Below are 72,089 nucleotides of genomic sequence, written 5' to 3' on the forward strand. Positions count from 1 at the left end.
ACCCAGGCTGGTCATCCTTGCTGGCCACCTTTCATTGCCCTCACCAACACTTTTTGGATTCTAAATTGAATTGGTAGGAAAGGATGAAGAGGATAAAATTATCCATCTTAACCATCATCTTCCCTGTATAGCTCCCTTTGTGTGCCTTCTGCTCTTATTAGAGTGAACATAAGTCTCATGAAGGCAGAAACTTTCTTTTGGCTTGGGTATGTGTCCTTAACAGTTCTGGAGCATCTTAAAGACTTAAAATATACTTGCTGCCTTGCCTTGTTACCTTATTCAAGAGAAAATTCTGCTTTCCAAGCAAGACTATTCTTAGAGAGTATGAAGCTCCAACATCTGTATACAAGTGAAGGGCAGGTTTTAAAATTAATATCAAGAGTAGCCTTGAAATGGAATATTTTTAAAAGATAATAAAAGGGCAATTCTCAAAGGCAGACTGAAGGTGGAAGAGGAGAGATAGTCCTATCACTTTTCTTTGGACAAAGGAAGGAAATGGATTGCCTATACCCATGGTTATGGTTATGGTTATGATGATGATGAAGATGATGATGATGATGATGATTATTTAACTGACATCATCAGTCACTAAGCAGCCTCCTTGAGTAACCGACAAGCAGTGGAAAAAGGGGAAAAGGGGGGGGAAGGGAAGTGCAGAAGGTGAAGGGTGGAAGAGGAGTGGGCTGAGGGAAGAGAAGCACTAGGTCCAGACTCCTTGCTCTTATCCACCAATCCTTAGGAATGGCTTTGTTTGCAACAGTTAGCCTTGGAAAATGGAACATTTTTTTTCTGCCCAAAAATATAAAACCCTTTTCATATCCATAGAGTCCACTTTAACTATAGGAACACATACTTTTAGCGACACTAGCAACTAAGTCATCATGGTCTGTCCTTAGTCACTGATGCTCCTCAGTAATTACTCTCATTAATGATTCTCATTCAAGAGCTGTCAGAGTGAAAATGCAATATATTAGCAGAATTCTCTTCAGCTTGGTTAAAGAATAAGGCTGGGAGTCCTGAATTGCTCTTTTTGAAATTATCCTATCAATCATTCAGTCCTAAAGTTAGTACCAGCTTTGGTAAAGGTCCCCGTTACATCTAGGACATCTGCCAAGTTGGAAAGTAATGGCATCACCAAACCAACTGCCTAATGGACCCGGTCACATGGAGAGATGATAAAATAGTTGGAAACCCTGAGGACCAGACAACAACATTTGCTGGCAAGGAACAAAAAACTTCAGTATTCTACTGTGGGTGCAGTTAATAGTGCTGAATAGGAAAAACAGCTCCTGCTATTTTTCAAGTCAGGGTGGGGTAATGGGAAACAGGCTTCAGTTTCGTGCAGCTGTCTAACACCGGGAATATTTTTCACCTTAGATTTGGACAGCAGGCACTTTCATGATCATCAAGTTCTCGTTTCATAATTATTTGCAGAAATACTAAGAAAAGAGCAAAGGCTCTTCTTGCCTAAGGGTCAGGCAGTCAGTTCAAAGTTATTGGACTCCAACTGTGAGTATGCTGCATGTTACAGGCAGCTATAAAAAAAGGAAAAAGAGCTAAAATGGCTTCTACTTTCAAAGAGCCTATGATCTATTGGAGGAGAAATAATTAATGCCATTATTATTAGAAATATAAGTGAATAAATAATTATTTAAGAAAAAAGTGAAAAAAATAAAATATAAGTGAAAAAATAGGCAGAGAGAAGACCAGAAATGGAGAAGCATTGGGTTATAAGGGGCAGTCTCAGAATCTGGAAATGAGCTTGAGTTCAAACTTAGTCCCCTTTAACTGTGCAACTAAGAGACGTTATTTAAACTTTAAGCTCTTTTGTCCTCAGCTTTCCCATCTGAAAATGAGGACATTAGACTCAGTTTGTTTTATGTTTCCTTCCAACTCTAAATCTATGCATGATTCTATGATCTATGTTTAAAATGATCTATAAAATGAGGCATTATCTCTTCCCCTCGAGGTTCAGCATGATGGTTTTTACTGCAGGTGAATCAGAACACAACTGTTCTATATTATTGAATTCAGAATAATTATTAATTCTTTAAGCAAAAATCCAAGTTTGTTGGCAAGAAGAATCCTGCCTCTGGCACTTCTGAAAAGCATCATTCCTCCAAATTTTTAAATCTCTCTGAATCTCATACTCCTCAGTTATATCACAGGATAAAATTCAACATGGTGATCATGAGGATCAATGCAATAATAGATGTGAATTGCTTAGCACTGCACTTGTAAAGGAAAACACAGCATCAACTCTCATCTCAGATACTTTTTCAATGGGAAAAAATGGGAAAATTATATAATCCAAGGGAAGTGGAGGAACAAAGTTGTCCCAATAATGACTAAAAAAATTAATATCAATTCATTTAAAATTATATAGTAGCTTAAAGTTTCCAAAGTACATTCCTCACAACAACTCAATGAGAGAGATAGTAATTATTTTTTTCACTCTCATTTGTGGATAAGGAACCTGAGACCTAGAGACATTAAATGATTTTTCTCATAGCCATACTGCTAGAAGGTACATACAACAGTCAGGATCTGAACCAAGGACTTTTAAAATGATATCCAGGACTCCTTCCTATACACAATAAAATATTTGATATTGAGATGAGAGATTCCAAAAATTAAAACAAAAAATTAAAGCAAAAAAAACTTTCAAAACAGAATAGTAATATGTTGGTTATTAGATCCTTTAGGTACATAGAATTATTTTTTTTAAAGAAAATCAACCTGGTGAAGAGGAGTTTTATTGACAGTTTAGTCTCCTCAACATTGAGAGGAGCAGTTCCAGAGCTGGAACCTGGGTGAAGGGAGGGACACTGTTTTACCCCCATTGCCATCCTGGAATCTACCAGCTACCACTGAAGACCATGTTGGTCTTCTGGATAGTGGGGTTGGGGGTGAAATGACTTGCAGAGAGAAAAAAAACACTCCCAACTCAGGTGGAGAGGAACAGGGACTCAACAAAGGCAAGGGAAAGAATCCAAAAGAGAGGCAGGCTATTCAGGTCTAGAACACATTCTAAAATCAGATAAATCCCCTATCCCCTTTTCACCATAACATGATAACTTAGCTATTATTAAACTTATTGATCCCTAATTGTTGCCTAAAGGTTGTTCAATATGTATTGGTAGAAGCACCATCTGGACTAGGCTGCTGAAGTCACAGATCTTTCTATATTCAGAAGATGGTAAAATGCTAAGTGCTAAGCTTGGAGTCAGGAAGAACCGAATTCAAATATGGCTCGAAATATGTGACACTTTATTATCTGTGAGATCCTAGGCCAGTCATTGAATCTCAACTTGCCTCCATTTCCTCAACCATAAATGGGAATCATAAGAGCACCTCCTTCCTAACATTGTTGTGAGGTTCAAATGCAATATTTGTTAAGTTCTTAGCATAGAATCTGTTATATAAGTACTGTATGTTAGGTATTAGCTGCTATCATTATCATCATTATCATTCCCCTATTGTACAGTCGTGGTTTTCAACTTGAAAGAGATATGGAGGCTAGGTAATAAAATCATATTATTTTACAGTTGAGGAAACTGAGATTCAAGGACATTAAATCACTGGTCTGTTTGCCAAAGTGGTCAAGTGACAGAAATGGAATTTGAATTCTTGTCTTTTGACTTCAAAACCAATATTTTGTATGCAGTGCCAAGCTACCTCTCTATTACCAAATATATACATTTATATGTATATATTTGGTATATATACAAATATACAAAAGTATATTCCAAATTAAGTAAAATAATATATGCATGTACAGAAGTCAGAGTCAGACAAAAACCACAACAGTGGTTCAAGTCTGGTCTTTTATATACTAGTTGTGATTCAAACCCCCTGAGTCTCAGTTTATTTGGCTGTAAAATGAGCTTTATAAAACAAGGTGTTCACAAAACAAGTTACCCCCAAAATCTCAAATGTTAGTAACTTTAAACTTCATCAAGACTTTTGGGGACACCCTGTACTTAGTGTTATTGACTTCCAAGGAACAAAGAACACATTCTGCAAACCTCAAAGCACCATGTAAAAGTGAGATTATCTTTTTCAACATTTCGAGTATAAGAACCGAGTTTACATCATCTTTTGCAGAGCCTATCATAGAGTAGCCTGGAAAATCAGATGTCTGAGTTGTGTAGTTGCTGTTTTTTTGTTATTGGTTAAGAAGGCTAACAGCTGATGCTACATCCAAAAAGCCAGATGTGACATCCCTGGTCAGTCCAAGGCTCCCAGTCACAAGGCAGTCTATTACTGCTATTTGTCAGTCTTTCATTTGTTGTCGAGAACATGAGAGAATATTAGTAGCATGTCATTGGACAGGAGAGGAGCAGGAGAGCTGACAAAGAGCGTGCGGTCTTCGGTTCATTTTTCTGTCTTTGTCGACTAATGCAGCCTAAGTAGCAGGCTCCCCAGGAAGGAGGGTTGGGTGACAACTTTGAGCTCTGCAGCATTTCCCTGGTGCAGGACTGGATGTAATCTCCTTTGTTTCCATTTCAGTGGCAGACCACAATGCTTTGACATCACGTGTCTTCTTGTGTGCGTGTTAAGAGTAAAATAGCGAAGTAATCAGCTTACAGTAATTCTCAAATAGCCAATTTAAAAAAAAAATTTTAAAGGATGTTAACAGCCTGTTCAGGTTAAGAGAATTCAGCTTCCATGTCTCTTGTCACATTCTCAAAACTGAACCTTATTAATCAACCTGAACAGCATTAATAACATTCCACTGGAGAAACACAATGGGTCAGACGGAAATCGGATGCAACCTGCTAGACATTCATTCACCCTAAGGATAGCCAAACTGTCTATTTTATGTGCAATCACCTCCAAAAATTTTTTTTCTGGCCATTTCATCCTGTAGTGACTTCTCTCTTCCCACTCAATTCAATTCAATTAAGCAAACATTAGGTACTTGCGTGTGCAAGACCTATGCTAAGAAGACAAAAATAAAAAATAATACAGTTCCCTGCCCTCAAGCTTACTTTGTAGCTATAGTGTACCATCAGGTAGGGCATTTAGGTGGGGCAGAGGACAGAGCTCAGACTTGATTTCAGGAAGACCTGAGTTCAAAATCTCATCTCAGATTAATCTAATGACCTGTTGCCTCAATTTCCCCATCTGTTAAAATGAGCTGGAAAAGGAAATGGCAAACTACTTCCACATCTTGGCCAAGAAAACCCCAAATGGGATAATGAAGAATTTGACATAACTGAAACGAGAGAACAAGGAATACCATTAAGCACTTACATTTTATTCCCTTGTTATGCCCTGTGTAGTAGTCTTGTCTGCTAAAATATATTGTCTTATACAGGATATTGTATTATATTTCTTGGTATCCTCTACAGTTACCTCAAACAGCCCTAAGAATATAATTTTGGGGGGAGATGAGGAAGAGTCTGAATCTGTTATTTTCTGTGAAGAATTCTCAGGTATAGAAATTCCCTCCACCCATACAGATCTACAACTCATCTATTACTATAAGTTTTTAGAGAGTTGCCTGGGGACACTGTGACTTAAAACATTAATATGTTTCAAAGGCATAACCTAAATCCAGCTCTTTCTGACTCCCAGATACATGATGCATTATAAACATCAATCATAGATTTAGAGTTGAAAAATTTTTTAGAAGTTTCATGGAGTCTAACCCCTCTATTTTGTAGATGAAGAAACTGAGGTATAGAGAGTTAAAGTGATTTGCTCAGTGTTACAAGGCTAGTAAATATCTGTGGCAGTATGTTAATTATGTCTTCCTGATTCCAAATTATTAATTTTTATATTCTTGTACCCGATTAAACAAATGGTTCCTATGTATTTTGTAGCATTTCAAAACAATCATAACCTTCATTATTATCACCTTCACACATTAGCCAAGGCAATTCTAATGGAATTGTGGTGTCTTCTTACCCAATAGTTCATATTTCCTCAACAGTGGAGATTTAGTAGAAAGAATAGCTAGGAGTAAAATCATGTTGTGTCATAAATGGCTTTGGGAAATAAAGTTCAAAGTCGTACACCTTATCATTGCCTTCAAAACCTGGGTGACTAAGAGGAATGGTTTTTAATTTTTTTTTAAAGAACTCAAGTGCTTTTTAGCTTGGAGTAAGACAACCCCTTGGTAGTTATGAAGCAGTCACCATGAGTGCTGCATCTTACTTGCCAATTGAAGCTAGAAGACCAATTTCAGCTTTAATCTCTTTTGGAGGATTTGAGTAGCATGACTTTAATCTTCCTTCCTCCTTTTGGTTGTGATTCTGTTGTGATAGTAGAAGCCACAGAAGGCGAACACAGCATTTGCACTTCTTCATTTGTTTTGTTTTCCTTTTTTAATCTGAATGTCTAAGACATTATTGCCAAAGAAAAGAGACATGGTTCAGAATGAGAATTCAGGAAATGTGTTTTTCATTGCATATGAATCCTGGAAAGCCTTTCCAATGGACAAATGGTGACCTGAAAATCTTAAACGAAATCTTACTCAAGTGTCTAAGGAAGTAATTTATTTATTTCATTTGGGATGAAAATGAGCTGCTGCTGCTGCTGCTGATGATGATGAAGAAGATAATATTAAACTTCAATTTCCAGAGAGCATAGTTACATGACTAGCTTTCATACATTTCTGGATATATGAAGAGCATTGGGGTTAAAATGATTTAGAATTTAGAAATGATCAAGGTTGCAATATATCACAAAGAATGATGCAGGAAGAGCAAAAGGTATCATCAGGGGGACAATTAACGGGGCGGGGAGGAGGGCAAGAGATAACTAGTGAACAGCTCGCATGTTGAATTGATGCTCACTTGATGTCAGATGATCTCAAAGCCTCAAATCCTACAAATCGTGTGGTGACGATGTCTATAGATATTGTGGTAAAATTATAGGGAGCATAAAGAAGAGTTACATAGGATGAGAAAATATGGAAGGAATGGGATCTACATATTTGGTAATGACATCACAAATATGGTGCTTTAAATTTTTACAAAGCACCTCATAGCAATCCTGGGAGTCATTATTATCACTACTTCACAAATCAGGAAACAAGTCTGAGGGCCCATGATCACAAAGCCAGGAAATGTCAGACCCAAGATTCAAATGCAAGGTCCATACTTGGGTTGATGGGCAAGTTCTTTCCTGTACATATACTGTGATCCGGTGAGCCCTGCAGATCCCTCCAAATTCCTTTCAAGAGGGTCATGAAGTCAAAACTATTCTTATGATGATTCCGAAACATGTTCATTTTTAATATGGTAAGTATCAATAGAAATAACCCAGACAAACAAAATCTTTTTGGTAAGTGATTTTTAAGACAGTAAAGGAATCCTGTCATCAAAAGTTTAAGAACCACAGCTATATATCATACTGCTTCCAATAAGACTATCGTTTGTCATCAGTCCCACCATGGCTTGTGAATAGATGGGATCTTGTCAGAGCTATAACTAGAGAGAGTTGCCAAAGTTTAGTCTCTGGGTATCAAAATTTCGAGGGGTTCTGACAGCACTTTCACAACAAGTACACTGAAATAACTGAGCTTAGAACTTAATTAACAATAATTAGGAAATCTCAACTGAATTGGAGGCATAGCTTGTGTCACTCGTCCCAGGGAGGACATTTGCTAGTTACGTTTGCATTCTGAAGAATTTGAGATTCAATGAATGCTCTTTTGGATGAACATTAAGGAAAGTTATTCTCAAATTGACTTGATAGATAGGAGATTAAAACTTTTTCTTTCAATTCAAAGCCCTAGTGACATGTCTTTTGAAACATCTACCATCAAAAATACTTCCAGAAATGCTGCAAGGAAAATAAAAATACACTTTTTCTAAGCATTTTTTATGAATAATGTATAAGGAGCCTTCACTTTCCTTAGAAATAATCTTATGAAAATTGTTCTCTCCCTGTTGATCTTTTCAGGACTTGGCGAACATATTTCAAAGGGTTTGCTTCTATTTTGGAAAAGTATTCAACAAAATGTCATGCAATTCATACAAGACCATTTAAAAAAAATCTTCCTAACTAGAAGTTAAAAAAAAAGAAAGAAAAAAGCAATTGTCGCATAAAATGAATCTGAAGCAAATATGCTCAGTTTTGGCTCAGATTGCAATGGAAAGAAGCCTGGCATTCAAGAAATAAAGGTTCCTAGAAAGAGTTGCTGCATTTCACTTAACCAGACTGCCTCAGGAATATGAACTCCAGTATAGTTACAGGCAATGAGTCAGCCATGGTCTGGTACCAGATTTAATTAGAAGCATAGAGATCTGAGGCCATTTTCTTTAATATCATGTGTGAAACAGATGTCAATACATGGAAAAATTAGGAAGGGTAATAAATTTAAGCTGTCAAAAGCTAGAAAGGCAGTAAAGGGGATGAATATCAGAACTCAAATGAAACCATGGCAACAAGGAGATATGCCCTACCTAGCTATTCGTGAGAGAAAGGCATGAAATTTCTAAGACTTAGAAATTACAAGTTTGATAATGCAACCAGCTTCTTGCAAATGTCCCTTACTTTGTGGCATTGTTGGGGCTATTGCTACTTCGTAAGCAAAGAACCCAGGCAAAGGAATATTGAAAGTGGCATTGTAATCTGAAAAATCTAACTCTAAGTAGCTTCCAAAACCATTTTCTTTTTCCCATGCCAGAGCCAGAAGAGGTATCTGAACCCATTCTTCTAGGTTTGTGATAGATCAAGATAAGGGCACCAAACTGGCTAATTTGCAACATCCAAAAGAGAAGTCTTTATATAACAGAGCTAACACACAGCTCTGCTGAGGCTCTCTTCTCTGACCTAAACACTAGTTATGATGATGACTTTAATAATTATGATAATAACAAAATATAAACTTAAGTTTTTCCTACAGGTATCATTAGAATAGAGGTTTTATGTGATTTGATTTTTTTTACAACTTTTTTTATTACTTCCTATAAGTATAACCAAATCCTATGACATTCTGATGAAGCTTAGGGATCCCTTCTCCAAATCACATTTTTCAATGATGGAAGATGTTCATTTTCAATTAAAACCCAATGAAAGTAAAAATGTAACTACTTCCCATTCCAGTTCATGGATTCCCCTATTAAAGAATAGATTCCTTTGGGGTTTATGAACCCTGATCTTGAGGAAATTTTGTTTCATTCGTCCTTGCATGAAATGCCTATCATATATGAGATATCACTTATGCAAAAGGAATGTACCTTAAAAGCATATAAATCAAATGTTTCCTCCTTGAATCATTAGATGGTTAGAATTTCCAAGATACTTTTATCTAAATGCTTAAAACTACAGAGTAGTAGAATGACTGGTCACTGGTCACTAAACTTGGGAGTCAGAAAGACCCAGACAGAATTCTGCCTCAGATACTAGCTATCTGACAAGCATGTGAATTGGATTTGAGTGAAGGATGTTGTACTAAGTCACCAGCTTCATTTTCTCCTCCAGAGCCATCTGGGTCCAGTGGTCATATATGAATCAGGTCCTGGTCAAGCCTTGCCCTTGGGCAAGCCACTTAACCCCATTTACCTTTCAAAAAAAAAACAACCTAAAAAAATTACATCATTTACTGATTTCAAACTGCTGTTCTGAAGATAACCATCCAAAATGGTGAAAAGTTTGTTTGAGCTATATAAAAGAGAAACTCAGGGCTTTCCACATTTCTTTATCCAATTGATTAAAACCCTTTATCCAATATAATCAAGGTTAAATGACTTGCCCAAGGTCACACAGCTAGTGTCTGGTGTCCAAGGCTGGATTCAAAATCCCATCCTCCTAACTCCAAGGCCAGTGCTCTATCCATTGAACCATCTAGCTGTCCTAGCTATCTCTAGGACCCGAAGGAAATGCCAAAAGCTTATCACAATAGTGTCCTCCTCTTTCAAATGGTAATAATAATAATGATAATGATAATAATAATAATAATAATATTAATCTACTTCCCAGGATTCTTGTGAAGATCAAATGAGATAATAAGTATAAAGTGTTTGGTTTGTTTTAAACCTTAAAGCACTATCAGAGTTAGTCATTATTATCTTCAGTTGTTAGTAAAAACTTTAAGATGCTATGGCTCTAATGCTCTCTTGCTTTTTAACACTATACTTACTAACTTAACTATGGATTATTAGTGTACCTGGGAAATCCATATTTAAGGGAACCTGGGGTAATTTTCATAAGCATAATAAATCCTTCTAATAAGAATACTTGTCAACCAATATGTCAGGATATGCTATATTCAGCTACACTAAACACATATATTTACCTGTAGTTGCAAAAACACAACATTCAAATAAAGACCTTTTAGTGGCAGCCTACTAAAGGTTCACAAGAGAGTGTGATCTCTTTCATAAGTCTCATCTGCTCTGGCCTCATGCCATAGCAATAATTTGTTTTTCTCTTGATGGAAAATGAGTAAAAGTCGAGTTTTCACTAATCCCTGTGCTTAAAACTTGTGTGGTGAGGTTTTTTTTTGTTTGTTTGTTTTTAGTATTTTTTGTGTAACAAATTCTGAAGGTCTACTCTTTAAGGAACAAAACCAAACCCAAAAAACCAACTCATGGACTCATACTGAAAAAACAACAACTGCAGTAGAACCCATGTAAGTTGGCCTATGGTCTCAAATTGCTTTTGCAAACAGCTGCTGAGATAAGATATGACATTCCAAGTTTTATGATCCTTGAAGACTGTAGTTAATATATCAAATATTTCAAAATGACTTCTAAAGTATTATCTTTTGTCTGATGAGTTCAGAAAGGCAGCTTTTGAGCAGAGAGCATTTATGTCTTCTGATCTTTTTTATTTAGTTTCCTGTGACTTCCACTCCCCCTTCAGAAAAGAGCAACTCATCTGATTTACAAGTTTAAATTTTCCTATATTAGGTCTTCTTAAAAGCACATTTTATGAACTTTTTAAAGAAACAGATGAAATTGATTCACTAGCAAAACTAGAATCAGCAGGTGGGGTTAATTGAAGAATCCTTCCTGGAATTTAAATTAGATCCTAAAATAGAAGAGGGTGGGGGTGGAGAGATGAGGAGGAAGTGAACTGGTCTTCCTATAAAGAAGAAATGGCTTAGTGGATCCCCACCTAGTCACTTATTATCACCTATGTGATTGGCAATTCTAAGGGTCTCAGTTTCCTCTGAAAAACAAGGGAATTGAACCAGATGATCTCTAAGGCTCCTTCCAGCTCCCTTGAAGAGATCTTTGATCCCATAATATGAGATACAAAAGAGAAAGGTGGTTTGAAGGAAACAACAAACTCTGATTTATTTGGCTGGGACAGAAAGGTGCATTTACAAGTAAAGTTAGACACTTTAAGAGCCTTTAAATTCAGTTGACCTCTTGGGTGATTTAAAAACCTTCTAGCATCCATCAAGTTGTAGATATTCTGATGTATCATAAAGGTAACCAGTAGAAATGCCTGTTCAATCATAATGGTTTTTCTTTTTCTCTCTAATTAAGCCCATTAGCTAAAATAATTTTGCATCTGTCCTGGGTTTTCAGTGGCCTTCACAAGTTAGGTTTGCAATGATGAAGATCTAATAAGCCTTTGGGATGGTCACCTGTGTATAAAAATGGATAAAATGTAAAGGTCATTTACAATCTTACAGTATTCAAAGCTAATCTAAAATTACATATAAAGAAACATATACCTCCAAAATGTTTCATTTACTAATGCCATCATTTCCCAGGGGATATAAAAAATGGACCTTTGTAAAATAAATAATGGGGGTCTACAAATTAAACTATATCATTTAAGGGCATCTAGGTGGCACAGTGGAAAGAGCACTGGCCCTGGAGTCAGGAAGACCTGAGTTCAGATTTGACCTCAGACACTTAATAATTACCTAGCTGTGTGCCTTGGCAAGCCACTTAGCCCCATTTGTCTTTCAAAAAAAAACATAAGAAAATTTACATCATTTACTGATTTCAAACTGCTGCTCTGAAGATAACCACCCAAAATAGTGAAAAATTTGTTTGAACTATATAAAAAAGAAACTCGGGGATTTCCACATTTCTTTATCCAATTGATAAAACCCTTTACCCAAGAGAAGAATCACTTTGTATACAGTTAAAGAGGCAGTTTTGATAACTTGATAAATCTATATGTTCAAATATTTAAGAAGATCCAAAGATAAGTATTTCTCAAAAAAGTAATGGTGGACACACGGATCAATAGATTCATTCTGCCACTATCCCTCTACTTGCTTCATATTAACTTTTTTCAGCTGACACAAACTCAACACTTTGGTTTCTTTAAGTTATGTATGCACTACATTCTATTTTTCTAACGTTTATTTCTCTACAATCTTACAGGTGTCTAACAAATATGGTCAAAGTGCCACAATTCTTAACATTTTACTCTTGGTTTGTAAGTAATATCTAATATTTTGAAGCCAGTGGGAACACGAAAGGCCATTATAATATCATAACGATCAAACTTTGCTAATTCTCTTTATGTGCACACATGATGAATTTGTTTTTGCCATTGGAGTGGTGAGCTTATCAATCACAGGAACTACAAGTGCGTGTATGAAGATGCAGAAACTGCCATTACTATTAAAATAATCTTCAAGTTGGTCTCCTTGCTACAAGTCTCTATCTGTTTAATCAGCTATCAAATTGATCTTCTTAAAGCAAGGATCTGACATCTTAAAATCACCCTGACCTCCCATCCAATCAACTCCAGTTTCTCTCCACTATTTCCAAGATCAAATATAAAATCCCTTGTTTGGCTTTTAAAGCCATTCCTACCATTACTCCTGCTTACCTTTCCAATTTTCTTAAACTTTATACCCAACCACCCCTTACACATACTTTGCCATTTAGTGTCACTGGTTTTCCTTCCCAGGTTCTAAGCATTTCCACTTACTGTCATAATGCCTGTGAAAGACAAGCTCCGGGGACCCCTTAACAGCCCTTAACATCTGGAACATACTTCCTCCCCTTCAATGTCTTCTAGTTTCCTTCAAATTCCAGCTTTAACCTCATCTTCTACAGGGAACCTTTCTCAATCCCCCTTAATTCTAGTATCTTCCTTTTATGATTAATTCCAATTTAACTTACATAAATCTCCCCCATTACATTTATAAGCTTCTTGAAATCAGAGACTGTCTTCTATCTTTCTTTATATCCACAGTGCTTAGCACAGTGCTTCAAACATAGTAGGCACTTAATAAAAGCTAGCTGGTTGACTAATTTAAATTCTGCAACACCACCCCAGGATGAATCTACTGTCATATCTTATAGGCTAATATACCCTTTAAAGAAAGAAAAAGCTAAAATTCCCAACCTTATGCAATAAGAAAATGAGGAGATATTCCTGAACCTAGCCAATAATCAACTTTACCCTGAAACAGGATGATTGACAGTCCTTATAATTTCACTCCAGTGAGAACAATAATCGGTACTATTTTTATTCATACCAGTACTTAATCCTTTGGGGCGTGGTAATATTCTGGATGGCACTGATTTCTATGGCTTAATTACATATTGCCTAAAACAGAATAGCTTTTCTTTAGCTTTGTTTTTATTGATTTCACAGAACCAGCCCAAAGGGATATTACAGCTAAATGAGCAGTCATTTTACTAACTGAAATACTAACATATTTTTCTTCAAGAATTTTCCAAATATGAAGAGGCTTCTGTATCTGAACATCCAAGATATTCTCCAGACCCATCTTTCCTTTCCCTAATAACATACCCTTTCCCCCATGTATTTACATATCGTCAACAGTTTGCCAACAGTCAATATCTTAAGGACAAAGACTATTTTCTACTTCCTTCCTAATCCTTTAGAGTTCCAGTCTAGTGTATAGATTTACATACAATGAATGTTCAATACATGTTCAAATGACTCACCATCTTCCATTATTCCTTTCCAATGATCCTTGTTGTCTTTTCTTTTTATCACAGTCTGTTAATGGCATCTCTCCAAAATAATTGTTCCCATGGTTTATCTCTACCAGACTTCCTCTAGACTAAATAGAAGTCATGATTATCAGAGAGAATTTGTGAGAAGAAAGGAGAAAGTTCTAAAACTGGCATTACCCCCACAGTGCTTTTATTTGGTGCCTTATCTGAGGGGAGATGAATACCTCACAATTAGAACTTTATTCCAAATCTCTCATTATAATTACATATTTCCCCCCAACTTTTAAAAATATCAACTACTTGGGAATTCTATGTATTAGTACTAATGTCAACTTTTCCAATTTTTCTTCTTTGGGAATCTTCAGAAGGAAATCAAGAAATAAAAAAGCAAGCTGCCTCGCTGGAATAAGGCTCTATGATAGAATTCTGAGGTGTGACATCCTGAATGAGCTACAGGTTTGTTATTGCCTCCAGCATCAAATATAAACTCCCCTATTTGACATCAGCCTGACCCCATTCTCCACTTCCAGTCTTCTTATCCTTTAACCCCTCCCCCTCCCACCCTAGGATATTCTCTATCATCCAGCAACACAGTTCTATTTGCCACTCCTGGGCATGACATTCCATCTTCCTCCTCCATGCATGGAATGTTCTGCCCCTTCATCTCCAACTCTTGGTTTCACTGGGTTCTTTCAAGGTAACTCAAATAACACTATCTATAAGAAGTCCTTACTGATACTCTCCAACCCCAAATGCCAGTACTTCTCTTTTGAAATTATCTTTCATCTACTCTGTACTATCCTATCTACACCTACTTATTTAGAAGTTAACTTCCCTTTAGAGCATAAGTCCTTGAGGGCAGGCAGGGACTGTTTTACCCTTTCTTTGTATTCCCAGAAGAGTTTCATACAGAGTCTACTGGCAAATTAAGTTCACACAATAAATGACTTGAGTAAATAACTTTCAAAAACTTACTTTTTCAGCAGCAATAATGATTAGGTGATTTTCTAAATGTAGAGTGAATGACAACTACACTAACACCAATGAGCTAAAGAACTCTTCTCTGCTACCATAAAATCTACAATTTTATCACACCAAAACTTTGCTCTTACAGAGCTAACAAGGAAAATAGAGAAGATGACTTGAGAAATCATTTTACAAAGTCACTATGGAAAAATAGACAACTTCAAGCTATTATGATTTAATAACATAATATTTAACTAGACTATGTCTTACTACCAAAACATAGCCTTAAGAGGGTGATTGAAAAATTCACATTATGGACCACCTGGTGTTGAATCTACTTGAAGTTAGCTAGAACTGGTTTTTGGACAGGTCACCAACAATTGGCCCATTACTGGGTTCAAAACTGCCAAAGATGCAATAGAATTCAGTACTCAGAATAACAAGCATACCATAATGGGTAAAAAAAAATTAATGGAAAAGTATGTGTATATATTCATATATGTGAATATGTATAGATACACACATATATATGACTTTATAAAAATTTTTATCATTTAGCTATTATCACCATAGCTTGAAAAGTAGCTATCCCCAAATCTTCTCTAAATCTTTTCTGTTCTATAGAGTCCTCTCATTTTTCCACCTGAAAGATTGTAAAGAAAACAACTTGTTGAGAAGATTAAGTCAAATTGCTCTTGCTATCACTGTTGGATGGCTAAGCTTATAATAGGAAGCTACTTGCTGAACAGCTTTTGTTGTATTTGAAGGCTCTTTTCTTGTGGATTTATATTACTTTTTTTCTGGGGCAGTTAGGCATAGTGTTTAGATTTCAATTCATGTGACAAATCCTTTCAATGAAATGAGAAGTGAGAGAACTGAAAGTTGTTCTGATCATTCCCCAGTATGCAAGATTATATTTGACTTGGAAACTCTATAATGGCTTATCTAGGCTATCTGAATTTTAAGAAACTTGGCCACTCAGTTCCAAAGAGATATTCCTTAATTTAAAATTTTTATTTGAATATATGTATTAGAAACTCTATTTAAGCATTTTCTTAGTCTTTTTTTCTTAATTTCTCTTTTTTGTACTACATTTCATTTTGGAAATAGACATTAAACCTTACAAAAACATGTAATGCTTGAAACAGACTAAGAAAACTCAAGACAAATGTGTACATACATATAATAGAATTTGACTAAGAACAGTATATTTTTCTCACCTTTCCTACTACAATAATGAATTCAATGTTGGCTACTCAAAACTTTCTAGTAAAAGTACACCTTCTTTGATGGTATAGATGCATTAGTAAAATGTTCTATAAAACAAATTAATGTAAACTGAGTCTTCCCCCACCATGGCTTTCCATTAGGAAATCAGAGATCCACTCTGTTAAAGAAAATGTCAATTCTTGTGAAATAAAATCACCCTGAGAATGTGATTGAAAAGTTGGCTTTCTAATTACATTTTTAAAAGAGAAAATTATTTAGTATGTTTTATTTAAAGCAAATGATAAAAGAAAAAAGCCTCATAAATATGTATATGGTACTTATATACAAATATATACAGTATAGCAGCAATCACTTATATGATCATCTGCTTAACAAATGTTCTATCACAGAAGAAATAATAGTTAAAAGTTTAGCAACATACCTATTTTTCAACAGTATTAAATTGTTATGGTTGCTTTTATAATAAAATCAATTATCCCACCTTCTATTTAAACTTTTCCTATCATTTGAATTTAGAACCTCTCTTTTTAGTCATTTTTATCATTAACACCTACAGAATTAATTAATATAAGAGCTGGTTACATGATCCTTGGGTAGGAAGAAACTTTGCCTAAAGTGAGCATTCTATTCCCACCCATTTTATTTGATAGTCAATATCCTGGATAATTTAATTCAAAAAAGTGTCTGTTGATCCAACAAAAATATCAATTGTTTGGGAATACTCAATGTTGTCAGCTAAGAGGAATCAGATACTTGAGCTAATGGTAGTTGTGGCAGAGACAAAGGTACATAACACAAAATTTCCAAATACTAGGGGTGTTGCACCCCAAATTGGATCTGTGACAATGTATGGTCAGACTTTTGTTAAATGATCTTCTGTTAAGATGTTGATATAAGGTATAGCTATGAATGTTATGCTTCTATTATATAATTATTTAGGACATCTGATATTTTGAAGAGCTCCCTAAAATGACATGGTAGATGGGAATCATACTAGATACACAGCACCTGTATAAGTTTGTGGAGGATGAGGTTATCAGAAATATGTGAAATGCTTAATTTGCAGCTTATTATTTACATCATTATTATTCTCAAGATTAATTCTGTTGTTTCTGTAAATATTTTTGCTTTTTACATGGGCGCATATGTATATGTATGTGTGTATGTGTGTAATACCTTAGTGGATCAATTTATTGGTTCATACAGCCCACAGTTCAATTTTATTTTCTCATATTTTTCTAAAAGGCTAGAGTTACCTGCCAAGGTATCTACCTAAAAAATTTAGAAAGGAAATGACATACTCATATCTTTCCTTTACCAACCACAAATGGGATCAAACTCATCTTAATTACCTAATGCTTTTGAATTCTTATTTTTGAGAAAATAAGGTTGTGTAAAGCATTACCTTTACTTAACTAAAAGGGCCTCATTCAAACATAAAAGGATGCCCATAATTCTATAATTTCCAAATCTAACATATCAAATCTATCCATGTATTTTTCAAAAAACAATCAGCATTGATGACCTTTCTTCAAGTTGTTAGCCCATCTACTGTCTTTCTATGAAGGGCTGCTTCATCAGCTAGATAATTATCTTGAGATGTGATGAATATATCAATACAGTACACAAAACACAGACATGGTTTTCACGCAAGGTTGTTTCAATATTCTTTTTTTATTCTATTTTCTATATTCAATACTCTATTTTCTATATTCAGTATTCTATTTTATTCCACAAACTTCCTAGAAAGAGCAGCAGTATTTTTATTAGTGCCACAAAGGCAGGCCAGATAAATTATTGTTCTTACAATAATAAAAGTCAGATTTTTTATAGATAATAGGACTTTTTAAAGTATTATTAAAATGATTTTTAAAATTAACATTTGTGATATCAAATTAAAATTAAGATTTTATTGAATAAGTATCACATAGCATTTCATATATTCATTCAACAAACATTTGAATAGCTACTATGTGCAAGGCAATGTAGGCATACAGAAATAATAATAAAAATAATTTTAAAAGTCTAGAATACTTACTAAATATCAGACACTGCACTAAGCACTGAAATGAATAAGACACATTTTTCTATCCTCAAGTAATTTATAATTTAGCACAGGGAATGCTTGTGATATTACATTCATGGCTTTGGAAACATTTTATGAATAAATTATTTACAAATTCTGCCTCCTTTGTAATGGTCAAAAGACTTCATACTTCTTATAAAGATCAATCCTTAGCTACTAAATACTAAGTTAAGTTTGGTCCTGGCAAGATCTCCCTCCATCACCATAATACCAATTGTAAAACTAAAAAACTTCAGATGGAAATGAATCATTCAAGAAATGTTTGCTATCAAAACCTTAAACAAAGTCTACATGTGTTGGAGAAATGATTTTTCTCCTCAAGAAAGAAATATGTCAGTTTTTTATTACAAATTGGGAAATCATTTGAGAAATTTAATAGAATTTTTATCTTTTTATTCCAAGCTATAAAAGAGTAGAGAGTGGAGAGGGTAGATGAATATTGAGTTGGCTAAATACTTCAATATTCTAAATTTCTCAATTAAATATGGCTAAAACAGTATGTTTAATTTTATATTTATAATCAGATATAAAATATTTAATATATTTATCTACTGAAATCCAAGAATTAGCCATTTGAAGTTGAACAAAACCATATAGATCACAAAGGATCATCAACCAAGAACTAAATGGATTTTCAGAGGCCACCTACTTCAACTCCATCATTTTACAGATGTGGAAATTGGTCTAAGGAAGTTAAATGGCCTGTCCAAGCTTCCAGGGCAACCATCACCAAGGGGAGCTGAACTTGGGTTCTCTTCCTTCACAGTCAGTACTTTTTCTGCTGTGGGACAATACCTTCCAGAGGGTAATACTAGTGATGGCTCAAGGGACGATGATGAAGCCATAGAAAAACTAGGTCTTTTGTTTTCACTGGGAACTGCCCAACAGTAGATTAACATATTGTATGAGAGATAATTTACCTCTTAATGACTCAAAAAGCCTCCATGTATTTCCATTAATTTGGCAAATAAAATAACTGGATCAAAGTTGTGCTTTGTGATATAACTGCAAAATTAATCTAGAATATTATGAAAGAAAACACTACTTTAAAATTTATAAGTATCTCCTAAAAATGGACATTGGAGTCCTTTAATATTAACATAATCCTAATAAACATATTAGATCTTCTTATCTTGATAAATGGCTTTGATTTTGAAGTAAATCTACCTTTCTCATAGATGACTAAAGAGGCTGTTCTAATAGTAAGCCTCACATTACAAAATAATAATAGTATTTCAGCCTGCGCTTCACCTAGGCTATCTTAGTTTTTTCTTTCTGTTTAAATGTATCTTTTGTCCGTTTTTCCTTTCAGTTTGAAAACTTGGATTCTTTTTTTATGTCACTGGAAGGGAGCAATTGTGCCAATAAGAATAATAGAACACTCCTGACCACATTACAATGGAAATAGACATATATCTCATTTTACCATTTGTTTTCACAATACAAAACATGACTTGGGTACTGATTCTGAATCATTATTTTGGAAGAGGAATTTGTAGCTGATATTTCATATTTAGTATGGTTATTATCCCTCCACTTCATTTAGGGAATATTAAAGGTCAACTAAAATTACTGAGGATGAAGATCATAAATATGTGAAAAACTGAAGGACAAGAACAAACACATGATTTCCACAGTTCAGACCAATGGTGAATTATCTTTATCTACAAGCATAATTTTAAATTACCAGCATGGTCTCACCTTGCAGATGTCTCTTTCTTCATGTCACCAGAGAACCAGGGAGATAGTAGTGAGTAGAGAAGAGGCCTCCAAGTCAAGAGGATCTACATCCAGTCCCACTTCTTCTTTTTTTTTTTTAGGTTTTTTTTGCAAGGCAAATGGGGTTAAGTGGCTTGCCCAAGGCCACACAGCTAGGTAATTATTAAGTGTCTGAGGCTGGATTTGAACTCAGGTCCTCCTGACTCCAGGGCTGGAGCTCTATCCACTGTGCCACCCAGCCGCCCCTCCAGTCCCACTTCTGACCCATACAGGCTCTCAGTCCTCTAAGCAACTGCATTGGTAAAGGGAATTTTTTCACCCAGGAGTTTAAAACAAATAAAATATCAAACCAAATACCATATTTCATTTTTGAAATATGGGTATTTGAAATGTGAATATGGAAAAGCTGTAGATTAAATCAAGAGACCTAACCTGGGATGAGCTACTTCACTCTTCGAGATAATATTCTGTTAGTATTTTGGGATGGATCTTACTTTCTTTTAGATTATAAACTCTCAGAGAATAAATAAAAGTACTTCATCAATTGCCTAAGAAATTATCTTAGTGATAGCAGGATTATTCATTTCACTGTTAAAAATAAACCTTAAATACAATTTAATCTCTTAAAAATGTTTCAGAATAGTTTTAATTCATTTTAACATTCAGTATTTCACATCCTCCTTTCTTCAACTATGATTTCAATTAAAAATGTTTTTTTTTTTACTGTCTATGAGTGAAAGGATTATGAATGAACTCAGAAAGATTTACTACCAAAGAGTAGATGAGGTGTGAGGGAGCTGTGCTCTTCGTTAGTGGAGAGAGAATTCACATTGAAGAAATTGACGATCCTTGAAATATTCTTTGATGAAAAATACAAGCATTTTTAGGTAAAAAAAAATTTAGTTAAATAAGTTTTTAGAAATAAAAAGCTTAGAATTCACTCACAATTCATTTGGATTTGCAAAACTCCACTGACTTACTAAATAATTAATGTCAATTGCCTTCCTTCTGCCTGCCCCTTTCATTCCTTATATTGTTTCCCTGCAACAGATAACTAGCCTCATATAAAGTAAAATGAAGACAAACACATTTTTGTGCTGTATAAAATAAAGTTATAATAAATCAGTCCTATATAGCCTATAATCAGCTATGGACAATATAATGGGATCATCTCTAATTAGTTAAGAGACACTATAGTAGAATTCTAGTTGAGAAATAATATAACAAAATTTAAAAATGAGTATAATGTGTGACTACTAGGAAACATTTCAGGTATGCTGAATTGACTGAGGCTGCGGCCAACTTAATTGGCATTCTTCTCTACATGTATTTAACTGAATACTTTAAAACCCTATATAAATGTCAGCTATCATCACCATCACTGTCATTACTTGACAATATGCCAATTGCCTTACTTCTTTCTGCCTCCTTTATTTCCTATGTTGTTTCTCTGTAATCAGAACTACTTTATGTAAATAAACATTAAGACAAAATACATTTTTGTGCTGTATGAAATGGGTCCCATAAAACATAAAACCAGTTTTAGCTAATAAGCTAAGTTTGAAATAGATGAGAAACTGAGCTATGGACAGAAGATTTTAAAAGTTTTCTTGCATTTTAAAATAGATGGTAGGGAAAGCAAAAGGAAGCAGAAAAAGAGTTATAAAGAAGAACACAGGTAAAGAAACAGGTAAAATAAAACAAGATATTAAAAAGGAAGAAGTGAAGTGGTAATCATAAAGCTTGATGGCTGTAAGGAATGCGGATGTTCTCTAATATTGGTGAGGGAAATATCCCTATATAGAATTATTGTAACTGAGGCTACTGATGAATAAGTGCATCTCATGATTGCAGAAAAGGGTGTTAGACTTGGAAAAAAATAGACTTCTATTCAAATCCTGCCTCCTACACTTAATAGCTCCAAGACTATTATTTAACTTCTCTAAGCCTCAATTTCCTCATCCACAAAATGAAGATAATACTTGTAGCACCTAATTCACAGTTGTGTGATGAGGATCAATTGAAATAAAGGTATATAAAGTACTTCTGAAGCCATTAAACACCATGCAAATATAGCTGCTATCATCATCATCTTCTTCATCACCACCTGACTTACAAATGGATCAGCTTTACATAAACTGGATGAAGTAGCCTTATTCAAAATTAAGATGAGCACAAAACAAGGAGTAATCACAAATGGTATTTCAAAATCGGTGACTGTCCTCAATGAGGTTAAATCACAGGGTCTCAAAAGTAATGGCACAGGTCATGAAAAAAATACAATAAATTAAATCATAATCATTCATAACAATTTCTCATGGGCTAGAAAGTTTAACTGGAAAACTACTTTGTGTTTATTGCTATATGATGCTAGGCAACTTCTTACTTATTTTATTTATCAAAAATTTCAAGATCTTTGCATATTTATTCTGAATTAGCTTTTATATATAAAATTTATACCAATAAAAACTAGCTAACGAATACAGTAACTATATTTCAATATGACAAGATTTGATGAAACAAAACACATTCATCAAAAAAAACCTTCAAAATTTCCAGAATGTTTCTATAATGTTATATTTAATTATTCAAAGAAGCATGATGAAAGAGACTATTTTTAATTTGGCATGATACAATATGGCAACTTAAAAGGTCACTCATTATTAAAACACAATAAAATTAATGTGGACTGCTACTTGCATAAATTTTTAAAATATTCTGAACAAATATTCTAGTTAAAAAATGCAATTCTGAAACTACCTTATTTCCGGAACTTCAAGTCAACTAAGGTCACATTTCAGTACTTGAAATAGCATTTACTATTCAGTATAGTGAGATATCACTAAGAGATTGCTGAAGTCTGAATTGTATAATATTTTTACAGAAATATTTTACAGAATATTTTCTTATTGTCATGTGTTACTATTTAAATGTTAGCCAACTGTCATTCTTAAAAGGATTGTCTTAGTGATTAGGGGTAAATCTACCATCATAATGAATTTTTTATGTAACAAGGCTTTTTAAAATATTGGAAAATTTTATTCTCTTTGGTAATTTTAAGATTATCCCATAATAGTTCAAACTATTAAATAATTTAGCAAACCATTTTCTGCATAATATATAGTCATAAAGTTTCAACTATATTTAGTGGAGTTTAATTGATGAGGCTTCATCATCTATAAGTTTAAGGTGTTGATTCAATTGATTCAATGTAGTAAATTAGTGTTATTAGGATATATGCTAATTACTTTTCTGGCTCAACATCCAAGTTCTTTATTCATAAGGCTCATAGAGCAACTGATTGATAACTAAAGGTTATAAAATTTGCCGAGTTTCCATTATCTGGAATTCCCTTTTCAATATCTGAATACTTTGACCTTGGAATCAACAAGCCCAGTCTAATCACAATTTGCCAACCGGTCAACACTAACCAATATTTGGATCAGAAAACTACATAACCTTTTTAAAGGGTACATTTATCTCTAGTTATAAAGACTGTCCCATTAAAAACAAATTCTTCTTTAGGAGTTTATCAGTCTATAATAACATTGATCCTTATTTGGGGACAAGTGTTATTCCAATTGGTTCTGCATGGGAAAACAACTCTAAAAAACTTCCAGGATAGAATGTTTAAATAATATTTTTAAAGTACCTTAGAAAAACTAGAACAGTAAATAATTGCTAGTTGAACAACAAATGTTGTAGTTACTATGCCTGTGATATGTTCCACTGACTGCTCATGCTTATGGTTTCTTTTATATCATTTCCATGTCAAGAGATTCTAATGAACAAAAGCAGATCACTGTAAGTACATCACTGAATTGATAAGGTCAGAATTTGTTTACTCTTTTCAAAAACAGCTGATTCCCTGCAGAAAGAAAAAAATGCTGTAATGTTTTTTAATTCATTTTCTGGAAAAAATATTGTCTTTTAATTAAGCTACTCTAATAATGATATTACTCTAAACTTATATTAAAGCTTGTCTCAATAATTTTATAATTTTACTGTGCCACATCATATTTAATTAGTTCTTTCCCCCAATTAAAAAGTCCAAATATTCTATTTTTGAAAATTTGTATTAGTATAATCAATCCATTTATTTTATATGGTTTACAGTTCTTTAAATGAAATTGCTAAGCTTTCTATTATCCTACAACTGTGGCAAATAAAAAAAGGAAAAAAAATCCCCATCTAATTCTATAAAGCTTTTTCTTCAAAAGAGACAAAGAATTAAGGACAGTATTTTCTGTTTTTAACCAAAAAGCAGCATATTTTCTAAAGACTACTTTCTACATCAAATGGAGGTAAGGGTATTTGTCTTTTCCTGTCAAACAAAGATGATGAGACTGGAATAATATACATGAAAACAATCTGAGTTTGCAGGAAAATTGGCACTATGTAAATCCAAAGTGTTAACAGCAGATTATCCATGTACTTTACATTCAGAAGCAAACAAGAATGGTAGACAAATGTTCAATAAACCCAAAGATCTCATCTACTGGAGTAGGAACTCAATAAGCAACAGAAATTGCTGAGACTACTGAAAAGAAGTCTGCCAGATATTGGGTATAGATCAATATCTCATACCCTATCCCAAGAGACCTCCAAATGAATATGGAATTTATAATATAAAAAAGGTTATATCAAACTATTAGAGGAACAAGGAAGAAATTATCTTTCAGATCTATGGAAAAGAGAAAGAATGTCATGACCAAAAGAGTAGAGAGTCAAGGGAGTAAAAATTAACATTTGTGATTACATAAAATTGAAGTTTTTGTAGGAAAAAAACAGTGAAGCCAATATGAGAAGGAAAACATTTAGGGGAAATTTTCCACATATCTCTTTCATATGCTGCTTTGCTCTAAGTGACAGATAATTTTGTCATAGAAAGCTGCCACTTTGGTCCAACTGTTCTGAAAACCTTTGTCTATTTTAAACCTCATGTCTATTTTATATCTGGTATTTATGCTGATTTCAGGGCTGGTGTTCTCTATTCACTGTGCCATACAGCAGACACTTACTAGCTTTGTGACCTTGGGCAAGTCACTTAACCCTGACTGCCTCACATCCAAGGCAATCTCCAGTCATCCTGGTCCTTATCTGGCCACTGGACCCAGATGGCTCTGAAGGAGAAAATAAGGCTGGTGACTTAGCACAGCTCCCTCCCTCAAATCCAATGCACGTTCTTGTCATGGTATCACCTCCCTGATGTTACATTCTTTGAGAATGAAGGCCAAGTGACAAGGAAGGACTCTCAGTGATCTGTTTTCCTTCAGGAGTTGGCAGTCTGATGCTAGCTCCTCCTTCACTTCCCTAGAGCTCTGCTTGGAAACAGCTTTGTCAGGATACTGCTTCTCCCATCTTGCAAAGTTTACTCTAGATGCTCAGTGTCAGAATGCAGAAGCAAGAGGAGGGGAGGCTGGAGTGGTAAAGCCCATGGAGGACAGCAGTGGTTCAGGGGGGCTGTGAAACTAGATAGGAGAAAAAAAATTACATCTTGATTTTCACTAAACTTTATTTTTCCTATATTTTATTCTAAGCAATTAAAAAACACTATTCTGAGAAGAGGACTATGTTCATAGATTGCTAAAGGGGTTCATACCACAACAAGACTAAGAAGTTCAGAATAGACCATTCTCATGCCTTGCATGCAAATGAGCAGGTATGACCCTAGGTAAAGAATGAAGCAAAAAAGGGAGAAAAGCATGAAAGGAATCCATTTGTTAGTTTCCTTCTTATCCATGAAAACTCTATTTAAATTCTGGGGTCTAAGAACTGATTCTAAAAGAGAGTGGTAAAGAACAGTTTTTCAGTTTACACTTAGGTTTTTACTTCCTTCCAAAGAGAGATAATTTTAGGGGTATATTCTACCTTCTTTAAGTCCCTTTACCAATTCTTCAGGCCAGACATTAATGAGCATTGAGCTAAAAGGGAATGAAACAAGAAAAACAAAAGATGTAGAAAATCTAAAAGGTGAATATTCAACCTTTAAAGAAGAATATATTTGAATTAAATTACAGCACAATTTTCTTTTTCTTTTCCCCTTATGGGATTAAGGAGAAATCTCCAAAGACAACTAGAGTCAGAGCTGCAAGTACAGGAAGTAAGCAACCCTCTAGGACACAATATCAAGAAAAAATCTGGAAGGAAAGGGTAAGGAATGAAGTTTAACCTCACATTTTATAAATACAAAGTTTATAAACTCAAGTTTAATGGGGGAAAAATCAAAATTCTGTGGCACATGAATACTCTGGAGTAAGTCAAAATGATTATTTGACAAGGGTTTCAAGGCCTCTGGACAATAACAAATAAGATAGTTAACTTTCAAAATTGGGTAAGGTGAAGCTTCCAGCTGAGGGATTTTTATATTATAGGGAGGAAAATGAAGCCTAAACAATTGGAGGAGGAGTTCTTGTCCAAAGTCACATAGCTAGTTACTGGTAAGGTTTGGGACCAAAATCCAGGTTTTGGCATTTCTAGTCCAGAATTCTTTTCACCACATCTTATTTCCTCCCATTATTGTTTAAAAGTATCAACTGAGGTTACTTGCTTTCCTTTGTATTTACTAGGAACAGGAAAGGGAGAAGTGGCAAAGTAGAGAGAGAGAGAGAGAGAGAGAGAGAGAGAGAGAGAGAGAGAGAGAGAGAGAGAGAGAGAGAGAGAATTGGCCTCCATGTCAGGAAAACCTGGGTTTGAACTTCTGATACATACTATTTGTACCTGGGCAAGTAACTTTAATTCAGTCTCCCAGGCAAACCTCAAAAGACTGTAAATTGCAGAAAATGTGCATATTTGCATTGATGGAAGATAAAATCTTATCAGAAGTTCCTTCCACTGATAGGCCTGATTGAAAACAGAAAGAACATTTTATTTTATTCTACACTCATAATTACTTTGGGAACCCAATAAGAAATTCAAATCAGGATCAATACATATTATATCAAAGCTATTGGGTTAAAATTTTCTACCTCTCACAATAACAAATTAAATTTCTATTGTCTTCTTTTTAATGTCCTATCTTTCTTTAAGGAAAAAGACACTTGAAAGGATTCTTTCTGAAAGACTATTAACTATAATACTGTCTGAAAACACACGAACTTCTTTATCAATGGGTATGCACTTCTTTTTTTCAGGATCAGAAAATGTCAAGACCAGTAATGAAAAAGACAGAAAAGGTTAATATAATAATGAATCACTCCAAAAAATTTTCTTCATGAACGAGGTACAAAAATCAATGAGATATATCAGGCTTTTCTAACAAGAGATGACACTTATTAACAAATGACCTTTCAATATCTGTATACAGTGACGTGTGCCTTACTAGGAAACAATATAAAATCATGGGTAATAACAAGGGCAGGACATAAAAGACCACACTATCCTCTAGATTTGAAAATAAAACATACAGTTAATATAATGCCAAAGTTTGAGCAAATATCAGCTAATTCCTAGGGAACAAAATCCATTTTTCTAATCTAAATTCTTTTTTTTCCCCATGAAACCTTGGCAGAATAAATGAAGTCTAGTACTTAAATAGTTTATTCTATACTTTGAATGTTTACCTTCCATATAACTAATTTTACTTTTTTCTGTAATCCTTTTAGTTAAAAGGCCACAATGATTATTTTTCTTTTTTTTTTTTTTGGCAACTGACAATTTTTCATGATTAGTACTTTTAATGAATAGGCAAATTTTATATTAAAAGAGTAATTTTTTTTTCAGGTAGACATGTAAATGTTTCAAGAATTCCACTCAGTAATGAAACTTTATAATCTGATAAGAATCACTAGATTTAGAGTTGAAGAGGGATCTCAGAGATCATCTAGATCAACACTCCAGAAGAGTCAGGCTAAATTTTTTTGCCTACAGTCAATAGTACTTATCTTAAATCAGAAAAGACTATGCAGATTTTATTATTATAATACTCTTAATTGCACATAATGAAAAAGTAGAGTTTGTAGGGGTGGTTTTTACAAAACAAACAAGCAAAACTCCATACATCTATCCTAAATACTATCTTGCAGAAGCTTACAGCTGTCTAAAAAAGTAAAATATTAATTAATAACCTCTTTAATGGATATTTTTGAATATTTAGCTAAAGTGTCATCCATAGTTTTTTTTATTATTTTTTTAGGTGTTTTCAAGGCAAATGGGGTTCAGTGGCTTGCCCAAGGCCACACAGCTAGGTAATTTATTAAGTGCCTGAGGCCAGATTTGAACTCATATACTCCTGACTCCAGGGCCACTGTTCTATCCACTGTGCCACCTAGCCTCCCCATCCACAGATTTTTTAAAAACTGTTCAATATACTTCACATTTCATGTTTTCCACTTAATATATATATATATATATATATATATTACATATATATATATATATATATATATGTATATATATTTCTTTTATATGAACAGTTGCCCCAGCCAGGAGACCATACATAGCATCTCTTCTTCCTTTCTTTCAAGGAATCCTACATCTACCTGTCTCATGCTGGCTGATTCTTATCTTGCCCAACATTAAGAAATTTTAACCTGAGGTCTACAAACTTGCTTTTGTTTTTTAATATTTTGATAAATATTTCAATCTAATTGGTTTCCTTTGAAATTCCATGTGTGTTTTGTTTTATATTTAAAGACATTCTAAGCACTCAGACTTTATTAGACTACCAGATGAGTTCATAAGACCAAAAAAAAAAAAGTTGAGAACCCTTGCCCTAGAGGCAGTTCGCATGTGAGAAAGAAATCCCTGTAGATAATCATTCTCATTTCCTTCTCATAAGGCAGAAGTAGAAAGAGAAAGAAAGAAACTAAATGATGGAAGGAAAAAAAAAAGAAGAAAACAAATCCTGAAGTTCTTTACACTATCCCAACTGTCTGTGACCCTTTCACTTCTACTGGGGGGCTCCATTTCCTGAGCCCTGGAGTCTTATCTGTTTTAAAGCTTTCAGAATATCCACTCCTGTGGACAAAGCTGGCTCTTTATTATATCCTTTTCTCCTAATCTTTAATCTATCTACTGGAGTCTCTGCAACTATTATTTTATATTCCTTCTCATTTCTTTGTCAGAATTTTTCCAAGAAAGCTCTTTGCCCCTCCACTTCCTCTCTTTTTCACTCAATTCTAAACCTTCTGCCATCTGGCTCCATTCCCATCATTCAAGTTAAACTGCTCTTTCCAAAGACACCAGTGATCTCTTAATTGCCAAACATGGTCTTTTTTCAACTCTCATCCCTGTAGATCTCTCTGTAACATTTAACACTGATGATCACCCTCTTCTTCTCCTGGGTATTCACGCTCTCCCCTAGATTTTCAGGACACCGTTCTTTTCAAGATCTCTTTCTACTTATCAGATCACTCCTTAGTTTCCTTTGATGATTCTTAAATCAGGTCATGCCCACTCACCTCTCATACCCACTCACCCACTCATGGCCCTACCTCTCCTCACTTTATACTATCTCACCTGATGATCTCACCAGCTCATTTATCTCTGCAGAGTATTCCTAGATCTATATATCCAGCTCTAACCCTTTCTGACTTAGCATTACCAATTGTTTCTTAATATTTGGAAATGAATATCCCATATATAATTCAAACTCATTATGTCCAAAGCAATGTCTTTTCCACAAAAATACTCTTCCTTTTCTCCAACTTTTCTGTTGCTATTGAAGCTGCCATCATCCTCCCTCTCAGCCAGGCTCAGAATTTAGGTATCATCCCCAACTTCTCTCTTGTACTCTTTCTAATCTGTTCTCGTGTATTGTCACTTTGACTTCCACAACATATCTCACATATGTACCCTTCTCTTTATTTACAAAGCCCTGAGTCAATTATCTCCCCACTCCATTCAGCACAGGTATGATCATGTGATGCCCACCCTCATCCTCACCAAACTCTAGCTGTTCCAGGATAGAAAATTCTGTTCAGCTTTCAAAGTCCCTTCCTATGTTTCTAGTAGAAATTCTTACACTCTTCTCCCTTCTACATATTCCGCCCTTGGCTTCTTCTCATATGGCCCCAGGGGCTTCTTTTAATTAAGGAGAAAATCAAAATAATAAATAAAAAACAGATAAACAAAACACTTTTTGAAATGCACAGAAGAGGACAAGAAAGAAGCATAGATGAGAAAGATGGTTTTGAAAATAATGTGAAGATTTATTATTTTTAAAAATAAATGGAACGGGTGGCTAGGTGGCACAGTAGATAAAGCACTGGCCCTGGAATCAGGAGTACCTGGGTTCAAATCTGGTCTCAGACACTTAATAATTACCTAGCTGTGTGGCCTTGGGCAAGCCACTTAACCCCATTGCATAGCCAAAAAACCCCTAAAAAAACAAACAAACAAACACATAAATAAATAAATAAATAAATGGAGTGGGGGTGGCTAGGTGGAGCAGTGGCTAGATCACCAGCCCTGGAGTCAGGAATACCTGAGTTCAAATCTGCCCTCAGACACTTAATAAGTGGCCTCAGGAAAGCCACTTAACCCCATTGCCTTGCAAAAACTTAAAAATAAATAAATAAATGAACAAACAAATAAATAAATAAAAAATTAAGTAAATAAACGAGCAAATAAGTAAATAAATAAATAAATAAAGTGAAATGGAGATTCATAGTTTCCTATAACATCCTCTTTTTGTGTTCTATTATGTGTTTTGAAATGGTCTTTTTGTGTTTAAGTTAGGATAAAAATCAAAACAAACAAAAATGTAATCTGAGGGTTGGGATTATAAAAATGAATCTGTTTAATTTGGCCAATATATCAGACTATTTTTCATTATTGGTCTCAATAAAGAGATTTAGAAAGCATTCACTCCTTACTGTGATGCTCCCCCTCCCCCATTCACCTACCTCAATAGATTCTAAGGTTACCTTTTACTTGTTCATATACCCACACTTCTCTAGAGGCAGATCATTCAGTTTGATAGAGTAAAAATTATGAATCGTAGTATAGTAAGAAACAGATACCTAACTAGCAAAGCTTATGACAAGCAAAGGGGGAGGGGGCAGGAAGAACACCTCAGATACAAAGATAAATCAGGGAAAGACCTTGTGATATTAGTGCTCAAGAAGTAACTACTGGATAAGACTATGCTAGAGAGTAATTGCCACTTCCTATTTTGGTTAACCAGGTACTAAGCTCATTTATTTCTCCCTGCCAAAGGAATACAAGTGTTATCACTCACCTTTAAATTTTAATGCTTTAGAGAAATGCCCTATCTACCATGCCATAAAGTCCCCCACACTGAGGAAAGTCTGTGGGGAGTCAAAGGCTGTTAAATAGGGCATCCTGTGGCATGTGCTACATACAGCATTTGAATTTAAGATAAAAGTGGAAACTAGTGAAAAACTTTACAAAGTTGGGAGTGAGTAGCATTTCCACAATCATAACTGAGGCAGTTGATTCTAAGTCTGTTTGGAGCAGATTAGGAGAAATGGAAAGAAGGAGATGGGCCATCAGGCAGTTACTGAAGAAGTATTTTTCAAGGTAAATAACATCCAGACTAGAGAAGTAGGTATAGAAAGACAAAGGAAGAAAAATGGTCAAAGTTACAGTAAATAAATGGCAAAATTTTGCAATGTAATTAGAATTAGAGGAAGAAAGAAAAGTCAAAAATTATTTCAAGATTATATGCATGGTGGGGGCAGCTAGGTGGCACAGTGGATAGAGCACTGGCCCTGGAGTCAGGAGGATATGAGTTCAAAGCCAGCCTCAGACACTTAATAATTACCTAGCTTTGTGACCTTGGCAAGCCACTTAATGCCACTGCCTTGAAAAAAAAAGATTATATGCAAGGCAGCAAAAGTATGAGTATGGTAATAACTGAAGTGAAGAATTTCAGAAAGCGAAGTGACTGAGAAAGGCAAGATATAAAAGTCTCTGGTTTTAGGAGAATTAAAAATATCTACATAAAAAAATCCCTGTTTAGTTGTAGGTTGGACTAGCTAGACCAGTGGTTGTCAAAATTTTGGGGCTCTGGTCCCCTTTACACACCTAAGACTGCACCTTCCAAAAAGAGTTTTTTTAAAAATTTTTTTGGCAAGGCAATGAGATTAAGTGACTTGCCTAAAGTCACACAGCTAAGTAAGTATTAAATGTCTGAGGCCAAATTTGAACTCAGATCTTCCTAACTTCAAGGCCAGTGCTCTATTCACTATACTGCCTAGCTGTCCATTAAAAAGAGCTTTTTTAAATATGGGTTCTCTCAATATTTTTGCAGCTAGGTGGACCTGGAATCAAAAAATTCATCTCCCTCAGTTCAAATCTGGTCTCAGATACTTGGTAGCTGTGAGATGTTAAATAAGTTACTTAGCTCAATTTACATCTGTTTCCTCATTCATCCATAAAATGAGCTGGAGGAAAAAAAGGACAAATCATCCAATTATCTTTTTCAAGAAAACCCCAAATGTGGTCACAAGAATGGGACATGACTAAAATGACTCAACAATAAAATATTGACCTTGCAGATCTGGATCCCCCTAAAAGAGTTTCAGAAACTCCCAGTGTCTCCAGATCACATTTTGAGACACCATTGGAGTGTGTGTGTGTGTGTGTGTGTGTGTGTGTGTGTGTGTGTGTACACAAGAAAAGACTCCTTCTGCTCAAGTAAGTCAAGAAAAGACTACTTTGAGAGGATAAGGTGTAGCTACATGATCTGCAATTCAATCCAATATATATTATTTGCAAGGAATAAGGGTAGACTTTGGGGATACGAAGACAATACTATTATTCTAATCTATGTTTAAAGGTATTCTGACAACTTTTTAGATTTCTGGCTTGTAATTTTTAATCAAAAGAAAAAGCTGTTACTACTCTTTCCCCACCACCACTACCAAAAAAAACCCCCCAAAGCTTTAAAGATCCCCAGGGATGAAGCCTGTGTACCTGCATAACTCCCCAGGGAACACTTCCCACTCACCCCAGCTGGTCCCTAGAGATGGCAGTAGTAGAGAAGGCAGTGGCAGAATCTCTCTGATAGAGAAATGGCAGGAACTAGGAGGTGGTGGAGCAGCAAGAGTGCTAGAGATGAGTCAATGGTAGAAATTTTTAAGTCCTGGATATGACCAATTGTGAAGCAATGACTATATGATCAAAACACCGACAATAATCAGAGTACAATCAAAGAAGTAACTAGAGTTCCAGACCCAATCTTCTTGAGAAGTGGCAGGGGGAGAACACCCAAGTTAAAAGGGGTTTAGATGTTAAGAACCCTTCCCCACTCCAAAAAAAAAAAAAAACCCACAATAGCTATAACCAGGTCCTTGAGCAGTAGTAGGCCAACCCTATCCAAGAGAAAAATGGAGATAAAAGGAACAGTTTGAATCAAACACTTATTTATACCTAGCCTACTATAAAGTGGAGGGGTCAGTCTAATTTCCTGGATCCAAGTTCACACTGGAGGAGAGGAAGAACTAAATTTCTACCATGATTTATTCAGAGTATGAAAATGTGACTACTATTAAACCCATTTTCATTTTAAATAAACACTAATTTGGGTCTTATAAAAACTGGCAACCATAATATGTCTATCACAATAAAATATTTCCATAAATAAGGGGAGAAAAATTTAGTCAAATAACTTTGGACTTCCATCTTCATAAATGATTATGACTCCCTTTTTGTTTCTTCTTTAGGTTCTTCCAGAATGCTAAGAAGTAATTGTTACATTGCTTGAAAAATGAGAACTTTCATGTTTTTATAACATACAAAATAGTTCAAAATGGCTCTTTGACTGAAGACTTTTAGTTATACTGTAAGAATATCTAAAAATCACTCAGTTGATTCCTGCCAAAGGCAAAAACTATTCTAAGAATGCTTTCTCATGAACTATAGGCACTTAATAAATATTTGACCTCCAATATTTTCCATATGAAAGATTTTAAACTGTTTATCACAATATTTCATGATATAGATCATACCTAGGCCAAACTTTAGAATAGTAGCATCTTTCCTCTTGTCTTTCTTTTGCCCTCCTCTAGAGCCTCATTATTAATGTTTCAGGTGAAGGTGAGTACCTTCATTTGAAGACGTTCCCAGCAGAATGGGCAGAGGAAAACAATTTTTTCCAATTCCCATGAAGACAATTGAAGCAGGCACTATGGAGCTTAGAGCTTGGTCAGACATCGAAGATGCCAAGGTCATCCACTGCATACCAGGCCACAACCAGTTAGCTTGGCTTTTGTCCTTCTGCCTTACTTAATTCTAATTCATATGTAAGTCAAGACATAGCCATGATATCACTGGTACTTGTCAAAAAAAAGGACAACAACCAATTTTCCACACTCCAAATTACCTCCTTACAATGGATTTCAACTCACATTCTCCTGATTCCAGGGCTGGTGCTCCATCCATTGTGCCACCTAGCTGCCCCCTGACCTACTCAAATTTGAAGCAATTTTTGCTGCAACCCAACTCTTTTTGCTGGATAGGTAGGCAAACTATATCACAGAAAGCTATTCAAGGTCCAGTGAATTAAACTGGGGCAACCATAAACACTAGATGAAGTAAATGTCTCAAAGATGTAAGTAGTTCTCTTAACAAATTCCCACATTAACTCAATCATTGAATTGAATCATGCATTGTCCAATAAACTTTCACTAGAAAATTGGGTACAAAGCCTTTATTTCTGAATTGGGATGACAGAGTTTTAGAGTTGGAAGAGAACTTTAGACCTTCATCTAATCTAACCCCCTCATACTGCAGATGAGATCTTTTGAAGCCTTGAGAGGTAACTTGTTCATGTAAAATATTCAAAAGAGATGGCACAGAATATGAAAGAGATGTTCCCTAAAATATCTACCATTCTAGATCCATCTTCCCTTCCTACTCCAATCACCAAGATGTGTCAATTTTTTTTTAGTTTTTTTGCAAGGCAAATGGGGTTAAGTGGCTTGCCCAAGGTCACACAGCTAAGTAATTATTGTGTTTGAGACCGGATTTGAACCCAGGTACTCCTGACTCCAAAGCCAGTGCTTTATCCACTGTGCCACCTAGCCGCCCCCAAGATGTGTCAATTGATCAGACACTAGACACTGCCTTTTGATCAGTTCCTTTCCATTTCCACCAACGGTCCCTTATTATTTATTGTATGTCCCCATGTATAAGACACACCTTTTTCAAAAAATTTGGGGTCTAAAAACTAGGAGTGTCTCATACAGTGGTTGTAAATTTTTTTTTATTTGCATTTCCCATTTTGTCACGCTTGTTGTCTTTGTGTTCACATTGTTTTGCATTTGTTACCGGTATATTAGGTGATATTTTGCCATGTTTTTCCCAGAAATGACTCAGAAAAGATTTTTGTCTAGAGCTGAATTCAAGTTCAAAGTGATCCAGTTTGCAAAAGTGAATGTCAGTTTGGTCTTCCTCCAACTGAGAAAACAATCGGAGACTGGTTATGGAAAGAAGAAACCCTGCTGACAACACCACAGCAGAAGAAGGCCATGAGAGTCAAGGCAGCCAAATGGCCTGCGCCAGAGAGGAACTGAAGAGATGGATTGAAGAGTAAAGGACAATTGGAATTCCTGTGACCACAAAACTGGTTCAGCAGGAGTCCAGAAGAATTGTTGAAGAAACAGAAGTGACTGATTTCAAAGGAGGATGCAATTGGTGCTTCAGGTTCATGAAATGGAATGGACTAAGAATGTGTTCACATACCAGACTTGTCCAGGGAGTTCTTGTGGTCAACCACAGACCAGAGCACAGGCAGGAGAGCAGAGTCTCAGTGATTCGTCATCAAACATGGATGAGGACAAACTCATGGATGGGAGTTTTGACAGTGATGAGGAGTTGTATGAATTTTGTGATGAATAAAACTTGAGTTCAATAACTTTATATATTTTTTTTCAAAATTTCAGGCCCCAAAATGAAGATGCATCTTATACATGGGAGCATCTTATGCATGGAGAAATATGCTAATATTTAAAGTATTTTTAGTTTAACTACACTGCTTCTCCTGCCATCTCCTATTCATAAGACAGAGACAAATGAAAATGTATAGATGTCACATTATGAATTCACTGGAACAGAAATGTTGCAATTGGTTATGGTATGGTAGTAAAAATGGTTGTATGAACCCCATATGGGTTGATTAAATTCACCTTGTTCCACTGGCATAGCATATATGTACTCTTCATTATAGCATGACATCATTGGGATTGAAATAAGAAAGAAGGGATGGAATGCAAATTCTTCTCTATTGTAAAACCTGAATGACTTTCTATGTTGCTATGTCACATAAATAAGGATACCAAATTATTATTTAATATTTAATAATATGAATGCTTTCTAAGAAGCACAAAACTTGACATCTCTTAGAGAAAACTATAGATTTCTTACAGAGCAAATGAGTTGCAAAATGGGAATAGAGATGTACTATTCTTTTACCCTATAATGAAAGTGCTATCTGACCTGTAAATTGGATTCTTCAAGTTAAAACTGTTATGAAGAGGCCCAGAGGGCAGAACTACGAGAACCAGATGAAAGATTTAGACTTGATATAAATGAATAAATTCCTAGTGATTAGAATTATCTAAAATAAAAATGCTTCCATATAAATGAACTCTGACATCCCCTTATCCATTCACATTCTGTTGGCATTCCACTTTTCCCTCTGTGTGTCAACCCCAAACCCTCTCAATTGAGAGCACTGCCTCATATTTTGCTGAAAAATTGAGGTCATTCTCTGAGCACTTACTTTTTCTGCCCTCCTTAACTCCAGAAGTCTTTACTATCTTAATGAGGTGGGTGGTCCTTCTTGACAAGGTGAATACTTTACTTGCACAAGTAGTCCTGTTTCATCCTATCTTCTCCCAACAATCTGCTCCCTCTATCATTCTGATTGTCATTTTTCTTCAATCCATCTGTTGGCTGCATCTCCAATATCTACAAAACATGCCTACGTTTTCCCATTCCAAAAAACCTTATTTGAACTGTCTTCCATTAGCTATCACCCATATCTCTGTTCCCTTCTGTGGCTAAATTCCCTAAGAAGATCATTTACAATTGAAGTTTTCACTTCCTTTTCACCCATTCTCTTAACTCTTTATATAGTCTGATATCTGATCTCATCATTCAATTGAAAGTATCCTCTCCAATACTGGAGCTCTCTTAATCACTAAACTTATTTGGTTTTTTTTTTTCTCAATCTTCCTTTCTTCCCTCTCTGCAGCTTTCTTTTGACAAGGTCCATCATTTTCTTCTTGATACTCTCTTCTCCCTAGAATGTGACACTGCTCTTTTGCAGGTTTAGTTCTCTGGTGTGTCAGCTGCCCTGTCTCAGTCTCCTTTAAACCAGATCATATTCCAGATTACACCCAATAGAGGTGAGTATATTCTCCAAGGTTCTGTTTTGGACCCTCCTCTTTTCTCCCTCTACACCATTTTGGAAGTGATTTCATGTACTACCATGGTTTCAATGATCATCTCTATAGAAATGTTCCTCAGATCTCCTTCTCCAGACCTAACTTCTTTACTGTTGACTCTACCTTTACAGTATCTCTCTTAAAGCCCCCCTTAATACCATTTGCTTGGGCTCTGGCAAGTTACTGCTTGGAAAGTGAGAAGATCAACTGTGGTGGAAGCAGTTCCATGAAGATAGACAATCCTGAGAAATCTGTTATGAAAAATGCCATCCTCATCCAGAGGGGAAAAATGGGGGGGGGGGGCAGAAGAGAGGGTGGTACCAAAGTGGAACTCAAAAGATTGAAAAGGATGAATGTATAAAACAAAATGTGTTTATATTGGGAAAATATAAATAAATTTTTTTAAGTTACTGGTGAACCTCCCCAGTTCAAGTCTTTCCCGTTTTTTAGGCAATGCTTGAAACTCACCTGTCTAATTGATCTTAATAAAGAGGATGTCTGATCATTTCACTACATTCAAACTTCCACATTCAATCATCTCCAAGGGCTCTTATTGCCTCTAGGATAAAATATAAAATCTTCTGTATGGTTTTTAAAGACTTTCACCTATCTTTACAGTTTTCTTATACCTTACTTCCCCTCCCCTCTCTCCCTTCAAATATATACCGAAATCAAATTTCACTGGCCTCTTTGCTGTTTCTTCTATTCAGCATTCCATCTCTGATCCCCCAAATTCTGAAATTATACAAATTAAACTGTGAGAGATAATACACCAACCCAGAAATCCTATCTAGCCTGGAACCATCCTCGTGGATATTATTTTGGTGTCACTCATCAGTTCTCTGAACATATTGCAAGTTATGTGCAAAACACATTTCCAGGGTTTATTCCCCAAACAGACAGCAAAGGCTACATGGCCTTTCACTATACAGTGGCATAGCAGAGACCATGCCCACCTTGAATCAGGAAAATCCAGTTTCAAATCCCACCTCTGTCATCTAATAGCAATATAATCATGGGAATCTAAGACAAGAAATTATAAATTTATAGAGAGAACTTCCAAATGGGAGTACTTTACATGAATGAAATCCAGATCTAGAATAAAAACAAAACATAAAGAAACACAAATAAGATTGATAACTATAAAATGACTCTTGTGTAAGGAGTCTTAGGTGCATAGATCAACAGTTGGAAGGAAACTGAGACATTTATACCAATTTCCTCATTTTAGAAGCAAGGAAATAAGGTCAGAAATAAGTCACACAGAAGTGGAATTTGAACTCAGATCCTCCGAAAGAACAGATATCCATAAAAACATCACTTCTAAGGGGTTCCATATAGTTTCACAATGGAGCAAAGTCAAATTTGGAATTATTTTAAAATGTACAGCTCTAATCTGGGGACCATGCATTATTTAGATTTACTGAAATATTCACTTAAATGGACAGACAGGATTTTCATATTTGAAAGCATAAATTGAAGCTATCTAAATTATTTTAAAACTCTATAGTTGAATTGATAACAATGGAATCCTTTTGCTATTCCAAATAGACAATCGAAGAAGATTGGTGAGAATTGTGAATGATGATGGAATCATGAATCAACATATGATTGTAGTTCCTCAAACTAATGAATTAGCTGAATCATCATACTTGTGAAAAAGCTAAAGAGCTAAAAAGACAAAAGAACAAAATGAAGTACAAAAGAAGCAAGAAGGTGTCCTGGAAAATTAGTCAATTCATAATACTTAAGAATGTCATCATTAGTACTGGTCTTTCTAATTTAAACTCTGTAAAAAGTAATATTTTTAGTGATTTCAGTTTTTATTGTGTTGAATCTAGATATAAATTAACTCCCAATGTTTCATAATGTATAAGTATTTTAAATGGACCATGTAAGCTCATAAATGAATAAAAAGTTTGCTAATTTTAATGTGAGTGTAAAAGACCTACTTATGCAAGATAAAATGTTGTTTTTAAATACCTTACAACATTTCTCATTAATGAATCATATATTTCTGTAATTTCTTTATACAGATACTAAAAATAGAGAATTAATTTTTCTCTAGGTTGAAAGGAAAAAACAGTAGTTCCAATGACATTTTCCTTCTAGTTTAATTAAAGATATTTTGCTTAAGTACAATTCTTAAAAATAGGGGAAGAAAAATATTGGAACAAAGATAGTTGTTACTATTTAGATTGGGGAGGAGAAATATCAATGCTTCTAACAATACTAGGTACAGAACCCTTTGGTTAGAGTAATAAGCTAGAGTTCTCCCAAGGATTATGCTTGGGTTCTCAGTCTTTCCTCCTACCTTTATGACAGTCCTTTTGTCTATCATATATAGTGTGACACATATATGTGGTCAAATGCACAATGGAATTTTATTACAATATAGGGAAATTTTGGAATACAGGTAAAGTCATTCACAAGTATAGCTGACAGCATTTCATGAATCTGATTGAAGCTGAAAGCATTTAACAATTTTTTTTCTAATGCCATTCTCTTTTTCTCCACAACTTGGACACAGAACGGAAGCAAAGAATCAACTGCAAGTACATTATTTGCATATTAGTGTAGATGCATTAGGAAGGATTTGTAGCATCTAAGTTTGCCCCAACCTAAAACCAACAAAAACTTTTCTCTTAATCCTTTTATCCTATGACCTATTGCTTTTTCTGTCTCTTCCTTTTACTATCAAACTTTAGTCACCTGTACATTCATTTCCTCCACTTATACTTGCTCACTTCCTCATCAACTCAAGCATTTCTTAACTCCTTTTACCCCTAGCATCAGATTTTCTTAGAGCTTACTAATGATCTCTTCACAAAATGTCATCATCTACCAATAGTCCTTCCCAACCCTGTGAAGCAAAGTCAGATTCTCATCTCATTCGTACTTAAAACTCCATTAAGTCCATAGTGCTACACCCATTCTGATTCACTTACCACGACTTCCTCCTTGATCTTCCTACTTGGGTTCTCTTCTTTTTCATGCCCCCTAAATATGAGGGTGTCTTAAAGCTCAGTCTTTGAATTCTTTTAAGAGGTTCTTAATATTCTAAGTATCCATACATAATTTTTTTACCATCTCAATTTCTGAAATGTGAAAGAGACATGGGTAATAATTTACACATACATTAAACATTTCCAAAAGGATAATAGGTCTTTGAAAAGATAGATAAAACCTTTAAGTGCTTACTATGTGTTAAGAAGACAGGAAGCTATGAGCCATGTAACTAAAGACTGAGCAAGCTGTTAAAACAGCAGGACTTCCCTGTTTCAAAAACTGACCTTTCTCTTTGGGCAAGAAAGCATCTACCAATGAACCTCAAATCTAGCATTTAGTTTGAAATGCAGAAATTTCAACTCAAATTCGGTTTACAAAGGACTAACAAAAATAAAATTAATCATAATATAGTTGATTTGACTAGCCCAGTGGGGAAATGCTCACAGGATTTCAGTTCTATATGGGAAATACTAGAAGATCATAGCAAAAAGATAGCCTAATCTGATTCCATTCCTTCTTCCTCTCCCAGCTATTCAAAGTAGTAGTAGTAGCTCAATTTCTAAATCTCCCCCCCCCACCAAGCAGACAGTAGCTACTCTTCCCTTTCCCACTGTCTAGTTCTCTCTAGTTCTTTCCCTACTGAAGTAAGCAGGGTAGCATCCAGACATATCTTTTCTCTCTCAGCTGTAGCAATTTTCCTTTCTGTGTGATTTGGAACTGGGGAATCATGTGAATTCATGTCACCTAAGCTAGCTCATCGGGGTCCAGATTTGCATCCTAATTTTATTCAATGTACATGGAGGTCTATCTCTTTTTGTTTTTAAGATTTTTTTTAAAGTTACAGTCCCAATGACTAGAATTCATTTTGAGAGTATACATGATTGCATTAAAGAAATTTCCTAAAAAAGTCCATGTGTTTTGTAAATTCTTTTGAAATTTAATCTCCTCTCACCTACCACCCACCTCTCCAAGACTGTTCACAACAGAAATTATATCTCACTTTTTGTTTTTCAAGGCAAAGGAGTTAAGTGACTTGCCCAAGGTCACCCAGCTAGGTAATTATTTAGGGTCTGAAGCTGAATTTGAACTCTGGCCCTCCTGACTCCAGAGCCAATGCTCTATGTACTTAACCACCTAGCTGTCTCTACATATATACTTTTTTTTGGTTTTGTTTAATTTTATTTCTTTTTAATTGAGATTGTGCCAGTCCAGAAATCTATAGGTCATTTTGTAAAAGAATCACTACTTCCTTGATTGAGTCTCCAAAATCCCTTCCCAGAGTGCCTTTTAGAATTAATTCTATTCCATTTTTTTCCCTTTTTATCTACAGGGTTCAGTATATTTCCTGGCAAATAGCAGATGCTTAATAAATACTTGTTAAGTAAATTAATGAAGGGAATTTTAGGGCTGGAAGAGATCATAGATTGAACCTAATCTAAATCTCACATTTTATAAATGAGAAAACAGAGGCCAGAAAAGTGAGGTAATTTTCTTTGTTTTCACATAGATAAAATAGTGTCTGCACTAACTAAAGGATTCATATCCAGGTCTTATGATTCCAAACACTGTAGCAGCAGTAGTATTTATAAGTGATTGCAAAGAATGTATGAGAATTGTTCCCAACATCTCCAGCCTTCTTTCTCCCATAGCTTCACCAGCACATCATTATCTAGGTTTCTAATAGTCACTTCTGATCAAATGCCCCATGGCCTTCAAATTCAACATGCCCCCCCCCCCCCCCAAAGAGCATCACATTCCTCTTAAAGTCAGCTTCTTCTTTTGACTTCCCTGTGTCTCTTAATGACACCACCCGTTCCTAGTTGCTGGTACTCAAAAGGAACACCTTCTCAAGTTTCTCCCCTCTCCCAATTATCCAGATCTGTAAATTATTCCTTATGATTTTTTTTTGCTCTCCTTCTCTCCCCCTTCATTTCTATTCTGCTAATTCAGAGTCTTCATACTTCATCTCTAAATTATTAGTGGTTTTATTATTAATCTCCCTGCTTCTTTACTATTCTCCCCATGGAGCAATCCTGTGCTACTATCAGCACCTTGAACATAAGCCCTCAATAAAAACTTATTGAATAAATGTCAAACTTCATAGGATTATAAAATAAAAGAGGCAGAACTGGAAGGAACTGCTAAAAAACATCTAATATCTTCTTTTTACAGATACAGATGATGAAACTGTACAATCTGTTCACTAGAGTATCAGAGGTATAAACTGAACCCAGGTCCTTTAATTCCAGAGTCCTGGAGTGCTCTTTCTACTATGCCACACTATTGCTCAGCACAAGTTTCACTTTTCATTTTACCTAATCTAATTATGATCAATTGCCTTTCCCCCCAATAATATCAATTTAAATTATATTAAATTAGTATTTCTATTGCACCACAACTTTAATAGCCTTTTCTTCTATGTAAATATTGTTACTCTCAGTGGGAGGCACTTGATTGCAAAGATCTGGATTCAAAACCTGTAGGATTACTAAAACCTATATGACCTTGTGCAAGTCACTTAATTGCTCTTTCTTAATTTCTCAGTCTTCTCAATTGTAGAATTAGATTAAACTAGCTGTCTCCAAGGGCCTCCCCCTTTTTAGATTCATGATTCAAAGGGAGAGGGGAAGGAAGAGAGACCTCAGAGAGGTTAAGACTTGTCCAGTCTTATACATTGCTAGTCCAAGATCACATAGCTAACTGGCAGAGAAAGGACTCATATCAAGTAATCTTACTCCACGTCCAATACTCTTTCCACTACATCAGATTAAATTGTTAGCATCTCATGTCAGGCTCTAATATCCACTTCTAAAAGTATACTAAATGTCCTAGAGCAAAATCATTCACAACCACATGTAACATTGTAAGAAATTATTGTAAATGTTCTATCATGTTGTACATCAGAATTTGGATTTAAATGACAATCTTTTCCCAAGTTCACTAAGGATCCTCAAATCTGTATGACATTTAATGATTTTTAATAATGATCACTTCAGGTATCATGAGCTAAAAAAGACATTGTAAGTCATCTAGTTCAACCCCCTCATATTAAAGATTAGGGAATCAGAGCCTCAAAAAGACAAAGAGACAAGTCAGTCAGAGCCATTATGTTAAGTCAGGTCTTCTGACATTAAATGCTGTATACTTTCCACTACACTAATCACATTGCCTTAAAAAGTAACTAAGGATAGTCTTGTTACTGATCCCTTTCCTTTTTTCTTTGCATTCTGAGTGATTAGGGATGTCTTAAAGTGATTAAGCATGCCTTAAAACTTTAATCAATTGAAAGGTTTGATTAGGATATTGGTTGAATTTTCAAAAATAAAATTTGACACTCATTGAAAATGTTGCTAAGTAAATTTTTCTTATATATGAACACTCTGTATGAGAGCTTCTTTTGATGAAACAACTAGGTGATGTAGAGGATATATCACTGACTCCCTGGAAGACAGATCTGAGTTCAAATCCAGCCTCAGACATTTAGTAGTTGTATTACTTTGGGTAAGTCATTTAAACTCTTTCTATTTCAGTTTCTTCAGCCTATCTCCCCACCAAAATGAGGACAATATTAATAAAAGCATCTACCTCCCATGGTTGTTGTGTTGATAAAACGAGATGTTTGTAAAAGTACTTTGTAAACTAGTTATTGCTATTATTATTATTATTATTATTATTATTATTATTATTATTATATGGAAACTATTTCAGTGATCAATTTTCATCTTCTCTGAATTATTCATATAGAACAGAATGTGTGACAAAACCGGGCATACTCCTGATTTTGTCCCTTATTTTATTTTTTAAACTAAATCCATTATAAGAATTTCTCTTGATTTATGCCACTTTTTCCAAAGGGGAGAAAACGAAGTATAGAAATATTCTATTTGAGAGGCGGCTAGGTGGTGCAGTGGATAGAGCACTGGCCCTGGAGTCAGGGGTACCTGAGTTCAAATCCGGCCTTAGACATTTAATAATTACCTAGCTGTGTGGCCTTGGGGAAGCCACTTAACCCTGTATGCATTGCAAAAATCTAAAAAAAAAATTCTATTTGAGGGTTCTGGATAGATTGGTTAAAATTTTATTAAATCAGTCCAAATGTTTTTTTTATTATAATAGTTATTTTTCTCAGTATATTTCCTTACATTTCTTCCAGAAAGACCAATTTTTTCTATTAACAACAGCTAACAGTTATTATAATACTCTAAAATATTCACATTCTACTCATACTTTTACAATGACCAGTCCAAGATAATGGACCTAACAGAAAAGTTGGTCAATAAAAATTAGGAAATGTTTGTTAGTAACTAAGAATTCTCCGTATATTTAACTTTTTCTAAATACTGTCATTGTTTATATTTGTTCTAAGTTGTATGTCAACATTTAAAAATATCTACCATGCTAATGGATTTCTTCCTCTTATTTAATCACTAAGAATCTCATTAAAATTCCAATTACTAAGTACCTTGGATTACCCTGCATACAAATATAGTTTAAAACCTGTTTTTAAGATGTTCCTGGATTTCATTCATATTGCTGAAGTCACATGTTTCACATGCTATTTAAATACATTTTCAAAACTTCAATTCCCAGATTTTTTTTACTTTAATTTAAAATTAAATGTACTAAGATAAATATCACAGGTCATCTTTTTCTTTAAGTTTTTACTTATATTCTCTGCTTAAAATACTTGAAATGAAAGTTGGCACTGATCTCTCCTTTGATGGATCCATTATATTAGAAAACAGTTATATATGAAGAGAATGTACTGCCATGTTTATTTTTGTCACTCACTTAAGCTCAAATAGATTCCAATTTTTACATCTTAAATCATTTCTGTGTTTCAATACACTATCACTGTCCTGCTCTCATGTTGCATCTGCCTTATAACCTATCCAGTTTTTCTTTCCTTTTCTTCAAAGTTTTTAATGACTTATAAATTTCCTAAAAATATCACAATAGCAAGATTCTATCAAGTAATCCATGCAACATTTCAAAATAGCAACACAGATTGAGATCTGTATTCTATGACTTCTAGTATATACGTGTATGTATGTATGTATATGCATATATATACCTCTAAGGCTATCAAATTATACAAAGAATTTTAGAACTAGAAAGGGGGTTATCCATAATCTGGTCCAATTCTCTTATTTATTGATAAGGATACTTAGGTACAATGACTTTCCAAGGCATTGTCAAATTGGAAAACTAATTAGCAAAGATGGCAATAAGGGCTCATGTATATTGAACTTTTTACTATAACACGATGTCTGATCATAGCAGAAAAACAAACATGCATTTTCCTTTAGCAGTCCAAATTAACATGATTGGTGATGCTAAAACAGTCAGATTAAAACAATTAAACTGATTATGTTTTCTATCAATATCAATTGTCTTAGAAAAATAGAGAACTACTTATTGAGTCATTTTGTCTTTCCCTCTATTTTTTTCAGTCATTACCCCCCACAAATGGGCAACACTGTTTTTACTTTTTTATTCTTTCTGTTGACATTTTCCACTTAGTTTTAATGTTAGATAATTTTATGCATATTTGCTTTTAAAAATCATACAGACCTTTATCCACTCATAAATTGGTAACTGGAGTGGTTCTAGTTCAATGCATGTTCATCTATTTTCATTTTGCTTTTTTAAATGCAATTAAAGAAAATAGAATGACATTGTTAAAATAAACCTAAGACCAAATAAACACAGAACTCTTCCTATGTTGATGCCAACTTTTCAATATAAATTACCCATGAAGAAATGTTAGTAGTGTTCATAGCAACTTTTACATTTTATGTAGTAGATACGACTATCTGACAGTTCTCAATGTATGATTAAAATTAATTTTCCTGTACATCAGTTATGTCATGCTATGTGATCCTCAGAATCAAATGCCCTAGGCTTAAATTGTCTCCCAGAAAACCCAGAACCTAGCAAACGTTTTCAAGTTGCTTTTTCTTACTAGGAAATAAATGTAGCAGGCACATGAATATAAAGTAGCAGCATAAAAAGTTACAATACCTAGAGTGCATAATACATTGTTTCAGGGCGAGAAGCAAGTTACCAAGTTAAACAAACTGCTACACACTGTCCCATCTCAACTTAAAAAACAGAACCTCTCACCAAGCAACCAAAACCACAATATAATCTATGTGAAGACTCTAGAAACCCACAGTCCAAAACAGCCACCATGACACTTCTTTGGCATTCAGGGACCAGCCACTAAAAACATATCAGACTGAAAATTATATTCATTGTACAGGAAGTTTTCTTGAAGAAACCTGAGAGTTTTTGGTGTAATCGTGTCTTTTCTATTCTAAGTGATGCTATCTTGCACCTGTAACACCAAAAGAAGCGGGCAGGATAAAATGGATTTAGTCCTATCTCAAACCCTCAGCTTTTAAGCCACTCTCCCACTTGACCTCTTTCACATCTGAATTCCACAAAATCAATTCATATATGCTTCAGGACCTCTATCTGTACACATCAAATCACCTTTCTCTAACCTTGCCTTAAAAAGGCAAGTTAATACACTCAGCAATTTGGGATCATTGAAAAAGCCTTTCAATCTAATTTAGTTGTTTGCTTCTCCCTCCAATTAGACTCAAGGGAAGGCACAGAAGATCCACTCCACGTTCAAACTCTGCAAGAGCTTTTTTTTTCCCACTTTCCACCTCAGCTGATAATTTGACTGCAGTTAGCTCAGGAACCCAGTTCAGACACTGAAACTTGCCTGGCTCTGTCAACAGCTCCTCTCAGGTTTCCTCATCCACTCTGAGTAGATTAAAGCCGCAGGAGTTTCCCACTCTAAGATGGGTCTGAGGCTTATTTCAGACCCTCCAACCGCAGTCCGCATAGCCCACAGCGGTGCATCGCCAACTCTCTCGGCTGCCTCTTTAAGTGAGCCATTAAAGCATTTTGCTCGGGAGATAACCGTGTAACAGATAGTTAACAAGCCGGATGCTGCCATGCCCCGGTGCCATCAGCTCCAGACCCTCGCCCTTCGAGGGGGGACGATCGTCTGGCGCTCCTAACTTAGGTCCAGCTTTTCGAGGAAGGACAGAGGGGAGAGGGAGAAAAGGAGGAGGGAGAAAGAGGGGGGATCAAACAGAAGGAGGAAATGAGAGAGGGGAGAGGGAAAAGGAGCCAGGGTGGGGGGAGAGAAAATGCTTGGCAACGCGGTTTAGAGTCAAGTTGAGGTCATTTGGAGAGGGGGCCGAGGCTGGCGAGGGTCTCCAAAAGCCAGTTGCCATAACTAGGCTCTTTTTCTTTGCCTCTCTCCCTCTCCCTCCCCGCTAAAAAAGCCGCATTATGTTAACGAGCTCGGCCCGTCTTGGAAGCGCTGCCCAGCGCCCCGCACTTCGGGGCTTCGCGGCGGTGAGCAAGCCCCGAGCGCAGCCGGCGCAGTGACAGCTCCCGGCCGCCTCCCCTCGCCTCGCGCGCCCCGCGGCCGGCCGGCCGGCTCTCCATGTGAGCGGGGCCCGAGCTGGGGGCGCCCCCGCGGGCCGGCACGCCGCCTCCGGCCCCCGGCCCCGCGCAGCCCTCCGGCCCGTTATCTGCAGCCGCGCCAGGGGCCGGGATGCGCCGGGCGGCCGGGGGAGGGGAGGCCGCCCGCGGGAGCAGGCGAGGGCGCCAGGCCGGGGCGCTGGGGGAGGCCGGAGCCCTTACCGAGTGGTTCACCCCCCACATGAGGACGCTGAGCAGCGGGTCGCTGGCTCGGAACAGCTTCACTTTCTGCGCCACGAAGTGCTTCTTCTTGGTCTTGGTCTTGCTCGCGATGACCGAGGACACCAGGTTGCCGGGGGTCGCCATGGCCGCCGCCGCCCCGGGCCCCTCCGGCGCCGCGCCGCCCAGGCCGGGAGCCGCCCTCGCTCACACGCCGCCGGCCGGGAGCCGCGGCTGCATGCCGGCCCCGCGCCCCTGGCCGCCCGCCCGCCCGCTCCCGCCGCTGGCCGCGCGCGGACCGGAGCCGCCGCCGAGGAGCCGCCGCCGCCGCCGCCGCCGCCGTGCCCGCCCGCTGGCTCCTGGCTCAGCCCGCGGCTGGACCGGGCGCGCCGAGAGCGGCTTCCGCGTTGGGCGCTGGCGTCATGACGCACGAGGCGGGCGGGAAGCGGGGCCGCCGCGGGGGGGGGCGAGGGATGGGGGGCTTTGGGGTGGGGGCGCGCCCCCCGGGCGGGGCGGGGAGGAGAGCGGGCGCGGGCGCGGGCGGGGCCGGGGGGCCTTGGGGGAGCCCCCCCGAGGAAGGTCGGGGAAGCCAAGCCTCCAGAAGGGCCTGGCCACCCCAGAAGGGGACGGGCGCTCTGTCCTGCACAGGCTCCCCACGGGCAGCTCCGAAGCCCGGGGCTCAGGTAGGAGCATCCTCCGGGTTAAGCGCCGGGAGACCCCGAGGCAGGAGTCGGGTCCAGCCCCGCCCCCCGAGCCCAGGGCGATGCCCCTTCAAGCAAGCCTCGCTGCCCGCTTGGCATCCGAGATGTCGGAGCGGACAGAGCGGGGTCGCCGCCGGTGCGGAGCCGCGAGCCTTTACTGACATCTGGCTGGCTCTCGCTGACCTTTTACTGGCCACCACCCAGCCGATCTGGCCCCCTCCGCCTTCCCCGGACCAAGTTCAACATCCCAGCCCCCTCTTCTTTGACCTTTTGACACAAATGATGCCCCGTGTGCAGGTTACCCCCCCCCCCATGGAATTCCTAACTTCCTTCATTCACGACTTCAGCCACAATCTCCTCCTCAAAGACAGTTTTAACCCCCCCCCCCCCCCCCGGTTGTTAGTGTGCTGTCCGATCCGCTAGGCAGTCCCGCCTCTCAGCTTCATAATGCATGGTCCAGCCGTGGACGGGTTATGCCCACTAAAACGCAACCTAAGCTCGGTCGGATCCGGATCCTATCGGGCTGTGTCTTGGTCAAACCCCGCTTCAAACCCCGTGCCTTTCCCCTGAGTGACGTTTCACAGACGTTTACAGAATCGTCTTCCGTGAACTTCTCTACAGATCACATCCCCGAACTCACTGGGTCTTGCCAACTTCTGACCCTCTCCAGAAAGTCTGGAGCCCGGCCCTTCAGAAGAGCACCTTGTTCTAGATAGAAGTACAAGACCAGAAGAAAACCTTCTATCCAGTCATTTCAAAACTCTCCCCACTTTCCCACCTTCTCTCCCTCTTTTTACAAACTATTAGAAAAAACTGGTCCTCTCTGTTCTATTTCCTCTCCTCCCTTCTGCATTCGGGCTTCCAGTCTCATCATTCAACTAAAACTGCTCCCTATGAAGTTACCAGTGATCCCTTAGTTGACATATCTTGATCTTTTCTCAGCTGTCATTCTTGATCTTTCTATAGATTTGACTCTATTGAGAGCCCTTCCCTGCTGGAAGCTTTTTATCTGGGTTTTCATGTCCCTGGTCTCTATTGGTTCTTTTATTTGGCCGACCACTCCTCACCCAGACTTCTTTGATAGCTTATCATTCCTATCACACTCCCTCAGCCTCTTCAACTCCCATGACTTCTGTCTTCAGTTTCCCACATAAGCATATGAAGGTGTGGTCAAAGCCTATTTCTTTCTCTCACACCCTCTGCCCTAGGTCCTAGAATTCCTAGTTACACTTGGGATCCAGAGAGTGAGGGTAGGTATGGGAAGAGAAAGCTGGAAAAGGTGAGGATCGTCTTTAGAAGTTGAGGACAGCAACAAAAGCATCTTTAGAACAAGATCATCAGTGTATTGGCCTCATCGTTTCACTTGCTAGTTAAGAGACAAGCTTGCTATTTCTCATTTAATCTGATAATAGAGGTGTTCTGGTTTCTTTTCAAGGTTAAATGACTTGTCCAAGGTCACACAGCTAAATGAGTATTAAGTGTCTGAGTTCACATTTGCACTCAGGTCCTCCTGACAGTACTCCATCCACTGTGCCACTTAACTGTCCCTGATATAGGTGTTCTCATCTTGCTGGTATCATGAACCATTTTGGAAGTCTTATGAAACCCATGAGCCCTATCTCAATGTTCTTACATGTATAAAATTAAACACATAGAATTACAAAGAAAACAAATTATAATGAAATGCTTTTATTAAACAATTTTTTTAAAGCTCATGGATACCTTATTAAATAAGAATCCCTGAATGACTGTTGTAGTGTGCTACACACTGCTTTCTCTGCTTTGTTGCCTATATTTTATGTGATTGCATGACACTTAATAATTACCTAGCTGTGTGACCTTAGTCAAATCACTTAACCCCATTGCCTTGCAAAAATTAAAAAAAAAAGAATCAACAAAGTCTCTGAATTTCTCTTCTAGGATGGCACAAATATTCTTTAATGCAAAGGAGAATGGGGGAGGAGAATCCTTTAAAGAGAAGTCTAGGGGCAGCTAGGTGATGCAATGGATAGAGCACCAGCACTGAAGTCAGGGTCAAACTTGACCTCAGATATGTAATATTTACTTAGCTGTGTGACCTTGGGCAAGTCACTTAATCCCATGGCCTTGCCAAAGAAGAAGAGGGGAAGCAAAACAAAGAAGAGTAAGGGAACCTGGGATGGATAAGGATGAGGAATTGAGTCAAAAAACAAAACAGGCAGTATATCCCCTGCTGTTGCACCTCATCATAAAGCATGCTATCCTTAGAAGGATACTCGGGGTGCTAGAGCTTGCAGGCGATACTCTAGCAGCCAAGAAAAGAGAGGGAGTATTTGGTAGGATTGGAAGTCACTCAATATTTTCTGTTTTTCTTTTTCTGTCCCTAAATAAACCAGGTGACCAACATCATCCAGTTTAAAGAATAATATTGTCCACACTATGCTATTTTTGGAAGGGGGGGGGGGAGGCAGAAGAGCATGAAAGTTCTAATTGGTTTCCTCCTTGGACATAGGACACACTCAATAAATCATAGATTTAGAGCCTGATGGAAACTTGAGATATCTCATCCAGTCAAACCTGCTCATGTTACAGATGAAGAATTTGAGGTTCAGCAAGCGTAAATGACTTTCCTAAAGTCACATAGATAGTTAAGTAGTACAGCTGATATTGAAGCCAGGTTTTGTGAGGTCAAATACTGCATTGTCTCCTAGTTTGTTGAATAAAATTAAAATTTAAAAAAAGTAATCACAATAATGCTCTTCTTTCCTTTGGATTTGCTTTTTAAGAATAAATTATAAATAGCTATAGAAGTAGTATTGGAATTCTAAAGTCATTCATTCAATAAATATTTAATCGAGTGACTTTACAGTATACACATTACATTTTTCCTCAAGACAACTCTATCCTGTAAAATAGTGTAAATGTTATTTTCCCCGTTTTACAAATAAGAAAAATGAGACCTTAGTGAAATGATTTTTCAGGATTCCAGAGTTAATTTCAGAGCCCTGACTCCAACCTAGGTCTTTTTATTCTAGAACCAATGTTCTGATTGGTGAGCTCTCTGCCTCAAAACCTTTTTATTACCTACTGAGAAGAATGTAGTAAAGTTCCTTGGACATAGTACACACTCATAAATCATAGATTTAGATCCTGATGGAAAAGACACTGTGTCGTATGCTATGAAAAAGACTCAATCACAGGAGATAATATGAACATATAAATATATATATATATATACACAAAAGATATACAAAATACATCTGAAATTAATGCAAAATGATACATGGAGAAAGAAAAGGTTTTATGTAAAAGGCAGAGCTTGAGCTGAATTTTAAAGGAAATCAAGGGTTGCAAGGAAGGGAAGTGAGGAAGGCAAATATACCAGACATGGAAGACAACTAAAACCACCTTGTCATCAGATGGTCTTGCATAAGCAAGAGTGTATGTTATGAATGCCAAAGATAACTTTAGAAAGAGGCTCCCCAAAACCTCATTATGTCATTAATCAGTCAACTGAAGACTTTTCCTTTTTTTATATCTACAAGCTCAAATTGCACAGGAAAAATATTAAACCCAATAAATGTTATTGTTTCTTGTAATTTCATTTCATTTTAACCTGGGACTATGACTTCATAGTGAAAAAACTGTATCTGCCAATACATACCTAAAACTATTTGGCAATTTATAATTTTAGAGCAATGTTTGATACATAGACATAGTAAAGAATGTGGAGTTGTCATTTAGTTAATCTACAAAGAAAAAATTGTCAAGTCATATGGCTCCTTCTCATTCATCATATGTCAATAGTGATATATACCTCATTGCTTAATTCTAGATAAACAGTAATCTAAAGTCATTCCTTTATAGAACACGGACAATAATATAGTTATAACAGATATTGTAACATAATTGTCAAATTTACCCATTTATTTAAAAGAGGATTTTAAAATTACTAATGCCATGATACCAGGCAATTCTCAGGTCCAAAAATTTCTGAACCCTTTCTGTAAGTTATTTTTTAAAGCCCCAGTAAAACTCTTTCACTTGGCACAGTTCCATTGAACTACTTTTAGAGGGTCTTGCTAATACTGTTTATTTTTAAAAACCACATTACTTGAAGCAACGTTGGTTCAAGAGAACGCATGTAATTTATGAAATCGCTCAGCAGTAACTGAAAAATGATTCCAATGACTTGGAAACAAGCTTGAAAAATGTCTCCCCAAAGATGGTGTTTGTATTAAAGCCTAGAAATCTGCAATTCATTCAGTTCCAGTGTTACAAATTATGCTTTAGGGCTTTGTTTGCAGTTGGCTTTAACATATATAACTAAAATTGAACAAATTTTACTGAGATTTTATAAACGCTCTATGTGTACGTTATGACATATATAGAAATCCACCCATTTCTACCGATTTTGAAGGGCCAACTTAACTTGCCACGGTAGTGTCGTTTAGTGGAAAGAACTGGACAGCTAGAGTCCCAGGATCTAGATTCAAATACCACTTACTGCCTTTATGACTTTGGCTAAATGACCTCTCCTCAATTCTTCATTTGTAAAATGAGAGGATTGGTGATCCCTTAGACCACTCCAGCTTAATATCTACCATGCTCCAAAATGACAAAAAACTGGTTTTGCTGCTTACCAGCTGGGTGACCTTAAGCTAGATGATCTTAATCTCTAATCCTTAGCTTTCTCATCTGTAAAATGGGGATAGTCACACTTGGATGCAGAAGTAGCATGGAATAGTGAGAGGACAAGAAGACAATTCAATTCTTCCTCTAATATAAAACAAAACTTACACAACACTTATATGTCTCAGTGAAGCAGTGGAATCTCTAAGTTGATAAATTGCTGATGAACTGCCAATCTACATGAGTGGAGGGACTTGTCATACAGAAATTTTCCAGTATTGATAAACTCACACCTGGAAGGCCCTGCTGAAAAATACTTGAATGACGCACCTCACAAGGATGTCAATGGACAAATCATTTGAATGTAAATAAGCACAACACTTTCTGAATCATACATAAAGTTCTTGTCAGGTTCATATTCAAAAAAAGCACTTATTCAGCCTCTGAGAAGTAGGATAGGAGACACTGATGATACAAAGAGAAAAAGAAAGTCATCATTACCCTTAAGGAGCATACATTCTATTGAGAGAACCAACAGGTTTGCAAATCAGTATATGCACATAAAATAGACCCAAGGTAATTTGGGAGTAGGGAAAATACTAGCAACTAAGAGAAAATTAGGTAAAAGCTGTCTCAGAGATCTGAATGAAACAAAATTTTAAGAAGCAACATGATACAATAATAATAATAGCTAATTATATATGCTTCTACATTCATATATACAAGCATATGTATGTATAGTATATATATCATTTACTATGTGCCAAGCACTTTATAATTATTATCTCATTCAATCCTCCTAAAAATCCTGGGAGGTTGATACAATTATTTTCTCCATTTTATAGATGAGGAAACTAAGGCAAACAGAGTGAAGTGGTTTACCCAGGGTCATAAAGGTAGTAAATGTCTAAGACCGGATTTGAATGCAGTTATTCTTGATTCTAGGCTCTGGGTCACTTAGCAACCATGGCAGAGTAAAAAGAAAAAAAAGTCTTTAGAGTCAGAGATCCTAGATTTGAATTAGACCTCAGACATTCACTATCTTTGTGGCCTTGAGCAAAGGAAAGATAACCCAGGAGGTGCCATCCAGTTCTAGATTTATGATTGTAAGAGGCAGCATTGAGGTGAGAACATTAGAGGACAGCTAGTACAAAGGGGCAGAGATGGGAGATATTCTGTTATAGGTGAGGAAAGCAAGAAGAGCAATTTGGTTGGACCAAATAGTGTTCTCATGGACCTTGCATTTTACCAGACATGTTTTACTAGCTTATAAAACATATTATAAACTTAATGAATCTGATTATCATGGATCAGTAGAGTCCAGGTATGTAGATATTCCTCATCCTGCTGCTGACATGTGTTTATCTTTACAGAATGGTAATTACATTAAAGTCTGACTCTTACATCCTTTATTCCTAGATACTTGCCCACTCTACTTATTAAGAATATGTTTTGGGACGGCTAGGTGGCATAGTGGATAAAGCACCAGCCTTGGAGTCAGGAGTACCTGGGTTCAAATCTGGTCTCAGATGCTTAATAATTACCTAGCTGTGTGGCCTTGGGCAAGCCACTTAACCCCATTTGCCTTGCAAAAACCTAAAAAAGAAAAAAAAAGAATATGTTTGTCAGGTGATAGTGTCTTCAGTAGTAGATAATAAGTGAGCAAAATCTTTCACTTGCATAGATCAACCTGCTTGAGTCGTCCTTTGGTTCCATAAAAAATTCATGCTCTATGGGAGTGTTTATTATTATTATTATTATTATTATTATTATTATTATTATTATTATTATTATGGGCAATCAGAAAACTACTACTAGAAACGTAGCCAACAAAATATACCAATAACTTCTCATCAAAAGATTCTTGGGAAACAGATATTCATATGAATAACTAAGGAAGAAGAAGAAATTAGTTGGGTGAGAATCAGAGAAGTATAAAATAGGAAGGTATCTTAAAAGTACTTGCTTCCTCCCCAGCTGCTCTACAGATAAGGGGTGACTGGGGTTATGTTGTTCTTTGCTCTTTATTCTCAATGAAGACCAGTGACATAAGGATGATGTCTTGGCTTGCATGTGAATGTACTTTCTTTCATCCAAGGGACAAACTAGAATATTCCGGGCCCAATCTCATGAGTGGAGATTTGCATGACTAAACTGATCAATAAAAATCAATTTCCTCTGGTTATTCTTGAGAGGATTCGATTAACAGGGTCCCAGTTCAAGTCCTTTTTTTCTCAGAAAGCACCAAGAAAAGACTCTTCTTTTGAGACCCTGAAATAAATAGGTAATTTCCTCAAAACAATAATGAACAACAGAAACAGATGAAAAGGGAAGGAGTTCCAACCTTGCAGGCAAAAAAAGTCCCCAAATTACATGATCCTGTAAATATTTTCTTCAAGAAGCATCAGCTTCAGTAGGAGTGGAAACAAGGCGTAGGGTAACTGACCTGAGTCAGGACTCATCTGCTGCTGGATTATACTGCTTTTCTGTCAACATAAACATCTGATGAACCCAATGTTCTGGATAATGTGATGTTCCTTTTCCCCATCCACATTCTGCTTGTTTTATCTCTTCATGATTAGTGTCTTGAAGGGCATTATATTCATTGCAAAAACCATAATGGCTTCAGTTTATATAGCACTTTATATCTCGCAAAAGTCTTAAAATACATTATCTCGTGTGTATCTCACAATAACTCTGGGAGGCAGGTATAAGTATTATTGTTTCCCTTTATAATCACTCATTTTTAGTCTCCTTTGCTGAATCTTCTTCCAGGTTACGCATATCAAATTAAAGACGTTCCCAAGTCTCTGTCCTGCTTTTCTCTTCCCTCTGCACTATATTGCTTGATGATTAGATCAGTTCACAAATTATCATATATATATATATATATATATATATATATATATATATATATAGATATAGATATAGATGATTCCCAGATCTATGCACTAGCCTCAGTTTCTCACCTGAACTGCATCCCTAACTGCCTTTGGACTTCCCTAATTGGATATCCCTTAGTCATGTCCAAAAGGTGTCTTTCGCATTACCTCCTCCCAATGTCTCATCTTCTTAAGTTTCTTATTGCTTTCGAGGGTATTGCCATCCTCCCAGTCACCCAGGCTCTAAAGTTGGGGTTATCCTGGACTACTCACTCATACTCATCCCACATATTCAGGTTGTTGTTGTATTGATATTTCTACCCTCCCAGTATCTCATATATGTCTCCTCTGCCTTCACGCAGATGCGGCCATTCTAATGTAGTCCCTTTTCACCATATATCTGAACTACTGCACTAATCTTTTGCTAAGTTTTTTGCCCCAGGTCTCTTCCCACTCCACACTATCTCCCACTCAGCTAAGTTATTTTCTTAAGGGATGATCATGACCATTCACTCTCTCCCCACTTACAAAACTCCACTGATCCCCTGTTCCCTCCAGGATCATTCTGTGGCTTGGCATTTAAAACTTTGATAACCTGACACTGTCATGCCTTTTCAGTTTTCTTACTTCCCTCATACACACTCCAATACAGCCACGCTGTCCTATTAGCTACTCAGCTCAAATAACACTTTTTGTGTTTCTGTACTAGCCGCCTCCATTGTCTGGATTTTTCTCTCTACTTGCCTCTGACCTTTCATTTCCCTAACTTCTTTATTAATGCAGCTGAGATCCCATCATCATGTGGGATTCTTTGCAGTCCTCTCTATGTCTGAGATTATTTTCCATTTGCACAGTGTGTTTCTTTCATATACATTATATTTTATATGTATATGCATACGCACATACATATACTTTGCATGTTGTCTCTCATATGAGAATGTGAACTTTTCCCCTCCTTTACTTTGTTATGCCAATATTGAGTACCATGTTTCATGTATAGTAAATGTCTAATAAATGCTCATTTACTGATGTTTTGCAGATGAAGAAACTGAGGCTCAGAAAAGTCAAATGACTTGCCCAGTATTATACAGCTAGTAAGTGACTTGGAGTCAAACACTATCCATTTTGTCACAGAGTTTTTAAGGAGTCACCATATCCTTGTTTGACCATAGACTTTTAGAGCTGGAAAACATTTTCTGCAGTCATACTCAGAAGGAATCACTACAGCCTTTCCAGTGCTTCAGATAACTATCATATCCCCTCAAGTATTCTCAAAGCAATACAAACTGTCAAGGACCATTCAGTTCCAAGCCTTCTAATGTAGGAAGCTCACCATCTTCCTCAACAACCAGCTCTCCTTCCTGACATCAAACCTACAGTCACCCTTTACAACATCACTATTGTTCCTGGTTCTGCACTTTAGAACCAACAGAATAAATTCAACCTTTCTTCCATGGGCTATTACTTCAAGTTACTAAGGATCGGAATCATCTGAGTATTCTCTAAAGACTATCCTAAACATCATCAATTACTCCATTCAATTCTCATGTGAAGTTGACTACAATTCTAAGTTCCTTGAGGGCAGGGACTATTTTTCAGGACCTTGACTAGTCCTTTCTGCACATAGGAAAAGAGACAAGTATTCATTTGGGGAGAAAAGGAAAGTTGGGAAGGGAATGAAGAACCTGAATACCAGCAGGAAGGATAGGGTTCAACCCCACAGATCAACTGGTAGTTTCCAGTCTAATCTATCACACATTTATTAGGTACACACAATATTCAAAGACCCCTAAATTCTAGAAACAAGAGATATAAAAAGACAAACCAAAAAATTGCCCTTGGACTAAAGGATTCTTCATGCCCTTGGGGGACATAGTTGCTGCTGTTGGTGTTATTAAGTCAATTTGGTCTTGTTCGACTTTTTGTGACTTTTTTTTGGGGTGGGGGGAAGGAATGTTTCTTGGCAGAGGTATTGGAGTAGTCTGCCATTTCCTTCTCTAACTTATTTTAAACAAAGAACCTGAGGCAGAGTTATGTGACTTGCCCAGGGTGACAAGTTAGTAAATGACTACTGAATAAATGCTGAGTGACTATAAGTAACTCTAAGTAGTAAGTAACTGAGGCTAGATTTGAATTTGAGTCTTCCTGACCCGAGGCCTGACCCTCTGGCTGTTGTTAGCTACCTGCCTCAAACCCAGATAAATATATAATTCATTTTAGGAAGTAGAACCTATCAAACTTCAGTTGTGCTTTACTCACAGTCCAGTTTGTTCCCTTAATTTGACAGACATGTTCTTAGCTTCTCAGTTAGTTGTCCTAACAATTTTGAATAGTTTTAAATGTTTGAGCTATTGTTTTTGTGAGGAAAAAGGTAGACAGACCAAATGGAAAGGTTATGAAACTGTCCCCTTTTTTAGATCTTAGGAATGCCTCTATCTCACACTGGCCCCAAGAAGACTGTTCTTTGCAACATTAGAATCAGCCTTAGAAGAGACTGTCTTTTTCAAGAACATATAATCATTTTCTTCTAAAAACCAATCCATCCCCAGGACCATCTCTGATAAATTCTAGTCCCAGATCTACAGATAAACTACTGTGAAAATTTAGGCTAATTACCTAAGTCTTGAGTTTTCTCTACAGTAAAATGAAAAAAATTGGCTAGTTTCTTACTTGTAGCATGTGGTGGTTCCCATCCCCAGTCACAATCCATAATAATTATATATTGATGGAGTCAGGTTAAAATGGACACCAAAAGTAGTCTTGAAGTGAGAAAAAGTCCCAAATGGATAGCATGAAAACTGAGGTGTCTACAATTATTCCACAACACAAGAGAAAATGGCAGCCCGTTCATGTATAGAAGTAACAGAATAGAAGGTGAAGTTGAGTAATTTCTTTCTTGATAACCTTCCTTGAGAGTGCTATAAGGGCTGTGACTTCAAGAACCAGAGTTACAGACTGTCCTGTCAAACACTTTATTAGAGAGCTATTATTAGAGGAATAGTAAAGATCAGGGCCATCATTTTTAGGGTTTTGGTACATGAAAAAATTAACCAACTGCAGAAATACATACAGATTCCTACTAGAGGTATCTAAGATTAGGGGATTTCTCTCTAATTTCCTAACACTTTATATTTCAATCAGCAAGTGCTTGCTAAGAGTTTACCATGCACCTTGCACCATGTTTGGTGATAAAAAGACAAAATAAAACAGTCCTTACCTTTAAGAAGCTTACATCTAATGATCAATATGTATATAAATAGATATACCAGATACACAAAAGTTAGATACACTATAACCTTAGTTAGAGGGCAAGGTACTCACTACTGTCAGGAACAAGAAAGGTCTGTGGCAGAAGATGAGACTTGAGCCAAATTTTAAAAGAAATTTAAGATTCCAAGAAGCAATGCTGAGGAGGGCGAATGTTTAGGAGATAAAGATATATGAAGAAAAATTCTAGCTGAAGCCAAAAAAAGAACTGATAAATAGAAATTTGTTTAGAAAACTTTTACATATATTACATTTTTATATTTATTGGTAGTCATCTCTAGGGCAGGTGGGAGGAAGAAAATGACATGGTAGCTTTATTATGATGATGTTTGTCCTTCGTTCTCAAGGAGGACGATGACATCAGGTAGATGATGCCATGACAAGTACATGAATTTAATTTGAGTGAAAGGGTGCTTTACCAAGCCACCAATCTCACTTTCTCCTTCAGAGTCATTTTGGTACAGTGTCCAGATATGAATCAGGATGACCTGAGATAATCCTGAATGTGAGGCAGAGTTAAGTGACTTGCCCAAGGTCACACAACTAGTAAGTGGCAAGTATCTGAGGCTAGATTTGAACTCTCATCCTCCTGACTGCAAGACCAGTGTGTATATATATATATATATATATATATATATATATATATATATACTGCACCATCTAACTTCCCTAAGCTTTATTATATATTTAAAAGGAAAAGCAAGCTGTATATAATAGATTTTCAATTTCACATGTGATCTTTTTAAATTATATGCTGTAGAAATGCTTGTTTAATTCCATAAGTTAAAAATAAAATAAATAAAAACTTTCAAAATTAAATTTAAAAAGATATGAAGGACAGACAGAAAGTATAGAGAGAGATAAAAAATTATGTATTGTCATTAGCAGCAGCATTGTGATATGATTAACTATGATAGATGTAGCTTTTCTCAACAGTTCAGTGACCAAGGACAATCCTGGGAGATCTGCTATAGAAAATATCATCCACATCCAGAGAGTCTGAATGAGGAGCAAAACATGCTATGTTCACCTTTTAAAATTTCTTCTTTGTTTTTTTCTTTCTTATAGTTTTTCTCCTTAGTTCTAATTCTTCTTTCACAACATGACTAGTATGGAAATATGTTAAACATGATTATGCAAGTACAACTTTTACCAGATTGTTTGCCCCCATGGGGAAGGGAGATGGAAGGGAGGGTGGTAGAAAAATGTAAAACTCAAAAGCTTACAGATGGATAAATGTTGAAAACTATCTTTGCATGTAATTGGGAAAAAAATTTTAAAAAAATGATGTGCTGTGATTGGTTGATCTTTGACCCAGAAGGTGAGAGACATTGGAGTTTATTAAGTGCATGAGGGTGGTGTGAGTAGGAAGTATGACGTGGCCAGACTTGCTCTTTATGAAAGTCACATTGGCAGCTCTATGGAAAATGGAGTAATGTAGAGTAGATTGGGAAAAAACTTGAGGCAGGGAGATCACTTAGGAGACCTTTGGGATAGTCGAAGTGAAAGATGATGAAGGCTTGAATGGGGAGAGGGTAATATATACAAGAAGTATTGGAGATAAGGAAATGACAAGATTTGGCTACTTCTTCCATATGTTGGGTAGTGAGAGAAAGAGGGGTTGAGTATGATGCTGAGATTGCTATCAAGTGTGACTGGAATGTTGATATTCTCAAAAATAATAGGGAAAGTCAAAAAAGGGATAGGATATTTGGATAGCATAGGATAATTAATTTTCTTTTGGATGTGTTTAATTGGAAATGCTTGTGCCCATTCACAATCACACTCTAATTTTATTATATTTATTCTACCTATCTATCTTATGTCTCTGAATTAGATCATAGATTCCTTGAAGATGGACTATATCTGATTCATCTTCATGTCATCCTTACCATTTCAAACAGTTCATTGCACTTAATGTTTGTTAAATGGATGAGAAATTTCAGAATATAATCTTGAGGTACAAAAACAGAGTTTAGAACCATCTTTTACAGTACTTCCATACTGGCTGCTCCAGAGCCACCATTGTTTGAGAACAGTGCTGCAGTAGCACATTTCAGGAACTGAAAGGGAGGAGAAGGAAGTGGAAAAAGCCTGGGGAGCAGTAGGGACTTTGTTCCTCTTTTCAGACAAGGCATGGTGGCATATTATTCAGCCAGATGCTGCCACAAGCAAAAGAAGCACCTTCCTAGTTTCCAAGATTCCACCATCTTTCTCCTCATCCACTTGGTATATTCTATTCAATTCAGAAGGACAAGGAAAAGAACTGGAAATCAACTTAATTTCAATATGCAAAACAGAATCTCCCTTCCTAGATTCTGACTTAAAAGTTATATTACTGTAGATACGATTCAAATAGATCCACATTCTTTTTTTTCTCAGTCTCCTCCAGCTATACCTTATCCAGTGGTTACATTCAGGAATATCTAGAGTACCGTTATTAGTGCAGACATTTGGTAAAATTGAGACTGGGTGAAATTTGTCTTTGGTGTTCCTATATCCTATGACATCCATAAGCATCAGTCTTCCTACTTCAGATACCCAGTGCCTCAAGTCATTCTTGCCTTCCTAGGGTCTTTCTCCCCTTCTTTTATTTCACTGGGAAAAGCTTCTACTCTGAACCTTCTCCTGCTCAAAAATCTATTATTAATTCCTCTTGACCCTAGGATCATTCTTTTCAGGGTCATGTTCTTTTTTTAGGGAATTGAACAGAAAAAAATAATGATCAAGACTATTGTGCTGTGTCATTTTGTCTTCATATTTGTTTTAATTATGTAATTGCCAGACACTGTTTATAATTACACCCAGAATGAATGATCCATTTTTTCCTTACTGCCTATCTTCCTCCACCATTTAATAAGAACTAGTGGTGCAGGGCAGATAAATGGTTCAATGGATAGAAAACCAAACCGGGATTCAGGAAGACCTGAATTCAAATTTGTTCTCAGACATTAATTAGCTATTTTGACCCTGGACAAGTCACTTAACCCTGTTTGCCTGTTTCCTCATGTGTAAAATGATTTGGAGAAGGAAATGGCAAACCACTTCAGTATCTTTACCAAGAACCCCAAATGGAATCATGAAGAGTCAGACATGGCTGAAATGACTGAACAATAAATGTACAGAACACTGACCTCAGTGCCCAGAATGCAGATATTGGAGAGATAACAAAGATAAAGTAATTTAGGTAGGAATTCTTGAGACTGTGTCATATACAAAAATATGTCATTTTTCTTTGAACCTTTGATTCCATAATTTTGAATACAATTGATAATGAAATTGTTCTCTGGAAGCCCAGAACCTAAAAATAGAAAAGGAGCTGAAAAAAAGAGACATTCCACTAACTGTAAAAATAAGACCATGCCAGATGATCCACTTATGAGGTATGACCAAATCCCTTGAGAGAGTTAGAAAGTGAATAGCCACAGGATATACAGTGATTGACCATACCCTGGGGTGACCTTTGAAAAACAATCTAGTCAGTTTTATCCAGTGTCAGCAGTCAGGGAAGAATTTAGCTTTTCACCTCTTGTGGAGTGGGGAGAGGGTGTAGTATGGTTGGGAGGGGAAATTTCTCTCATTCCACCCTGCCCCCACTGGTCATGGTATGGAGCTCAGAGCTCAAAAGGAAATAACTTATCCAGAAGCTGAAGAGTCAGTTCAAGAGAATTTGACTCACAAATGAATCTCCTATTCTCGAGACAAATAGAGATACAGAGAAGCAGTCACTCAAGGCTGGAAAGTTTCAAGGAATATGAATTCTAAATGTAAAAAAGAGAGGTAAACATGTACTCAGCAGCTAGAGTCAAACTGAAGAAAGAAACATACAGCAGTGTGCGACTCTCTCAGCAAAGATGCCAATAAGAGAAAATGATCAATGTTGGAGAGGATGTGGGAAAATTGGGCACTAATACACAATTGCTGGAGTTGTGAACTGATCCAATCATTCTGGAGAGCAATTTGGAACTATGTCCAAAGGGCAATAAAAGTTTGATCCAGCAATACCTAACTAGGACTATTTCCCAAAGAGATCATTAAAAATGGGAAAAGTCCCACAATTTCAAAAATTTTTTAGCAGCTCTTTTTGTAGTAGCAAAGAATTGGAAATTGAGGCGATGCTCATCAATTGGTCAATGGTGAATAGCTATATATGAATGTTATGGAGTACTATTGTTCTGTAAGAAATATGAGTGTTCATATTTTAGAAAAACCTGGAAATACATGCATGAAGCAATGCTGAGTAAAGTGAGCAGAATCTGGAGAACATTGTAAGATGATCAATTAAGATGGATACAGTTCCTTTCAATAGTTCAGTGATCAAAGACAATCCTGAAAGATCCATTAAGGAAAATGCCATCCACATCCAGAGAATAAACTATGAATACTAAATGCAGAGCATTATGTTCACTTTTTAAAATTTGTTTTATGTTTTTTCTTTCTTTCTCTTATCCCCCCCGACTTAATTTAAATTCCTCTTACATTACTAATATGGAATTAGGTTAAACAGGATTGCACATATACATCTTTTACCAGATCGTTCACCACCATGGGGAGGGGGAAGAAAAGAGAGGGTGTTAGAAAAATGTGGAATTCATGAATTTGCAAATGGACGAATGTTGAAAGCTAAATTTGTATGTTATTGGAAAAAATTAAATAAAATGCCATTAAAGATAAAAATGTGAGTTTTATGAAGACTATAGGTAAAGAAAAGACATCAACATCCTGTGGTGGATTTATGAGTTGACTTGGCCACATCATCGTCATCATCATCACTACTACCACCACCACCATCATCATCATCAGATAGTACCTATTATGTGCCAGTCAACTGTACTAGATATTTTACAAATATGATCTCATTTTACCCTTACCATGACTGTGGGAAATATGCACTGTTAATATTCCCAGCTTCCAGTTAAGAAAACCGAGGCAAATATGCTAAATGACTTTTCCAGCTAGTAAATGATCTGAGTTTGAATTTAGGTTCAGGTCCTTCTTACTATATGCCCAGTGCTCTATTCCTTGTGGTATCCCCAGTTGCTTTTAATTTATTCCTAAATTTGTGCTTCATACCATGCTAAGCTTCTGTCCAGTTGTCCCACAGCTAGTGTGTATTTGTGGAAGAGTGTGCTCCATGTTTATTTTTCATAACTTATTCTTCTTGTGCAATAATAATAATAATAATGATAATAATAACCCTTGTTATTCATTAATTATGTCTACTGACTGACCATTGGGAGGAAACTCACTAGTGGGTACTTAGAATGGTTGATTCTTGCCCTTCATTATCAAGGAAGAACAAAATGACATCACTATAATAGAGACAATGTGTTCAATTGTGGCTGATCAGACCAATATGAGCTCAGAAAGTTCTACTATACGTCAGGTGCAAATCATTCATGTGAACTCTTGGAGGGGCTATTCTAAACATATTTCATGTTTCCTTTGAACTGCTTCAGTTCTGTGTTAGAGTTGGCATCCACAGGATAGCACAGAACTCAAGGTAATGATCACTTTCTAGGAAAACCAACTCATCAATATGAGTTTGACTTGGAGGAGTATCCCAGAGCATGTATAATGCAACATATGCAATATAATATAAAATAGCTATGAAACAGCTCAGAATAGAATTAGGCTTTGAGGGAAGTAGATTGCTATGTGAGGTGAGGAGAAGGAAAGATCTTATCCCAATGTGGCAAACCCTGGAAGGTTTTGTAGAAGAGGAAGCATTTGAACTGGGTCTTTGGTGTCAGAAGGAACATTTGAATGAAAGTCCTCTGATTACTGGGCCATAGAATTTATTACTGTACCATTCTACAATAATCATGTATTTTTCTGATTATCTCATAATCTTCTCCTTGGATAAGAGAAAAATAAATGCAGTAAGTGTACAGTCCTTTTTTTTCCCTACCTAAACATAGAATTTGGTTTGAAAATTCAACTCATTATTCTTCAAAAGGGACTAGAGGGATAACCTTAGATTCAGAAAGTTCCAGGTTCAAATTCTGACCCTGACCTATCATAACTGTGTCAGAGGAATTATTATCATAGACCTACACATATGTCAAGTATTATGGGTATTATAGTTCTTACCTATCTGAGATCTGATCAATTTGAGCACTCCCTCCAAAGGTTGAGATTGTAACCCATCCATGCCTTCTAATCTCATTTTGTGTGACTCTTGTCAGTCCCTTCTCAAAAATCTCCCCCCAGTTAGCCCATGCTGGGGGCCTTTCTCCAGATCTTTAGATATTATCTTAGCAATAATGCAGGATGCATCTTGTCCATATGTTATTTCTAACTCTTGCTACATGCCTGGCCTTCTTTGTCCAATCATCCATCTCTCTTGCGATATCTTCTATGCAATTCTGTACAAGTGTTTCTTCACTGATTACATGCTACAGCCTGTTCACACCCACTGCATGCTACTCTTTAGGTGGCTACAATTTTGATTCCTTAGTGAGAATTGGATCCTATAATTCACAGATATATAACATCATCTGAAGATTCAAAGTTATAGATAGCAGCCCTTGCCCTCAGGGAAACTTCTATAGAAAAACAGACTTCAAACTTTTGACTAAATTATTTCTAGCAATCTGATTCCTGTGCAATCCAGTCTTAGCCCTCAGGGCTTCAGAGTGTGATAAATAAACATACTCTTAAGCATATGTATTAGTTATTTGTTAGGGTCTTTTGCTAAGATAACCTTTGTGAAACTCTGGGGTGAATGCTGTTTTGTTTTGATAAATAAGACCTCAATTTAGATCACAAGACACAGTAATTTATACTTTTTATTTTTTGTTGACAGTCATTTAGGTAATGATTTTTGAATTTAGTGTAAATAGCATTGTAGGGCTTACTTTCAAAGTGGTAATTTATATTCTTTCAAGGGTGTGATTTTGGCAGTAATTGGTCCTTGTGTTCCTGTGAAAATCTCTACCCAGGCTGAGTATTCATCTCAAGTTTAGAAGATAACTTGCTTAATTTTGCCTTAATGTTTAACATGCTTTCTGTTTCTAAACTTCATTGGACATTGACTGCTCTTGTGTTCATGGGTACCGTTCCATATGAAAACCAAAATCAAGGCAATGTATCAACAAAGACAGGGGCTTGTCCATCTGGGGGACATAGAAACAGACAAGAAATGATTTCTGCCCTCAAGGAGATTATATTTTATCAGAGAAGATGAATGTATGGGTAAAACAGATACAAGATTCCCTTCAGCTTTTGATCAGAATTATATCCTGAAGGAATTTAAAAATAGATCTAAATTAAGTAGCTGAGGATATGGAGTCCAATCCACTTGAAATGTTTTACTTAGGTCTGGAAATTTGCAGATCCTGTTTTCATGACCTATAAACCCTTTCTGCAGAAAGGTCAGGATGACACAGAGGCCCATTTACAAAATAAACAAATGAAAGCTTTTCCTCACAGCTGCAGCTTGTGGACCTTCCCACAATTCACCAGGGTCCATCTTTTGCATCCACAATCCATTCCCAATCAACTAAACAGGTAAGAGGATACTCTCTCCTTTATTTCTTCTTTTCATGGTATCTTTGCCATTTTCAGAACCAACTGGAAAGAAATTAAAGTTAGCTGGATCTACTATGCTCTAAGTATCTTATTTTGATTTCCTAAAACATATTTTGAATTTCAGAGAGTAGTCACGGATCTCAAATACAGGAGAATAATTAGTTTTAAAATATTACCATATTTAAAAAGTATTTCTCATTTAAAGATTTTAGGGGGACAAGATAGGAAGAGGAAAAAAAAGTCTGACATATCTTTTCCCAGGAATACATCAAGTAAATAAATATTCAGTTACCCTCTTAACTCAAACAGGAGAAAATGTCTCCAACTTTAATAATACAGAATCAGTGGAAACAACTTTCCCACTTCTTACATTGCTTACATCAGTGGAATATAAACCATACAGATATCTGGATTCCTTCAAAAGATCATAGAATATTGAAGCTGAAAGGGACAATAGAGATCATAGATCATTGTTGAGGAAACTGAGAACCTCAGAAATTCACTGACTTTCCCACAGTCACACAATTGATAGCAGGTTCAGGACTAGAAGACAACATCCAATGCTCTTTCTGCCATATTACTGTAAGTAAACACTTTGGGATTTTTTTGTGTTTACTTGTAGTGAAGTGCTACATAAATGTTCCACTAACTTCTCTTCTTTCTTTCTTTCTTTCTTTCTTTCTTTCTTTCTTTCTTTCTTTCTTTCTTTCTTTCTTTCATTCTTTCTCTCTTTCTTCCTTCCTTCCTTCCACTCCTCTTCCTCCTCCTTTTTCTTTCTTTCTTTCTTTTCTTTTCTTTTCTTTCATTCTTTCTCTCTTTCTTCCTTCCTTCCTTCCTTCCTTCCTTCCTTGCTTTTTCTTTCTTTCTTTCTTTCTTTCTTTCTTTCTTTCTTTCTTTCTTTCTTTCTTTCTTTTTCTTTCTTCTTCCTATTATTATTATTATTAGTAGTAGTAGTAGTAGTAGTATTAGCAGTAGTAACAATACTATTTTAAAATTTAATTCGAAAGTATGAAAGTAACAGATGATAAGAATAGACAAAAATAGCTAACAGTTGAAGAATATTTTTAAAATGTCTGCTTTATTTAAACTCTAAATTCTTTTAATCCAAAGAAGTCTATCTGGAGTTAAATTTGTTGTACTGTATATGCCTTCATTTTATTGTCCTTTTGTCAGAATATTGTCTCAATTTACAACTTCCCTATTCTCTTGAATCTTTTTGCTTCCCCCTTTCTGGGAGGTTCTTATCCTTCTTCAAATTTCCTTCCTCTCAGTGCAAGAGAGTATGCCTGCTCTTGATAAGGAACTGTGGGCCTAGAGGCTGCTGAGTCTGCCCTAACGTGTGAAAATTGAAATAAAATAATCATGTTATAATTAGTCTTAAAATGTGGTGAAAATGGAATTAGCCTGTTGTACCCAAACAAAATTTGTAAATAGAATCCCAATGGGAAATTTCTCTAGAGTCATTAGAGCCTTAGCAATTCTTTCATAAGCTTTTATTGTGTTCGTATGTTATTGATACCCTTTCCTTGTGTGGCTTGCCTCTCAATTCTTTTTCCTTTTATATTGGAAGATATTTGCATGGACTTATGTTACCTTTAAAATTGACCTCTTCACCCCCAAACTAACCATTTACTAACTGTCAAGTGAATATGTGTCGAGAATATTTGAGGACATCTACATTTTAACATGTATTTTTACACACACACATATTATATCACATGGAATTAACTAGCTAATTTCTCTACCAAATCAGATGATCTTTTTTTTCATTTGAGGTTCCTAAGGAATTCATAACCTGTTATCTGTGACCTTTGGTTCTTGATTTTTCCCCCCCATAAGTGTTGTTGTCTTTTGTGTGTGTGTGTGTGTGTGTGTGTGTGTGTGTGTGTGTGTGTGTATGTGTGTAAGATAATTGAAGTTAAGTGACTTGCCTAGGGGCATACAGTTAATAAGTGTCTGAAACCAGATTTGAATGGGTCCTTCTGACTTCAGGGCCAGTGTTCACCTAGTGAACCTGCTTTAAAAAAATTTTTTTGAACAACTATTTCAATATAATTGGTTTCCTTTGTAAACATTTATGTTTTATGCGTTTAGGAACATTTTACTGAGAAGTAGTCTGTAGGATTTCTCAGCCTTCCAAAAGGGTTTGTCATACATAAAAACTGAAGTAATCTTGGTTTACATGTTGTTTATTAACTATAGCCTAGAAGGAGGATATCCTTGTCCTCTTTTGTGAAGTAACCTTTATAATTCAATTGACTTGGTGTGACCATTGGCAAATCATGCAACCCATGAGTTTCAATTTTAACATCTGGTAATTAGGGAGTTTAAGACTTTCACTACCTTTCTCACATGGTTGTTTTTGGGGAAGTGCTTTTTAAAATATTTTTCCCAATTACATGCAAAGATAGTTTTCAACATTCATCGACAAACATCCAAGTTTATGAGTTCCACATTTTTCTACCACCCTCCCTTCTCTTCTCCTTTCCCATAGCAGTGAAAAATCTAGTAAAAGTTGTACGTGTACAATTGTTTAACATATTTTCATATTAGTCATGTTGTGAATGAAGAATTAGAACTAAGTGGGGAAAACCATGAGAGAGAAAGAAAAAACAAAATCAATTTTTAAAAAGTGACCATAGTATGCTTTGCTCTGCATTCAGACTCCATGGTGTTTTTTGGTTTGGTTTGGTTTGGTTTCTCTGGATGTGGATATCATTTTCCATAACAGGTTTCTCAGGGTTATCTTTGATCTGAACTGAACTGTTGAGAGGATCCATCATAGTTTACCCATCTCACAATGTTGCCATTAATATGTACAATATTCTTCTGATTCTGCTCACTTCACTCAGCAACAGTTTATGGAAATCTTTCCAGGTTTTTCTCAAGGACGGCCACTCGTGATTCCTTACAGAACAATAGTACTCTATAGCCTTCATTCCCCAATTGATGGGAATTTCTTCAATTTCCAATTCTCTGCCATTACAAAAAGAGCTGCTATAAATATTTTTTGTACATATGTGTTTTTTTCCTGTTTTATGATCTCTTTCCCTCTTTTATGATCTCTTATAGACCTAGTAGTGGTATTGCTGGATCAAAGGGTATGCACAGTTTGATTGCCCTTTGGGCATTGTTCTAAATTACTCTCCAGAATGATTGGATGGGTTCCCAGTTTCACCAACAGTGCATTAGTATCCCAGTTCAGGGAAGTGCTTTTTAAAATAGAGTTTGGTGCAAATGATGATGATGATGATGATGATGATGATGATGAGAATTTGATGGAATTACTCCTAGCAAAAATGCATTTACATGTATAATAGCCTTACGCAATGATTGGTTCCTCATTTTCAGGTTCAAAAAGAATCTCCTCTTGTCTCTTCCTCCTTCCCCTTTTACCCTCTTCCATGCAGCTTTTCTCGTCAACTTAGGAGAATTATTACTTTTGGTGTTTCCTTTGCTGATTTCTTCAACTTCTGACACCTATAACCACCTCTAATTTATATTGCCTTCTCCTTCATACTATTTAAAACTTTTTGTCCCATGCTATCTTTTCCATTGGACAGGTGTGTATCTCTGCCCCAGCTCCTCTCCATGTTGGCTTCTTCCTAGAATCTTTTCCTCTAGGGACCCACACCCTGAATAGAGCCTGGAATTGTCTTCCTTTAAAGTCAAAGGTCTATGACCTCTCCTTTCCCAGGCTCTTTCCTGCTTTTCCCCTTTACACAGTCATAGAGCATCGAGTTATCCTTCTCCACCAACAAGGACTCATGCAAAGGAGTCATGGAGCCCTGGCTCACACATCAATCACTTCAGGAGAGTGATTCTTTTTGATGTGGCTGTTCCTGTCAGATTAAAACTTATCCATGTCTGCTCATGCTATGGGACTTTCCATGCAAAAATCCCCTTATCAGCCCATCAATCACAAAGCATTTAGGGAGTGCTAGTACTGGGGATAAAACAGTCCTTGACCTCAAGGAGCTTACACTCTGATGGGAGTTAGAACATGTTAATAACTAGGAACATACAAGATAGCTACAAAGTAGGTAGAAGGTGGTCTTGGAAAGTGCTAGTAGCTTCAGGAACCAGGAAAGTTCTCCTGCTAAAGATGGAGTGCCAGCTGAGTCCTAAAGGAAGTGAAGGAACTGGAGGAGCTGATCATTCCAGACATGGGGGATAGTTAAGCAAAAAAACAGAGACACCAGATGAAGGATTGTTGTAGATGAGCAGCAAGTAAGTCAGTGGAACTGACTGGCTCAGTTTATGTAGTGGAGGAAAGAGTAGGAAGAATGAAAAACTAAGCATGAACCAAGTTTTGAGGTCCTCAGCAGGCACTGTGCTTAGTGCTGGAATAGAAAGATAGACAAAAACAGCTCCTTCTTTCCAAAAGGTTCAGGATCTAATGGAGGGAGACAACATGCAAACAACCAAGTAGAAATAAAATCTATGCAGCTAAATAATCTTCAAGAGAAGGCCCTATAGGCTGGGAACCAGCAGAAACCTTTTGCAGAAGGTAAGACTTTATTGGAGTATTGAAGGGAGGTAGAGAAGGCAAGAGGCAATGGGAGAGCAAAGAATTACAGGCATGTGTGGAGTTGGGAAATGAGATGTCCTGGATGAGAAACTGATAGGCAGATAGAGTACTGGGAGGAATTGAAGATTTAAGAAAACTAGAAAGATAGAAAGGGACCAAGTTGTAGAGGGCTTTAAAAGTCAGAGGATTTTATATTTGTCCTGGAGGTAATAGCAACCACTGAACTTCCTAGATCAGGGGAGTAGCATTTTGAAAATTTTTAAATGCCAAACAGAGGAGCTTATATTTCAGCTTGGAGGTAATAAGGAGCCACTTGAATTAATTAAATATTATTTCCTTCGTTCTTCTCCAAGCTGTATTCCTGATTCTTCATGGACTTTTTCTACCAGTCAATAAACAAATATTAAGTGCCCATTATATACCAGTTTGCTAGGCACTGGAGAGCCCAAGGTGTCTGGGCTCTTTATGAACTTACAGAAACCTAAAAGCCCACTCTACCTTGGACTTCTACATTAGAAGTGCCCCTGTCCCTTCAACCTTTTCATTTGATTGAAGCAAACACCCAGGTGAGGAAAATCTTCACTCCTTTCCAGGCTTCACTCCTGAAGGTGAACACTTGAGGAGAAAGCTAGGTTGATGACTTTGCAGCAATGCCTCCCTC

At 36.5% G+C, this 72,089-nt stretch overlaps 1 protein-coding gene across 1 annotated transcript; it reads right to left on the reverse strand.

Moving 5' to 3' along the window:
• Positions 1-6,070: 6,070 nt before the first annotated feature.
• On the reverse strand, positions 6,071-48,122 carry LOC141492575 (phosphatidylinositol 5-phosphate 4-kinase type-2 alpha-like). The gene is made up of 3 exons (XM_074192986.1): positions 47,907-48,122; positions 13,857-13,975; positions 6,071-11,557 (listed from the first exon to the last, which is right to left on the reverse strand). The coding sequence occupies exons 1-3, from the start codon at positions 48,048-48,050 to the stop codon at positions 11,554-11,556; spliced, it is 267 nt and encodes an 88-aa protein (XP_074049087.1). The 5' UTR covers positions 48,051-48,122; the 3' UTR covers positions 6,071-11,553.
• Between the last annotated feature and the right edge of the window lie 23,967 nt (positions 48,123-72,089).

Source organism: Macrotis lagotis, chromosome 7, assembly GCF_037893015.1.
Source record: "Macrotis lagotis isolate mMagLag1 chromosome 7, bilby.v1.9.chrom.fasta, whole genome shotgun sequence".
Lineage (NCBI taxonomy): Eukaryota > Metazoa > Chordata > Mammalia > Peramelemorphia > Peramelidae > Macrotis > Macrotis lagotis.

Bases quoted from the DNA above. Each gene is read 5' to 3' on its own strand.
- LOC141492575 (XM_074192986.1), bottom strand. From the start codon at position 48,050: ATGGCGACCCCCGGCAACCTGGTGTCCTCGGTCATCGCGAGCAAGACC. The intron at 13,976-47,906 runs GTAAGGGCTCCG...ACTTCTATTTAG, and splicing joins TGTGGGGGGTGAACCACTCG to TCTAGAGGAAGTCTGGTAGA.